General features: G+C 37.7%; 1 protein-coding gene across 1 annotated transcript; it reads right to left on the bottom strand.

Annotated features, from left to right (window-relative positions):
• Nucleotides 1-46,627: 46,627 nt before the first annotated feature.
• Nucleotides 46,628-53,471, bottom strand: SCG2 (secretogranin II). The gene is made up of 2 exons (XM_007428573.3): nt 53,395-53,471; nt 46,628-49,178 (listed from the first exon to the last, which is right to left on the bottom strand). Exon 2 carries the CDS (start codon nt 49,162-49,164, stop codon nt 47,356-47,358), a length of 1,809 nt encoding a protein of 602 aa, XP_007428635.2. The 5' UTR covers nt 49,165-49,178; nt 53,395-53,471; the 3' UTR covers nt 46,628-47,355.
• Nucleotides 53,472-72,089: the final 18,618 nt, after the last annotated feature.

The raw sequence follows: 72,089 nt of genomic DNA, 5'->3' as shown, positions 1-72,089 counted from the left end.
AAACTGGGGACTACCTGTATTCATAGTGAAAACACAGCCTTTTTTCCATTAGTGACTAGAAGTGAGAGGACCAGTTTTTCTGGCTGGACACCCACGAGACGGGCACTTTTCTAGAAGGAGCTCCAATATTCAAATCATCGTGCTGTATATACCATTTATCATAAACTTTTGGTTTATCATTAGTATAATAAATACATTAACATGAAAAAAAATAATAAACTATATTAAGACTCATCTGGAAGACTTACATTGATTCTCAATAGTGCTGCCCACTCAAACGCCTCCAAGTGGAACAAGTTAAAGAAATAATCACTGTTTTTTATGCCTTGTATAGCCATATTAATCCAGCATCCTGGAATCTTAAAATGTCACCAATAGATATCTTTTAACCCCATCCCACTCCCCAGAAATTAGAATGACTGCAGATGGTGCAAGTCAGTGGGAAATCTTGTTTTTATTTCTGAAGTCTAGAAAGGGGAATTGGAGTTACTAGTTATAAAATACATGGTATAGCATGCTTCTAATAAGCATAATTGTTGTGTTAGGAAAAGCAGACAGGGTTCTTTGGAATTATTCACCAGTGTAAATGGCACTGGAAGTGAGTTGAGGAAATAGAGAATGAGAAATAGAAATAGCTTTAATCACTGCTTTCTGCTATGCCAAGGAATATTAGAGAATTAATCTAGGCCTCCAACCACAGATGCAGAGAGAGGAATTAAAGTTCATATTTAGAATAAAGGAGTACATACTCCAGTGGGACTTGGGGTGATCGTGTGTGAAGCTGACCATGAAGAAAATTTGGCAGTGACCTATAAGTGCCATGGAGAGATTGTCAATGGAAATTACAGCCATGGATGCTTTTGGAAGACAATCCTTTTCATCATAAGCATTATCAGCTTCCTCCAGAAAGAAGAAAGAGAGAGAGGAAGAAGAGGAGGAGAAACAATACTGCTTTTGTGCTTTTTTTTTTTTTTTAATCTGCACTCAGTTGTTACCAATTCTGCAGTGACTGCCTGGACGAGTCACTGCAGTTTTCAAGGCAAGGTGTTTCTGAAGTGGTTTGCCATTGCCTCCTTCCTAGAGCAGAGCCCAGCTGGCGAGCGCAGGAGGCGGGGTTTCTGTTGCTTCACGCCTTTTTCGGGCGTGCGCGGCTTCTGCGTTACTGGCAACTGCTCCCGACTCCTTTTGCAAGGTGCCGCCAGCATTTTTCCTCCCACCGGGGTGAGAGTACCCATTTCTCTACTCACATAAGTTTTCAAGCTGCTGGGTTGACAGGAGCTGGGGAGGAAGCAGGAGCTCACTCTGCTGCGTGAAGCTGGGCTCGAACCGCTGAAGTGTTGACCATTTCTGGCTGGCAACTTTCAGCGTCATTAAGCCACTGCGCCACCGCGTCCCCCTCATTTTTGTGCTAATCAAAATGAATTATTACTTGGTATTTTCATAAAGTGAATTTCTCTCTCTTTCATTAGTATACACTGATGTCACAAAATATAGGGGAAGCGATCAGGACCTGCACCTGTGCAATTACTCCAAAAAGTATCAGATGCAAAATTCCAGAGGAGTTGCTTTTAATATACTGGGGGAGAGAGAGTCGCACATGTTAAAGGTTTCTTCCCTAATCACAGTGTCTCAAAAAAATAACCAGAAGGGCACAGGCTACACATGAAGTTTCCAATGCAGAGGTATATGGACTATGGTTTTTTTTTACTGTATTAGCCATCACTGCTCTGTTGATGCTATTTCAGTTTTTCATTCCTAAGACAGAGGTAGGGAATTTTAAGGGGGTGGGGGGGTGGGCAGGGTTACATTTTAGGTCTCTGAAGACCCCAGGGGATGCAGGCTGAAAATCTGTGGTCAGTTTTTAGCAGAAAGATTCATTTTGCCCCTTACAACTGCAAACTGCTGGCAAAAATCACACCGTGCAAAGGAAAAATTGTTTTTCTAGGAAAGCATGTGGCAAGAGTTTGTGATTGTCAGGACACAATTACAAGATCCTTATGAAGTGCCACTTTCTCCCACAAACAAAATATTAATAATCACCAAAAGCTAATGAAAACAAGAAATGTTTTCTCACAATTTCTGTGAGAATTTTGACACCTTATGATAATGCTCTGAAATGTAACACAATTTGAGTTATATCTCATGGTATGAATTTTATATAATATGTTTCACAAGATCCCAGTGATGGGTTGGGTTGCCCAAGTAGCCGTGTGAGATAGTGGATGGTACTGGGAAAAGAGGACAGGAAAGCCTGGCGCAATATGGTTCATGCGGTCACGAAGAGTCGGACATGACTTAACGACTAAACAACAACAACTGGGAAAAGACTGGTGATTTCTGGCCAGGAACCTTTGCCCACTGCTGAGTTGAAATGACTGAAGGACAACCCCAAAGACCAGCATTAGGGCAGATATAAGGAGTGCAGTCTCACTTCTGCTACTATATGTTAAGTGTCCTACAAATATGTGAATATGTGAGACAAATATGTGTGTGTGCGTGAGAGAGAGAGAGAGAGAGCGAGCGCAAATTTGGATAATTTAAAATTTAAAAAATAGCAAGTGCCTAAATTTGAAGCCCACTTGAGCTTGAGTACAGAGTACAAGGAGATTCACTGGGTTCAAATTTCTAATCACCCTCCCATTGTTTTTTTAAGGGTTTTAAGTGATCCTGTCATGATTAATATATGTTTTATAATATATTGATGGGATTCTTTTGCTTTTAAAAGATGTAAATAATTTTAAAATGTTGTTAAGGAACTCAGTTAATAAAATCTGGATAGTTTGACAAAAAAAAAAAATGACTGATTTGAAACTAAGTCAGGACTTATGACTTGTAAAATATATTTAGTCTTAAACTATTTCTATTAATATAGAAGTGTATATTTCTATATATTTTTTTTACTATATTTCTTTTTTACTAGAACTCGGAGGTCCACCAAGGACAAGTGGCAAAACAGAAACTTAGAAAATTGAATTTTTTTTCTTCAACAGATTGGAAGGAGGAAGAAAGAAAAAAACTAGCACAAGTATTAAAAGATGCCAATATTTGAATACCAAATACAAGCACCAGCTCACTGCAAGAAACAAACCAACTGATGTACAGCATGGCTGCAGTTATAGCTGAATACCTTGGATGCAAAACCAACAAACAAGAAAAAAAGCCAAACAGTGCACCACCAAAATGGAAGATCAGGTTGGAAAATAAGATCAGCATGCTAAGATCACATGCAAGCAAGCTAGAACAGATGAAAGAAAAGAAGCTGAAGCTGAAGAATAAAAAGACCAAAGAATACCTGATCAAGAAATATCACCTAGAAAAAAGGAAGATCAAGGAAGCACTGGAAATAATAAAGCAGCAAATAACAGCCATAGCCAAGAAGATCAGCAGATACAAAGCTCGAATTGCATACTACATGCAGAATCTCCAACTGTAGTTGAATCGGAAACGTTTCTACCAATCCATCAATGGAGAGACTGCAATGAACCAGTCAACGCCTAACAAAGAAGAAACAGTGCAGTTCTGGTCACAGCTATGGAACAACCCAGAAAAATACAAGAATGCAGCTTGGATAAAGGATGTAGATAAGAATAAAAAAGAAGCTGAAATGAAAGAACTTATAATAACAGCAGAAATGGTGAAGAAAAGGGCAAGGAAGATCAAGAATTGATCAGCACCAGGTGAAGATGAATGGCATGGTTTTTGGTTGAAACATCTGACTGGTCTGCACCCACTCACTGCTGTGTGTTCCCTGTTCTGTCACTAATCATGCATCTTGTTTTTCACTGCTTCTACCAACAAAGGGTTTCATGTGACTATATTTTTACTGTTTTATTACCTTGATGGAAGACATCATTTTCCCTATCCTATGCCATTTTACCTACTCCATGTGCTACTTCCAGGAGCTGCCAGCCTGTCAGCCCTTCAAGATAGTCCAGACCAGGAAATCCAAACCAAGAATACTAATACTACCTTTATGGTAAAGTTACAGTAACAGAAACTTGCAAGTCTGAAAGCACTTCCCCCTTCCCCTGCCTTTACATTAGAGAACTAGGGAGGGTCAATTCTGAGACACTTTCTCCATACCCATTCCTGTTTTGGACTCAGATTTCTCTTATCAGACCATTGTTTAGGCTGTGGCTCTTCCTCCTGCTTCACAGGAGGAAGAGGTTATTCTCATAGCCCATTACACAGCCCCACCAACTTGCAACCAGCACTGCAGCCCTAATCCTTGCAGTGGTAGTTAAAGATGGAGCTTGTTCATTACTTCACCCCTGTCCCTCCTCCAAACTTGCAATCCTGACTGATAGGTTAGTGGTGCAGACAAGAGGCACAGAATGAAGCAGGGGAGTGCACCCCCAATGGCCCTAACAATCCTATCTCCATTACTCTAACCTGTCACTAGGGATATTTCTAAACACAAATCTAGTACTCTTTTCAAATAGCCTGGCAGACATCACAAAGGTTTGGAGGACTTCAATGCTGGCTCAAAGTATTTGGTACCCCTGGACCACATTGGCTAAAGGCGCCACCCCCTGCCAATCTGAAGATTTGCATTTTTAGAATGATTAATTGAACATCTCCTCTGCATGACATAACCTTGGCAATTACAGCTTGGTCCACCTTCACGCTGGAGCAGAGTTACCAACTACAGTACAGATAATTCAGAAATGCTAAGCCTCAGTGCAAAAATACTTAAAATCCTGTATTAACAATATGAAAGTTGATTATTTAAAGGTAGATGAAGTATAAACAATTTTTTCTTGTGGCCTTTGTTAGTGCCCCCTAAGCTTTGACACCCTAGGCTTTATCCTAAAGCTGGCCCTGGAGGACCTTCATGTCTGTGACCTGTCACTCAGGCAATCTGAAAGATGGGTGAACCCTCCATCCCAGACATCTGCCTTCACTCACCTTCCACTCATCGAGAGAGGAAATAAAGCCAGGAGATTCTACCAAGCTTTGCTTAATTTGTCCCACATTACAATTAAAAGGACAGGACCATTCACTGGCCTTGTGACTGAGGCACAATAGGGCCTTACAGCAACACAGTTTGCAGCAGCTCATTTCCTTTGTTATTATAAGATAACTGAAAGTCTCTAAAATGTGTGGAATAATTTCAAAATATTAAGAATGACAATTTACTTTTTGCCCACACCTGACACAATGATCAAGGTGGCTGGCCACAACTTGTATAGGCTGCTAAACCAGCAGAATATTCTGCATCAAAGAAAACTCAAGGTGGTTAACTCAAGACAGACTTAACCATAATTTTAACTGGGAAACTGTCAGCATTTTAGACCATTCTAAATCCAAAAATGCAAGAGAATTCTTGGAAGCTTGGTATTCAGACAAGGCAGCAATTAACAGACACATAGAGATAAACAGCATCTATATACTATTCAAAAGAGACAAAAGACCAGAATATCGCCTCACCAACAATCATCACCCAGATAAGCAAAGGTTACCACCAGGCACACAATCAAGCAATAAACATATGCTAATCACGGAACTACTAGAGGAGCAAAACAAAACTCCCACCTCCACCAGCACTGGCAAGGCATGCCACAGTATATAAATAGAGAGTAAACCCCATCCCATTTTAGCACTGAAGATGTCACCTAGCTGGGTAATGGAATATTTGCAAGAAAAGAACCAAGTTCAGAGAACCCCAAGGACTCCACAGTTCAACCCTGAGCTACACATATTCGCTTCTATTGGAAAACTCAAGAAAAACAGATGACTGTGTTCCTGGAAATTTCACTATATCTCAATCTTATAAGAAACTTCCTAAGAGTGTTCTAAGAATAAAATAAGCAGTTTGTTTAGGTGGGTTCAGTTATTGACATTTACAGAATGGAAGGAATAGTCTTAATGAAACTTTGCATATCTAGATGTCTTTCATACCATATCAGTTGCTGTTATCTTTTATGCAAATGCATTAGCCTGAGTGGTACTGTTTTGTAATTAAATTGCTAAATAATATAAAGGGGTATAATTAGCCAACACTTTAGCTGGAGGTTAGTTCCATTTGCTTTGTTCCTCTTTTAATTCTTTCTTTTAAACGAGCATCTTGGATAAAAAGTCACCTCAATTTCTAGCTGAAATTTGACAAATTGAATTATTTTGGTGCTACCCCTATAGGAATAATAGCAAGTCATTAGTACATTCAGTTATTCAGCAGCTGCATGGATTTAATTTTAGATGCAGAGAAAGGAGAATGCTAGTACGGTACAATGTCCTTTCCTCCAAGAATTCTATCATACAAAGGAAATGGCCATGAATTTATTCGTTAAGTGCAAAAGGTGAACTTAAGTAGATGCATTGCTTATCACCACTTAAACTGATGTTTAGATCAGCCTTCCTTTAAACTGGTGCCTTACTGTTGTATAAGAGCACAACTTACTTCATCCCCAGCCAGCACTGGCACTGCCTCCTTGGGATGATGGTGCTTCTAATCCAACACATATGGAGAGAAGGAAGGAAGGGCCCAGCTCAATGATTTGGAACACTTTATTTATTTTTAAATAAATACTCCAGGTATTACACTAGAATCCATGATTACATCTGTCTAGAAGGAATTAGATTTCCTGCACAACAGAAATAATATTTCTGACTTCATTGGATATTTTCTCCCCACATCTATGTGTCTGTCTGTCTGTCTGTCTGTCTGTCTGTCTTCAGGTGTTTTTAGTTCAGCAGGATGAATTGCATTTTTATGGGAAAATACTTATGAAGACTGGATTTTGAATTGTCAATGTCATTTGTAGCTTCTTCTGTCATATACCATAATGTACTCTACAATGGATTAATGTTAATTTATTTTATTTATTGGGGCTTGTATGAGCTCCAATCTAGCAGGACTCTGAGATGTATGCATTAACATTGGCTAAAGTTTAGAAAAGACTTTGCAGCCATTTCAAACATTTGCCAGGATCTTATATTATAGTGTTGATCAAAGACAGTTTGTACATGCATACTGTATATACTGTACTAACAGAAGAGCTCAGATGTAGAAAGAACTGCTTTTCAAATGATAAGGAAACACGGTAACCACAAAAGGAAACATGGGTATTCTTCACAAACATTGTTAGAAAGGAAACATATACTTTGATATATACGTTGAGCCAAGGTGCGGCTTGTTATTTTAATGGGCTGACCCCATGTTTACAGCCAGAAGAGATACAGAGGTATGGCAGCAGAAATGCTTGAATCCTGTGCCTCTCAAGACACGAACTCTGTTCTCAATTAGTCATTACAGGCATAGAGTGACACAATATTAAACATTAAGTTCCTAAAGATTTTGTCTGAGAAATACAGCAAAGGACACCTACAGTGGGGCAAAAAAGTATTTAGTCAGCCACCAATTGTGCAAGTTCTCCCACTTAAAAAGATGAGAGAGGCCTGTAATTTTCATCATAGGTATACCTCAACTATGAGAGACAAAATGGGGAAAAAAATCCAGAAAATCACAGTCTGATTTTTAAAGAATTTATTTGCAAATCATGGTGGAAAATAAGTATTTGGTCACCTACAAACAAGCAAGATGTCTGGCTCTCACAGACCTGTAACTACTTCTTTAAGAGGCTCCTCTGTCCTCCACTCGTTATCTGTAGTAATGGCACCTGTTTGACCTTGTTATCAGTATAAAAGACACCTGTCCACAACCTCAAACAGTCACACTCCAAACTCCACTATGGCCAAGACCAAAGAGCTGTTGAAGGACACCAGAAACAAAATTGTAGACCTGCACCAGGCTGGGAAGACTGAATCTGCAATAGGCAAGCAGCTTGGTGTGAAGAAATCAACTGTGGGAGCAATAATTAGAAAATGGAAGACATACAAGACCACTGATAATCTCCCTCGATCTGGGGCTCCATGCAAGATCTCACCCTGTAGGGTCAAAATGATCACAAGAACGGTGAGCAAAAATTCCAGAACCACACGGGGGGACCTAGTGAATGACCTGCAGAGAGCTGGGACCAAAGTAACAAAGGCTATCTTCAGTAACACACTATGCTGCCAGGGTCTCAAATCCTGCAATGCCAGATGTGTCCCCCTGCTTAAGCCAGTACATGTCCGGGCCCGTCTGAAGTTTGCTAGAGAGCATTTGGATGATCCAGAAGAGGATTGGGAGAATGTCATATGGTCAGATGAAACCAAAGTAGAATGTTTTGGTCTAAACTCAACTCGTTGTGTTTGGAGGAGAGAGAATGCTGAGTTGTATCCAAAGAACACCATACCTACTGTGAAGCATGGGGGTGGAAACATCATGCTTTGGGGCTGTTTTTCTGCAAAGGGACCAGGACGACTGATCTGTGTAAAGGAAAGAATGAATGGGGCCATGTATCGTGAGATTTTGAGTGAACACCTCCTTCCATCAGCAAGGGCATTGAAGATGAAACGTGGCTGGGTCTTTCAGCATGACAATGATCCTAAACACACCAGCCGGGCAACAAAGGAGTGGCTTCGTAAGAAGCATTTCAAGGTCCTGGAGTGGCCTAGCCAGTCTCCAGATCTCAACCCCATGGAAAACCTTTGGAGGGAGTTGAAAGTCTGTGTTGCCCAGCGACAGCCCCAAAACATCCCTGCTCTAGAGGAGATCTGCATGGAGGAATGGGCCAAAATACCAGCAACAGTGTGTGAAAACCTTGTGAAGACTTACAGAAAACGTTTGACCTCTGTCATTGCCAACAAAGGATATATAACAAAGTATTGAGATGAACTTTTGATATTGACCAAATACTTATTTTCCACCATGATTTGCAAATAAATTCTTTAAAAATCAGACAATGTGATTTTCTGGATTTTTTCCCCCATTTTGTCTCTCATAGTTGAGGTATACCTATGATGAAAATTACAGGCCTCTCTCATCTTTTTAAGTGGGAGAACTTGCACAATTGGTGACTGACTAAATACTTTTTTGCCCCACTGTATGAACCTAAAGAGACATGTACATAATATTACACCTACGTAAGTAAATAACATGGTTATAAAATTGGTTCAACATGAATTCCTATTCCAATTCACTAGAAGAAAATGGTAGGGTAGTGTTACCTCAGCAAGCCAAATTTTACTAAAGCAATACTAGTTTAGCTGAATATATGGTTGTTTCTTTTAAGGGACAATAATTGGTTTTGTGATGAATGAAAGACTGAACTAAGTGGAACTCAATCAGCCAGTTTCCATTTGTTTTGAGACAAATGCACATAATAACAAATGAATATATTTTTTATAACTTACATCTGTGCCTACTGTGAAAATGAGGAGCTTAAAATTCTCCGGCTGCAGGAACAGTAATAAAGCTAGTTTTGGAGACCACCTTTGATAGTTTCAATTTTTCCTCCTTCTGGTGCTGCCTTATCAAATCATTTTCTCATAAGGAAAAAAATAACTTTTTTATTGGATTAGATCTTATCCATTTCTAAAACCCTGCTTTTAGAGAAGAAAATAACCCTAACCTAATTCTGTCTCAAACAATGCCCATTCCATTAGTTCCCACTCTGAATTGTCCTTCCCCAAACTCATTTCATTTCCCCTGCTCCCGAAGGTTCGCTTTCCCTCCTCTAGTCCAAAGTCCACTACAAATCACTTGCCAGACATACCTTTTCTGGATTCATCTCCTTCACTGGAAATCATTTCTTAATTCTTTCCTTTTTATGGGTGTATCTATGTGATCTGCAATGACTTTTCTACATACAAAGTTTCATACAACTCATTGTATGGTTTCATAAGTGAAAGATTGTTTTCAGTGCCTGGGGATGTAGGAAAAAAAGGTGGAATATTTCATATGGCAGATAAACTCTTTAAAGCACAACAAGTGCTGAAAGCCAAACTTTCTTAAGAGAGACAAATTGTATTCATCTTTTGATGTCTGCAGGCTAACCACTCCTACACTGGGGAGCTATAAAATGTTTTTAATGTGCAGAACTGTCAGTGCTTTAATGGCTAAAATAACAATTAAATGCTAAATGGCAACAAAAAAAATGTCAAAGATGCAAGTGTGCACAGGCAGAGCTTAATGTAGTGACTTTTTAAACCTTTCTGTTCCTTCTTCAGAGCAGACCCCCATGTCCACAGAAAAGCTATGAAATGAAAGTTACCCCCCTTCTGAATTATAGTGCTTTGTTGTTCAGAAAATAATGCTAACAATTATCGAGAGAAGCAATAATGGTGTGATAGAATTGAAATAAATATTAACATATGTTAAGGTGGCATTTACTGGAAAATGATTTTAGAATTATTTACTGTTTTTCCCTGTCACATTAGCAATCTCTGATCCTATCCCCTCAATACACCTAAATGGTCAACGGGGAAGGTGTATGTTGTAACATAGGAACATTGGTCAGAAAAGAAGTGGTCAGTGTAACCTGAAAGAGACCCTGTCATGCACATGGTTTAACTACATGCAGTGATTTGTGTCCTAGGAACCCTTAAACCCAGTCAATTAACTTCTTTTGCATACCAAGTTCCTCCAAGAAAAAGACCTGGGGAACAAAGCTGAAAGACCAAGCATCTCCACTAGAGACCACATTTCCAAAATGCTGATTCCCTGCAGGTCTATCACTGCCTGCCTGAATAATGGGGAAGGGCCAGCAGTGTCATGAACCTTAGCCAGGGCTCCAGTGCTACTAGGGCTCTCAGCATTCCAGGCCTTTCCTGGAAAGGGAGGGTAGGGATTCTGTATTGGTTATTTTTGACCCACTTAGTATGGTGAGCCTGAGAATCACCAGTAATAACTCTGCCTGGATTAGTGGTTGAATGGGGACAAGGGCAATGGGAAACTCCTCCCAAAAAATAATTTTATAGACGTGCTTACATTCCTGAGCAAAGTGTCAGCCAATACAATCATATGATTGATTGATTGATTGCGTGCCATCAAGTTGGTGTCGACTCTTAATGACCTCATACATAGATTTTTTCCATGACAATCTGTCCCTAACCTGGTCTTTTAGGTCTTCCAATGATGCATCCATTGCCACTGTAACTGAGTCCAACCACCTTGCTGCTGGTTGTCTTCTTCTTCTCTTTCCTTTCACCTTTTCCAGTATTAGAGCCTTCTCCAGAGAGATAGTCTTCGCATAAGTCATATGATAGCATGAATGAAATATTTTCAAATATTTCTTAATAGAAACCTCATTCACCCACTTCTCTGAGTAAAAGACAACATAACCACATAAGAGATTTCTTTAGCTTCCTTCCTGGCCAGGAACTGGTCTGGGTGAATTTTCCCATGTGGAATCCAGTACGTGGACTTGGACAAGAGAAACTAGCCTGGAAGCAGACTTAGAAGTTTGACCTGATCCCAAAAGACAATGTTTTCTAAAGAAAAATGTGCCCCATGTTCTGAATAAATCTGAAAATAGCTAACATCTCTGGCAGAGCACTACAGAATATTTGTTTTACTTCAGAGTTCAACAAGGACTTCTAGGTTCTGTGTCAATAAACTAGATAATATTGTGTCAAAATCTATCTTGCAATTTCTCTAAAATTTTCTGCTCTTGCTTTTGTTTCCCTGTCCACTTTTCAGGTGGTAGCGTTTGGGGACTTAATCAATGGTTGGAAGTGCAGAAGACGCTACTGCTGCTGCTGTTTTCTTTTATATATCTTTTCATTACTATGAAGCCTTCTTAACTGCCCACATTTTCCATTGTACTTTTTGCAGAATCAGAAGAGTTCCTTAATGATGTCTTTCCTTGTGATTGAAGTGTGGAAAGGCAGAAAAATTGGAATCTGCTGGAGAGATGATTGTACAATAAAAGAAAGGACATTCACACATCTTTTGATCATCTCATAATGCAACAGGTGCAAGAACACCATATTCCTGAGAGTTTTACCAATATTCTTTTCTCCTTTTAAAGAAATTTTATAATCCAAATGTCTTTCATCAGTTTAAAAGCAATTAGTTGAAAAATATATGGAAGAATTAAATGCAGGGCTTTAAAATCAATAGAAGGGTGTTCAGCTAGGACCAGAGGAACTGTATGACAAAGGTTCAAGTGACATAACTACAAAAGATAATGGGGGGAAACATATTGATGTAAAAAAAATGTAGACAAATAGTTTCCTGATACAAAAATAGTTGTAATCAATTTAATTAATAAGGTAAATAGGCTAATATTAATATCCTTACCTAAATTATTTAATACATAGCAAAATGCTTCCTTCCCTAATTATTCTTTGCCATTCTTTTGTTTGATTTATATTTTTATTTACTCCTTAGATTTATATTCAACCTTTCCTCCAGGAGAAGGAAGGATTATTCCCAGGGTTCTGAGAACATGAACATAGAATCTCTCTTTCTCTGATGCAAACCCATTCAGAAGTTATTGTACCCAGAATACTCTTCATATGAGCACTCCAATTAAATTCTTCCTGCCAATGTCTCTCAAATGACATCAGCTTCAGCAGGCATTTCTAATTTTCTGTGACTGCAGTCAAAAGCCTATATACTGTATGTACAACTCTACTCAAAAAAACTGTCCATGTGAATATAGTCCCGGTTTGCATAGAATCCTGTATGTCTACACAGGTATGCTTTCTCCCTGATGCCATAAAACTGGGTGGGAAAGTTAACACTGAAGAACACAGAAAAAAAAAACTGATAATGATTTTAACAGGTTAGAGAAGTGGACTAAAAATAAAAGAATGAAATGTAATAGAGGCAGATACAAAGTTCTTCACTTAGGATAAATAAATAAATCAAGCAAATACATAAAGGATGAGAGAATTCATTTAATTTGGTATATGTGAAATGAATATTGGAACTCTAGTTGACTACATACTGAAGCTGATGAAACAGGTTGCTGTGGCTGTAAATAGGCAAACGCAATTTTAGATTATCTCAAAAGGTATAATTTCCAGATCAAAAAAGGGAACTGGGTCTGTTTAGCCTATGAAATAACTTGTTAGGAGACAGGAGGTCCCACAAAAATGATCAAGATCCATTCTTTTATCATCTCAAGTTCAGAGCACAGAGTAGTGATCCTAAATTACAAGAAGGCATATTCTGGCTGAATATTAGGGAAAAAATTCTTAACAAAGCTGTTCAACAGTGAAATCAGTGATCAAGAGAGACCGTACATTTCCCTTTACTTGATTTATTCAAGTATAGTCTGGACAGCCATTTGTAGATAATTGTTTAATTTAGATTCTGCAGGTATGTGTGTGTGTGACAGTAACTGGCTCTGCCTATTATTATAACTATTTTGGGAGAATACCCATTGGTTTGAGCAGGGGCTGGCATATCTGTCTGTATATCTATTTTAGCTAGTTTTGGGATGGGGGTGAATGATATCTTTGGCTCTCTATTTCTACTGATATGTTAGTAATTTCTTCTCAATGTGTGGTTATAAATACAAATTAGAATGTGCACATTTCCGTTCTCTTCTTTTTAACGTGGTCTCTAGGGTTAGGGCTAATTAGTTGCTTCCTGCTTCTCCCTCCCTTATCCCCAGAAACTTGTATTCTCTCTCCCAGGGAGCTAATGTAGTATAGATTGATTTAATGGACAGAAGGTTGGACTAGGACCTAGCATGATAGAACAGAGAGGTGAAAGTGATAGAGAATATCTTTGCATGATAAACCATTCTCTGAGATCTCTGGCTATGTCTAAAGAAGATGTCCTGGTTAAACTGTAGAGATCCACTACCAAATATTACAGATTAGGAGTGGGACACTCTTTCTGAGGTCAGGGGTCACATTTAATATACGTGTGAGGGCAATGACACAAAATGACAGGATCAGGATTTTAAGACTGTTTTAGAGCTTATGACACATTTTCATGAGTTTATCTCAAAATGGCTAGAAGGTACACTCTTTTTTGCAGTTGTGCCTCTGAAATTTGATGGCATGTTGGAGGGTGCTCCTGGGGCTGTAAGAAAAACATTTCATCCTGAATGCATAGGCTGTCCACCTCTGTGGTCAACAATGCTGACTCGGCGTAGCATAGGAATAGGGCATGTATTCATTCTTTGGAAGAAAAGTGGTATCTTCTGTATGACAGATTAACAAAAGGGTATTATGCCTTTGTGCAAAAAATTTAAAAAGAAAAGAAAATCCCAGCTGTTGATCCACTTTTGTGTTAACTTTTCATATAATGTATTCGCACACAACACTTAACAAAATAGTTAAAGACTTAGCAGCTGCATTTACCCAACATGCTTTTTAAAATTATTATTATTTTGAACTTTAGTCATTTTGGGGGGTGGGGTGTCTTAACATATAGTGTGAATCCAGCCTGTTTGATTTTTTTGACTTGGAGTACTGTGTAAAGCTAGACAACTGTGTAAAGCTAGACAAAACTGAACAATTCAGCAATCAGTTTAAGCATTTTGTGTGAATATGGAGAACAATTGTGGACTACAGGTACAATAAAAATAAAGGAAACACAGATTTAAGGAACTCATGCAGGTTATCTTTTGCATAGTCTACTTTTCACTACTTCACAAACAAGGAAAAAATGCATTATAAGAAACAGCAACAAGAACTCTGTACTGCTGTTATATATTACAGGCCAAGCAAAAAGCAGCGAATAATGCAATCCTTTCTCTAAGTAGAAGAAGAACATATTATGAAGATGAGTTCCAAATAGTTAAAGCACAGCCAGATGTAAATCTTAATTTTCACTTTCACAATGGGGATTATACAGTAACTAACTTCAAAGCTGAGCCAAAAGGTTGCTGGTTTCATTTTTGACATTATCAAAAAAAGTAACTTTTTTTTTCATTGTGCTTTAAACTGCACTGTCCAAAACTCATTTTTTTTCATTCACATCTCAAGAAATATATAACTTAAAGCTTCAGAGAGCTATATGTAGTCTCTGAGTTAGACCATGGGGAAAAGCTTTTACAGTAAAATCTTAAGGAGCAAATGTGTTTTGCAAACTCTGAAAAGCTCTTTTCTAGCCCACATCTGGAGAACTGTATTCTGTATTCCAGAAATAAGTGCAAGTGAATAAAACTGTTGCTACAGCACTGATATTTCCTAGAATTATGGGAATTTAAATCTTGTTCCAGCCATGTGATGACAGTGGTATAATATTTACATCTAGAGTTTCAAGTATTATGATAGGCCTGCACATTTTGCAATCTACTATGCCAAATGTGGGCTATTAGGATTTCACAAAATGAGAGAGAGAGAGAGAGAGAGAGAGAGAGAGAGAGAGAGAGATCTTCTAAGTGTGTGTGTATCTATCTATCTATCTATCTATCTATCTATCTATCTATCTATCTATCTATTAAGTGTAGGACTATCAATGTGTTGTGATCTATGGCACATAAGTGAATAACTTCATTTTATTTTAATTTTTAACTTGTATATTTGATACACTTATTGACCAAGGTTCTCAATAAGTGAGCTGATGACTTTACCCAAGCAGTTCTGCTGAGTTTTTGTTTTTTGTTTTTACTCTCTTTGGGGGATTTGCATTTCAAGGTGTATTAAGTCTACATGTAGTTTAACCCACCAGATTTTCTTTGTTTCCTGCCAAAAATCAATGGGAAATAGTGTTTAGTGATTTATGGACAAATTTTCCCTGTGTGATGTTGGGGAGGGGCTCTGGGGAATGTTGAAAAGGATTCTGAGAGAATCATATAGACCATCGTTTATTACTGATGACCTATTTTCACTACTGGGAGCACAAAAAAGGCACATGTGAGCATTTCCCTTCATTTTATCCTCTTGAATAAGACAGTAAATGGGACAAGAACTGACCCAAAGTAGCCCAGTGAACTCATGGATCAGTGGGGACTTGAAATTTTAAGTAAAATACTCAGAACATAGATAATGGTGATTTTAAGTCAATTTGCTCCAGAGCATGTAGCCAAATTGAAAACCTGTATAAATAAATCCTGAAATGTAAGTGGTATGGTATCATGTGGATATGGCTTCCATGGACACAAAGTCAAGGAGTAAAACTAATGGCCCAATACCGATTTAGACCTTTGTAGGGATTGTGTATGTCTAGTCTGACTAATGTTTTACTAGACTACATCAGCCTCTCAGATGGCAATAGAAATAATTTCAAAGAGGCTTTAAGCTCCAAAAATCTAAAACAGGTAAACCTCCACTAATGGGGAATGTACCTTCCTGAACAAAAATTCATCTCTGTATTTAATTTTATTTGTATTTAGTTCTAACCAAACCCAAATCCTTTAGGGTGCTTAACCAACCTTTCCATCTCTCATCTCTTCTAAATCCACTTTAAAGCTCACCTGAGGCTGATTTGGGGTGTTCCAATAATTTTCAGATCTATTCTGGTATCAGGACAAACTGGGGATTGAAATTTCTATGTGTTAATGAGGCTAGAGTATTCAGATAAGCTGGCACAATAGCAGTTTTGCATCTGCGTTCTTTTATCTAATTAAGTTAGGACATCAGAACTGGAAAACAGGGTGAGACAGTTTCATATCATTGGAAGTATAAATCAACCACTGAAGTGACTGTTTTGGAGGTGATATGCATTGCCTTAAAATGGATTTCCCACATTCATTAAAACAACAGGAATTTATTGGAGCTTTGTGCAATGATAAGTCCTCCCCACCACCGCCACTAATGTTATCTGATTACAGAGAGTTAATCTTACAGCAAACCTGGAACTGAACCTTCAGTGGAACATTGTTAGCTCAGTCTTCCCATCCTAGCATTCTCCAGATATGTAGAAATTATATTCCCAAATTCCCAGGTTTGATGGGAATTTTGTGAGCTATAGCCCCAATTCATCTAGGGGGTGCCAGAGTGGAGAAATCTTAGTCCAGTTGTTGTCCAGCCTAACTGTTGTGTTTCCAGACAGACTGTAGACAAACAGACGCTACCACTAAAAATCACTAGTCTTCTGCAGTTAATCAGATAGTGAATATAACTTATTTCCATGCAATTTGGGGACATTAGGCACTGTGTTTTCTCTGCCCTATTTTCTTATTAAGCTGTGGTTTTGATGTGGTAATAACTTAACAGGCTGCTGACCTCTTACAGATTCCCCTTGTAACTACTGCTCAGATTTCTGGAAACCACCACATAGAAGTATACAATATGTACTGAGTGGTGGGTTCCAGAAAATCTGAACAGTGGTTATATAGGAAAGTTTCCTGGCTGAACATTCACAATTTTTCTGTTACATTCAAAATACTCTGCCAGCTGTGAAGTGAAATGATAGTGTGTCACAATTTTCCAACTAGGTAATGCATTTTCCTAATTGTTTTAACCAAAGTTACTTCAGCAACAACAGCTGGACTGGGGAAGGAGAAAAAAAGGATGCTGAAGAACAAGAATAGTAGCAGGTTCGTATCCAGGAACTAGGAAAATGGGAAAATGGATTGCACACAAGCTCTTTAAAGTTGCAGCAATTCAAAGAAAAAGACCCTCTTTGCTGCAATTTGCTGCTCATCAGAACTAAGTCAAAAATAAATAGAATTAGCTCCCCATACTTTGCCCTTATTTTACACAGGCTAATCCACCATAGTGTCTTACTTGTAGAGGCCAGTTAGAACATACACATCCTTCCTTCCTTCCTTCCTTCCTTCCTTCCTTCCTTCCTTCCTTCCTTCCTTCCTTCCTTCCTTCCTTCCTTCCTTCCTTCCTTCCTTCCTTCCTTCCATTTGTATATGAGAGGCTGGAGATCAAGCAGTAAAAAAAAAGCATTCAAAATTATTTAACGGGTAGACATCTATGTTCCTGTAGCTGTTGCTGAACTATAACTCTGAGCAGACTATCTGCATACAAGACGCCAGGAATTGTAGTTCAGCAACATCTATAGCAGTATAGGTCCCCTGTACTGCTATAGATGAAGCAACAGTTAGATATACTATATGCATACAAAGTTGCCATTGAATTATGACAGTTAGGCAACCTGCAGCTCTCAGGCTAATTTTATGTGACCACTGACTTAAATTTAAAATCCTTCTTCAAAATATCAGCTCAGACTCCTGTAAAACCAATCTTCCCCTCCCTCAGCTCACAGAAATAGACAACAACAACAACAACAATAGCATCAGAAAAAGAAAAGGAAGGTTTTTTAAAACAATTTAAAACTTGTTTGGATTCACTGCTTGCTTTATTTCCATTCTTTGTGGCCTGCAACAGATATTCCCCCAAATCCTTCTGCCACCTCCTCCTCCTCCATTTTTAAAAAACTTCCCATCTCTGGATTTAGAGAAAGTGGCTTTCATGAGGCAGATGCCTTATATATGTGACTTATATGATAAGCCTTTGAACAACGTGGTACACCATTTGCCTTGGCAGCTTAAAATAATCAAACCTTGAAATGTCCATACATTCAGGTTGGTCATTGGATATTTCTATACAGGAAGGGCTTTAAAAGACATGGGTTTCAGACTGTTAGTGTCTTTCTATATCAACTGTCCTTTAGTCTTGACTTTGATTTTGTCTTCTGCCTATCTCCTGTTCTGTCCCTTCATTCTCACTGAGGGCATTTCCACAGTGCCATTGTTCCACAATTCCCCAGTGCCATTCCATTGATCCAACATCACTGCACCACTATTTTCCCAACAACTTCAGAACTCTGAGAACAAGGAACTAAGAATGTAATTTAACCACAGCTCCATCCCAAGTAGCCACAGTCCTGAAATAACAAAAATCCTCTTACTTGCATTCAAAGCAAGAGGGAAATATTAAAAATTGCTTACATGCTTTCCCCCTTCCACTAAAAATAAATTATCTGTGTGTAAACATTCTATTCATCTTCCTGCACAGAATACTTGACAGGAAGCCAAGCAAATGCAAGTAATATTTGTAGAGGTGAGCTTATGAACCAAGCAGCTGCCCATATTTGAACTGGGGTAAGAGGATTTACATCTGCTAGAACCAGATGAACTATGAGTTGAGTCAGTGCTGTTGAACTTTACATGGAGATTATCCTGAGATCATGTATAAGGAATTTTGTGTCTCAGCCAGTTCTAGGTAAACCTTTCTTAAACTTCTATGTCCCCTCCTCACCAGAAAGATTTAATGTCTCCTTTTGGCTAGAACCTTAAATTGCTTCCCATTCTACATGGACATATAAATGTGCAACTGTACAAGGATTAGCCTGCCTGTTCCTGTCAAGCTGAAGTTTCTATCATACGAACCTCAGGACCTAGACCCTTTTTAGGTTTCAAGTAAAAAACAATTTCTTAAAGTTCAGTTACTGGATTCTAGCAATTGCTCCTGAAAAAGTAAAGGAGAAAATTTCAGCAGAATAGATTTCATGCTGCTTTTGGATTTCTGATAGGAAAAGTATGGTAAACTTTTGATTGTGCAGACACAACATATTCTGAATGACCTTTAAAAACATGGGTCCACTGGGCCACCTGCAAGCTGGATGGACAGTTAGTGCACCATTGGAAGACCTGAAGGACCAAGTTATGGACAGATCATCATGAAGAAAATCTATCTCTGTGGTCTCTAAGACTTGATACCAGCTTGATGGCACATAATCAATCAACTGGACCACCTAATCTGCCTACTGAAGAATTTTGTATGATTACAAGGAAGCAACAGTTAGAATGGAATATGAAAAAACTAAGTAATTCAGGATTGGGGAAGGAGTATACCAAGAGATATACTATCACTGTGTTTGTTGTTTGTTTATTTAAATTTCTATAGCCGCCCATCTCAACCAAGCGACTCTGGGCTGTGAACAATCATAAAAACTATAAAAAACAATTACAGTACAGTACAAGCTAAATATATATAGCAGCCAAGAAAAATTATCCCATAATTATCAGTATAGCCAAGAAATGGGGACGTTTTGGGCTCCAGGCCCAGGCACATAACCAGGTCTTTAAGGCCTTATGAAAGGCCAATAGAGTCAGGGTCATCCTAATCTCTGGAGAGAGAATGTTCCAGAGGACAAGAGCTACAGCAGAGAAGGCATGTCTCCCGGTCCCCACCAGCCAACATTCCTTGGCTTACAGGACCCACAACACACCCAACCTGCCAGACCAAATTGGGCAGGTAGAAACTATTGGGAGAATATCGTCCCTCAGGTAACCCAGTCCCAAGCCATGAAGCTCTTTAAAGGTGACAACTAACACCTTGAATTGCACCTGGAAACATATCAGCAACCAATGCAGCTTACACAGCAGTAGTGTTACACATGTTGCATATCCAACATCATTTACTATGCATACAGCTTCATTTTGTACCAGTTGAAGCTTCCGAATGCTCTTCAAGGGCAGCCCCATGTACAGTGCACTGCAGTAATCCAGACGGGAGGTCATGAGGGCATGAGTGACAGTGAGCAAAACCCTCCGGGCCAGGAATGGACACAACTGATGCACAACCCGAAGGTTTAACTTACATACAGGATATCATGAGAAATGCTGGACTAGAAGAAATAGAAATTAGAATTAAATTCTTGGGAGAAAGAATTATCAGCTTCAGATATCCTAATAGTACCACTTTGATAGCTGGAAGTGAAGAAAAGTTAAGTGTCCTCAGGTATATGACAGGTATATAAACAGGTTAATCTAGATGGGAATTTTCCAGAGGGAGCTGAGACACAATGGAGAACCTCTGTGGACTGGATGCCATTTGTTTCTGGTAAGTATGCCAGGAATTCACAAATCATGTGGATGGCAGGGGGAAGCATGGAGTCATATGGGGACAGGCATTGGTTTACTGACTTTAGTTCAGCCTCCAGGGATGGCCTTTCTTCTACCAGACTGGTTGGGCAACCTAAGAGACTTGGATTGTGATTTCTCCTGCTGCTTTCTCAAAGCCACCCACCTATCACAGGTGCCTCAGCTTCACTGACATCATTCAAAGATTCCACAGATATCATAAAATTATTAGGACAAAACTTTGATTAATTGTCTTTTCTTTCATTGGGTGCACAGAGCAGCCTGCCCACAAATGTGTAGATATACTATTAAATAAATCACAGATTTGTTTAGATTGTACTCTTTGAATATATTTAATGGACTATGACATTTCTTACAGTTTGCCAATATTCCTTACTTCGGACATATCCTCCTTCCTGGTTGATGAGGCAACTGCCTTGTGATTCGTTAATCTATTCGTTTTCCATCACAAGATAAGCTATTTTTAGCTTTTCTCCTGGGCTCCTCTGTTGATCTACACTTTTAATTTCTCAAATTTGTTTTTGGGTTCCTGTATTCAATATCTTCCTTATTTCCACTGCATGGAGAGATAGAAATGTTATCTTGAAAAGCTCTGGTAGGAAAGATTTTGAACATGGCCAAATAATTAAGAATATGTTTGGGTTTGCTTGGAATTTGACTTTGGGCAAAGGTAATTATTAATCTTTGTGAAACCCTGTATTTAGCAACCAAAGTAAGGATTGAATATTTAAATGAGAGGATATACAATGTGGTTGCTGACACAGAGAGTAGATTACTGCCCTCCTATTGCTACATCGATTCCTGTTAATATTAACACTGCCTATTAAAAGAGGGATCTGATTACTATGTAAATTGCAACCACTCCTAGCATTCTTTCTGCCTAATATCACTAGAGCTTTATTCAGGGTGTTATATGCCTTGGGATCCCCCTTATATCTCTCAGTGCCATCCTCTATGTTGTTGGAATTACTTACCAGGTCCTTCTGCAGACTGGCCAGATTCAAGTCCCCTACCTTCTCAATGCTGTTAGCATTCCCAGTTGTCTGTCACAGTTCATCCAAACAAGACCTCACTTAAAAAGTTGTGGTTGATTTACCTTTTGCTCTATGTGTTGAACTCAAAGGTTCTGTTCCAAAGCAGAGTAACAGGCAAACACAACAACAATGCTCTTGGGATCTCTGTTCAGTAGAAATTTATCTGGAGCTGTTTAGTCACTTCAAGGCCATTATATTTCGGTGAAGTCTTTTGTCATTTCTTAGAACCCATTCTTGCTTTTCCAGACATTATTTTTAAATAAAATAATAAAAATAAAATAAACTCCCATGGCTGCCCAGGAGAGAGATGTTTATCTCTTCTACCAGAGCACCTCAGAATATTGACTCCTGCTCTGACACCATCTTCCTTAATCCTGATTTCATGGAGTAATTATCAAGGTTTCTTGCCTATTGGAATTAGAATTATAATATATAATGCTATGTGCTATTTCATCTTATGATGTTAATGTTTATAGATCATAAAGAGATATGGGAACTGTGAAATGGAATATAAACGTTTTAACTGCTTGAAGACCTGTTCTAGTATGTTACATGCTGATTGATAAGAACAAGCATATTGCGGAGGGGGGCAGCATTTCTTGCAGAGTACAGTATTGACTTTTAAGGCTCGTTTTTTTCCACTTGATGGTGTGATTCTCTGTTGCTAAGCTAGGTTTCTATGGCAAAGTCCTTCAGGTAAGTAAAGGTTGTAAAAGAGTAAATGTTCCAAACAACCTTGGCAAACCAGTATCTTGCTCTTTCCATGAAAAGCAGATCAGGAGGGAGATCAAGTACTAGGAAAATGCTTTATAGTTTAAGATAAGACCTGTAAAGGCAATTGCCCTGTCAGATATATTTAAATTTCTGGTTAGGTTAAAGCATCAGGAAATGTTTTCTAGGCTATGCTGCCCTTCTTAAGCGGTCAGTCCGGCACAGATCTGAACAGCTGGATTTCTTTTAAATTTCGCAAGTCTCTTCTAATGAACACAAAAGATAATTTGAAATTTAGCCTCTTAGTTCAAACTACTTTTTAACTTTGTTAATTGCTTTACAAATTGTGTTGCCTGAATAAAATTGGATTTTCATTATAACTTTCAGGGATTTACAAATCAAACTCTGGGTTTAACTCTGATTCACTCTGTCATAATTCCAATGAAAATATCCTGTCAAGCTGCCACTAGCTATATGCGAGGTGAGTGCACAAAGGTCCACTGAAGAAAGGACTAATCCACAGACTAATCCATAGAGAGATACCTGGAATGTGAAGCCTGCTAAATATTTTGAACTCCAATTTCCACAATTCGTTGTATAGAGAGGACTGGTGGAAGGTAAAGTCCAAACCATCTAGAGGGCTTCAAGTTGCTTACACCTGTACTAAACCTTTAAGACTGCTTTCTAGCTTGTAACTTGAACTCTGTGCATACAAGCCAGAGTCAGGGGGCATGCATAGGAGATGGCTGAAAGTCAGATTTGAAAAAAGAGGAACCAAAGGTCAAAGTGAGGAGATATAGCAGCAGCCAAGTTTTAGTTCAAATACTTGCATGTTGTCCACTGAGTTGCAAAATTAGCTGACCACTTTGAACCACACAGGTCAGCTTATAATCTTCAGGTCAAAGCCAGTAGTTCTCATACAGGGGCAAATCTAACCTCCAAACTGATGAAACAGATTAAATAGCATCGGAAGTTTAAAGAATGGTGCCAGAATACTAGGACACAGGCTGACACTGATAGCTCTGTACGGACTCTGTGCCTGAATGCTCTAACATTTACTAGCTGTTCAGTCACTGTACACCAATTAGCTGTATGATGTAGATGCTGTCATGGATTGATTTAGTCTGCGTCAAAGGAAACAGACTGAAAGAGAAAACAAAGCTCCTCTTCTTCAGTATTGCATCTATTCAATCTATGACTCAGTGGTTAAACGATGGAGCTATTTCTTTCGCAAAATCCGTATGAACTCACTGCTGGTTTTCATGATGCCTCTTGTTATTGGTGAGTCTCCAGCCAGCTGCCACTGCTGCCTTCCTGCTAGTGTCGTCATTACTTGATAACCTTTGAATTAAGCAACTGCAGCTTGTGCTGTCCTTTTGTGTTAATACGCATGCAGCAGGATTGTGCCAACTGCCTGGAATCAGGAAGTGTTAAACCTTTTCCTTTTATTTTCTATGCTTATGCAGAACTGACTGTAGCAACAAAGATGGTTGAAAACATATTTACAAACCAATCAGCTTCCCAGAACAAGTAATGCCTGTGGTATTGATCCAGCTGCTTGTACTATGTTTTTTACAACAAACATATTCCCTGTCAGTGTAGATGCTGTACCTGTGCATTTTACTTTATGTCATCTATGGCACAGTAGAAGTTCAAAAAGAGGTGTGTGTGTGTGTGTGTGTGTGTGTACACACACAGACAGACAGACAAGGGTAAGAATTTTAGATTAATTTGATTCTGGATCTCAGTTCTGAAAGAATTTCTAAGCAGATATTGCTTTTCAATCTCTACCAACAAATTTCTTCCATATAGAATACCAGGCTCCTCCCAAGCAAAAACTGTTTATGCAACAAACAGAAAAAAATCATATATCTTCTAGAAAATGATACTTGGTGGATTGAACCCAAGGTCTTTAAATGCTGTAGCACGATAAGTAAAGGGGTTAGGTAACATTGAAAGAGGCTTGATCCCCTGGGATCCTTTATACATCACAAATTCAAATAGCAGTAGTGAATTTGGTCAGGACATCCAATCACAGGTACATTCACTATATTTTCACATATTCTTCCTATACAATAAGAATTGAACACAAGGTATTCACAAGTGAAATATACAAATAACTAACTTTATATGGTCCAATAAAAGACCAAGGATCAAATTTAAGATTTACAAGACCCCAAAGATGAAGGTGGATTAACAGTACCAAATTGTATTATGAAGCTCATTGTCTAACCTGACTTATAAACTGGATTATATCACTTTATGGCAAAATTGCTTCTCCTGAGTGAGCGGGACTCCCAGATGGTTTGCACAAATTTCTTTGGTTCAATAAAAAGAGAAATACACAATCTATAACAAATTATTCAATCTAAGCATCATATTAAAAGTATGGGATAAATATAGAAAGAAAACTTAGCTCAGACCCATTGCCTCTTGCTTCTGTATTAAATATTTATTTTCATCAAGATGAGTGTACAAAATGAATTATCAGTAGAGAGATAATAACTTGCACATACTACAAGACCTACTTAGTAACAAAACAAAGAAAAAAATCCTTTATGATTCTTTCTTTGGAATGGTCAGGGTCACTTGTTTGGGTCAGGGTCACCAGTGGTTTCAATATTTTCATCTTTATTTTAAAAAGAGAAATGCTGTTACACAAATGTTGACTTAATATTTAAATGTGTTGTTTGAATAGTATGCTATGCTCAGGGATAATGTATTCTTTCAGTCATGAAGGCTTATGTGCTGGCACTCAGAAGGAATATATGGTTTAAAAGAATAGACAGAGAAATTGGCTCCTTAATTTGGATAGCCAGAAGACTAGGAAAGAGAACCATAGATATTGACTTTCACCTCTCTATTACTCTGTCTCTCAAACACATGTTTATTCATACTTGTAGAAGAACCATTTCATCATAGTGTGAATATTTCAATATGTTGCCCAGTACAGTCATACGTACATCTTTCAGTTGATTGTACCTCACTTGAAAAGTGGTAGGAGTACCCATCTTCATGCAGTACATACTTAACTCATTCAAGGAGACTAACATTTGGTACAATGTGGCTCAATTGTCATTGTATCATAAACTTTTGCATCTGTGTATGAAGGGACCCACACTTAGTCTAACATTCAAGCATATAATTTGATATCTTCATTTCCATTCTGAGTTACATTTTGGATAATTCAAAATCATGTTAATACTTTTAAGAACAACTGTTTTTGATATGGGCAGGCAACACTTATATCTTAAAGGAAACACTGTGGTTTTTTTTTTTTAGAGTAACAACATTTGGAAGAAAATTCTTTGTGGTATTGTCTTTTTTCTTTTGTAACAGAGAATCAAACTCTGTATCTACATAGTGCCAGAGCTCAAGCACATTTTACAAGGTCTGCAGAAGATAGAGTAGTATATATTGTGGCAGAGGTCAGTCTTGTTCTTCATGTTGCCGTTTTATGGATCTAACCTATAAGACTCAATAAAGAAGAATGTATGAGCTATACCTAGTTAGCAGGGAAAGAATCTTTTTTCCAGAGTCATGAATATAACCTATATTACTTAGATCAGTCTTTCTCAAGTTGGGTACCCTCCAGCTGTGTGGCCTTTCTTCCAGAATTCCCAGCGAGCCCAATCATTGCTAAGAATGTTGACAGATGCTGGAAGGTACAAGTTTGTAGAAGGCTGGACTAGACTGGTTTAGGTGAGGCGGGAAAGCAAAACACATGAATCTTTAGAGTGAAAATGAAAATTAAATGGCAGGTTACACTACTGTTTCTCATGTGCTTATTCAGGGATTTTGATTTATTTATTTTGTGAATGACTAATTCAGCAGCAACAGCTATAAGTGCTATTGCCAGGATAAGTCTCCAAGATGATGCACATGTGTTTCCAAATGTCAAAAAATATTTTAAATACTTGTTATTGTTGTTAACTTTTTAACTTGCCTTTGTACAGGAACTCAAGGGAGCATACATACTGCTGTCTCCTCTGAGACAGAGTGACTGAGCCTGGGACTCTGGGATCTTCCGGGGCTGAAGGTCAACTAGAACCTGGGTCTCCTGGCTTCAGTCCATCACTTTAACCACAGGTTGGAGGCAATAATTCGGAATCCATAAATATTTCATACCACCGCACCTAAAGTAAAAGCCAGAATCATTTTACACTTTTATGTGAAATTTGTGTTTGTGTATATATGTCAAAGTTATCCTTTAGGAGTCGCAAACCAGATGATCAATATAAGATAAAGAAACCATCATGGCTGCATGTTGTTGTTGTTCAGATTTAGATTTCACCTTTCCTCCAAAAGCTCAAGGCATCACTCAGAATAGATGTTTGTGAGTTGCCTAAAGCCACAAAATAGAAGTGAAGAGTATAGACATATTTATTTTATTAAAATGTCTAAAGTAAAAATACACCTAAAGTAAAATAGTCCTCCTTCCATCATGCTTATTCCCATAGCAGCAACCTTGTGAGGTAGGCTGATTTGAGATACAGTGACTAAGTGTGAATTTAAACCTGGATCTCACTCATCCTAATCCATCAATATAACCATGATACTATATTGCTTGTGTTTATGTGATGCAACTGGCTAAAACACCAGCTCCTTCCATAGGCAATCTATGGCAGCAAAACTCTTTTTCTGTTTCCTCCCACTTTTTGATGTAGAGAGGAGGAGGTTTGGACAAAACACAGTTTCTGACCCAATATCAAGAAAGAGTTCTTTTCTCATTCTCATTTCTAGCAGAAAAAGTGATAAGACCAGATCTGAGAGACAAAGCTTTTTAACTTCTATGTGAATGGTGTATAAAACAGAAGGGGAAAAAAGAATCCCATTTAGGAATCATAAAAGTAAGCTTATATCATACCAATCCTATGTATGACTGTTGCAGGTAAGGGCTTTTACTCACTTGCATCAAAATGTAGCAATGACCTGGCAAACTATTTCTTCTCATGTCTTCATGATGAATCCTTCAGGGGGTCTCCAGTCTATATGTGAGAAAGCTTTAAGTCATCATTAGCTCTTCTGGGGTTAAAGTACTATTTTCCTTTTTATCCCAATCTGGGATAAAATCTGGCATGCTTCACCAACCGTTTTCTTAGTGCCACAGTCAGATGAATGTTAGGTGGCAGGATTTGGTCAATTTTTACTGACCACTTTAGGCTGGTTCTTTGTCCCTGGGCACTGTTAAACATGTTCTTTCCAAAAGATTTCTAAACCTATATTTAGAAATAGCTTGACTTAACATATTGGGAAGAAGGCAGGTTTTGAAGGAGGTCTAGACAGGTAGGTTAAACCATCTGTCAAAAATGAGTTCAGGCTTTGCAGAGCTGTTTTGCACAAATGGGTCCAAAACTAGCATGACTAACAGGTGACAATGATGGGGGAGAGACAGCATGATACAGCAGGAGTCTTACTCCCACTGTACCATTCAACCCCCTCCCTACTGCTTGCCAGCTGTTATTAGCCTTTCTTCTAAGAGAGCACTAAATATTATTTAAAAGTAGTCTGACTAAAAAATGACAGGTGTGGGGCAGGAGGAATGCATTGTGCAGTGCAATGGAAATGCTCTCTTCCTCTTTACCTTGCATCCCCCTTGTAGTGTTTCCCAGGCAAAATCTGGAACTCCAACCCAATCCCACTTTAAAGAGAATGATTGGTAGATGTTTTCAGCTGATGATGTTTGGGTGGAATGGAGGGAAACAAAACTGGGGAATCTACCAATACTGTTTCCAAACATGCCCTACATAAAGTAAATAAAAACATCCACCAATCACTTTCCTAATTTTCTGCTGGCTCAGTGGGTGAATAGTACTTTAAATGATCTGCCCTGTAGGATATGGCTATCAGATCTGGACTTCTAAAATCGAAGTGACTTTCCTCTTTGCTGCCATCCAGTAGCCACCTGGATTTTCATAGTCCAAACCTGGTAGACCTGCTGACAGTTGAAAATAAAACAAGGTTGGATTGTTTTGGACTTTGTAGGGCATCAGCGTGTGTCCTGGAAATTAGGGCTAAAACTTCTTCTGTTGGTCTTCTACCCCTGAAGCTTGTGAATACAAACCAAGAAAAGTTAAGCCAAATAAAGCAACAGATCCCCATACAACATTAGTAGACAATAACAATATACTGTTCAGTGAAACCAGTATAGGTTACAACCCTGTACATATCTTCAGTAGTCCCATCAGTGAAGTGGGACTTTATTCCTTGTCTCCATGTCTAGAAATACTTGTTTGCTTTTATCTGCATGCTTTTTATAACTTAATAAAGTTCTTATTAAAAAAATAGAATTACCGTAGATGAAATAAAATTGTTCTTACAGTGATATGGTTAACGCGCTATCTGATTACTATCTAAATCAGTGTTTCTCAACCTTGGCAACTTGAAGATGTGTGGACTTCAATTCCCAGAATGCTGGGGAATTCTGGGAGTTGAAATCCACACATTTTCAAGTTGCCAAGGTTGAGAAACACTGATCTAAATAATAATTGCAAACTTACAGTATATACTTATAATTGGTGTTACTATTCTTCCTGACTCCTGAAAGGCATTTATTAGGAAAAAATAATCTGCTCCTCTTATTTGTTTTTCCTATGAAGACAAGACCTTCTGTACAAACTGTAAATCTCACTTTGCATTCACAGTTTGTGTGGGAGGGCAAATAGTCACAATATGCCAGCACATTAGAGTTGTCTTTAGAACGATTCTTTTCCTAATTATAGATTTGAAATAATCAGGATGGAAAATCTGAAGTATGAAATTTTACTAACTATGTATATTTGAAATGCTTAGGGAACATATTTTGGTTAAAGGAAATAATGGACGGCGGTCATTGAAATTGATCGTATACATTGTGGCTATTCAATTATTTCTCTGTAATTTAGGAGTATTTATGTTTATTGACCCCCTGAGAGGTTAGATTCAATATTTCAGTTAATGATACTAGTCATGAATAAAATTATAGATTACAGCAGTGTTTCTCAACCTTGGCAACTTCAAGCTGTGTGGACTTCAACTCCCAGAATTCCCCAGCCAGTTGAAGTCCACACAGCTTGAAGTTGCCAAGGTTGAGAAGCACTGGATTAGAATGATAATTTGTCATGAGATTTTAACAGCAGGTCCTGTTTATGTATGTGCTCTAGATGACTGGTTGGAGCTCACAAGCCTCTCGGGTTTTGGTAGAGACCCCTCAGAGCCTCTCTATATCCTGCCACCAAATTATAATTTTTAATATTTTAGAAATCATTAAATATCTTGGGAACAATCCTATCTACTAATTTGTAATTTAAACTGTGTTTAAGGATTAACTAAACTGAGTTTTTATCCCTGTCTCATCCCATTTGTCTCAGCCTTGCCTACTTTTTGGAAGATGGCCCTGGCGTGCCATTAAAAAGCTGAGGGAGTCTCACAACCCATGGTGACAGTACCACCCCTATTTTATGGGAAATACTATTTGCACCTCAGAGTTTGGGGGCAAGCCCATACATTTAATTGGGCCAGAAATACTAAAAAAAAAAGGGGGGGGGGACAGAGGAGGTTATACTGCCCTTCCAAGGTTGATTTAGAAGAGCAAATCCATCCATCTTATCCCCCATCCAGATGGGAAAACAAAAAGATGTCTGTTGATGCAGTCATAGTGCATGTTTAAAGAAAAGGAGAGGTGCCTCCTGTCTTCTAGGTCTTAGCAGTTAGCTGCACTTTTTAAAATGTGCTTCAGGACCATTCCTTGGCCGTGGAAGAAAAAACTAAGGTGAAGAAGAGAGGTCATGAATATGGGATGGCAGAGAGTAAGAAAAAAAAAATGCAGAAGAAAGTAAAAATGCTGAGCCCTGATCAGTGAACTTCCAGTTCTTCTTTTATAGTTATATTTAATCTTTGTAGAACCACTGGGAGTCTTCCCATAGGCACTGCAGATGAAAAATCACTTCCCTTCATTCAGGAAACACTATCAAACAAATCACTGAGAAGGAAGCACAAGATTCAGTGCCGAATACCACAAAAGAGGTTTAGCTAATGCAAGGCAAGCAACCTGAATCTAACCATGGCATGAATTTGCTGTGGCAAACTTTCATTCTGCCAAGTCGCCATGGTCTCATCCTTAATCATCCTTAGTTGTTCCAGTTTTAAAATAGTGTTTCCTGCTTAAACTGATGGCAACCAGCAGTAATTTAAGAGTGAGGACAATTGGTCCCTTTTCCCAAGTGATTTGGTGGTGGACTATTCACAAGGCTGGATAAGTGTCAGTTGTCAGTTTGGCCAGTGTATTCGTCGCTGGCCCTGTTCTTTTCTGGACAGGCTGAGTAGAGCCCAGCTACTGGCTGTTTGGTACCCATAGTTCATCACAGCCCTGAACAGTGGACTAGGAAAGTGAGAGAGCTGCATGGTAAAGTGATTCAGCATGCTACACCCCATAGGAAGACAAGCTGCTGAACAGCTTCTGAGTGGGACTGTTTGTCTGGAAATACTGCTTTGCTGGACAGTCTTCTCCCCCACCCATCAGTTGTTTAGTGGCTTGTTGCTTGTTTCAAATCAGCAATAAAGCCCATGTGAAAACAACCTCCCCATAGCCAATGCATGGGTGGATGAGGCTTTTATGGGCACCATGCACCCACCTCACCCATCAGAATTTGGGTAGCTTGTTTTGAGTGCAGGACAGCTGATCTGCAAGGTAGGGAAGCTGTGCAGTTAAGTAGCCTCTCCTACTTTATAATGCAGCCGCCAACCAACCTATGGATCAGCTAGAAGTTTCAGTAAAGTAGGAGAAGCTACTTTATCATCCACTATCCTGTCCCATGGAACAGGAATCTCAGCACTAGGTTCTGACAGAGGGCTAAATCTGTTGACCATCTGTCAAAACCATCCATCAATCATAGCAGTGTTGTGATTGACAGATGGTTTTCTGCCAGCTGGGGAAGATAAAAAAGGGCAAGGGAAGCAAAGCCAGAGGATTTAACCAATGGCTTTTTTTAATACAGCCTGCACCCTCTGAATCCAGACATCACCATCCAGCAGCGAGCTAGAGAAGCTGGAATGGGATTAGTAGTAGGGACAGCAAATTTTATGCCAGTTTAATTTTCTGTGGCTCAAGGATGGGTGGAGAAGGCCAACTGAGTCAAGGGGAAAGATCCAAAACTCAGAGGCTATACAAGCTTTGATCTAAGACCCACTGCGGATAGAATTAATATGAGCCTATGTAATGCAGTGTGGAAGAATTTGTATTTCCTTGGGCTGCTTGTGAGTTTGAGTGGCGGGGTTGCTTTTTCCCATTCCATCTTATAAAGTTTTTGTTTTTGTTTTGTTTTTAGTTTTAGCAGTAATTTTTATCAGTTCTATCACTTTCCTGTCTAAAAATGGCAAAAAATCACACCGCTATTTTTTGGCATGAAAGCACTTAGCAGTTTTTGGCATTGAGGTTGGAAATCATTCTGGGGCTGCAGAAAAAAGTTGTTTGCACCAGCTTTGAAGTATCACCTGCTCATTTAAGAGCATAGGGCACTAGCATTTAATTAATGCCATATCAACAACTGTACAAACAACATTTATATGGTATCCATGCCAGGAATACCTGGTACATACAAATGTCCCTGTATAACAGAACTTGTGATATTTATATTAAGTCCTTTCTTACTGAAATGAGAACAGAACTGAATATAACTCAACAACCATGTTTTCTGAGAATATGGACAACATCCCTGTTTTGTAGTTAAAAGTATGTGATAAGAATTTGACTTCTAATGGACTATGTGCATATCTTGATGCATCGCATTGCAACTTGAACAAGTTTTCTCTGCAGATAGATATTTGCATGTACCTGTTATGCTGAAATAATATTTTTTTCTGAGAGTAATATCAAATTCCATACATCCTCTTTGTCACATCGATGTCATACATTTGCACAGATGAGTGTAGATAGCATGCTTGAAAAGTGGAATATTATTTTGTGTTGTCTCATGGGCTTCAATCAGGAACTTAAAACAGGCCTGAAAGATGAGGTTCTTCATTTTCAAAGTGCTGCTGTGTCGAGTGTGGCTAACTAGAGATCATGGACCCTCTGGGGCAACCTTTCCAAGTTGACATTCTTATTTGTGTTGGGCTACAACCCTTAATCTTCATGGCTTCCTGGAGGACGTCAGGTTAGAGAGGGCAGGTTAGAGACACTGTTCTATTCCATGTTCTCTTGCCACTATGAGGCGGTGGGGGTTGGTTTTGCTTTCATTTGTTAGGAAACATGTTTGAGTTTTTGTATGGCTTGTTTCATGATTTGAACAGAGATTTAAAATGTATTACAAGTTGCATTGTATGTTATTGTCTGAATTATATAATTTATACCAAACGTTGGTATAAAAACAAATTGAAATATGAGATGTACTGCAGTTGCATATGATCTGACTCAAGAGATAAGAACAAATTGTCCATGAGGATAATATTGTCTTTGTATGGAAAGATAAGCACATCCATTCTTTAGCTACTAGACGATCTTCTAAGAGCCTCTGGAAACCCTGGTAATGCATGGCTAGAAAATAATCTGACCAAGCTTCAGTGGTTTGTGGAATGAAAAGTGATGTGGATATTCATTTTCTGTCTTTCATTTTTCTGTGTCTTCTGACATTCTCCTGTAAATTTCATAATGATATTTAAACTTCATAATGATATTTAAGAAGCAAGTCAAATTACACAGTAGGATGTAGTATTGGCTGCATAGTTTTAAAAAGAAACAGATCAGTCTAGAATAATATAGCAACATTACTAAATAGTAAACAGTGTTAGACATGTTGCAAACCTAAACAGATAATAGAGTATGTATGTATGTATGTATGTATGTATGTATGGTGCTTTCAAGTCAGTGTTGACTCCTGACAATTGCCTGGAGAAGTCCCTGTAATTTTCTTGGCAAAGTTTTGGAAGTGGTTTGCCATTGCCTTCTTCTTAGGGCTGAGAGAACATGACTGGCCCAAAGTCCCTCAGCTGGTTTCTGGGCTTTAGGCAAGACTAGAGTCATGATCTCCCAGTTTCTAGCTCAGTATCTTTAACAATTACACCAAACTGCTCTCACACTGAGACAGCTAATATGGTGATTAAATAAATAATTTTATTCTCCCCATTCACTTTCTCTCATTTTACCTAGCCTTAATTGTAACTTATTTACCAAAAATCAACTATGCTAAAGGGCCACAAAATAAAAGATCAGAGAGATCATGAATTGTGCACCCAAGAACTGGTCCAGCATCCTTCAAGGATGGTGTATCATGAAGTGTTATGTATCAACAGCGTGTATCAGTGAATGCATGCAATTTTAGTAGGATTTCACTGGAGATGGGATAAATTGCATAGGATACAGCACTGAATGAATTAAAAAGATATAAAAGGACTGCAGAATGATCTTTCTAATCAGTCAGTGGGAGATCACACAAGCAATTGCTACATTATTTCAGAGGCATCTGAATTAGTCACCAATTTATAACTTCTGTCTGTAAATGATTGTCTTGGTTTCATCATTACAACTCTCTCAATGATATAAGGATACTTCTCTTGAATTGTTACTTGATAACTATGATAACTAAGATCTAGCTAGCACTGGCACATTCTCCTTGTAAAGTTTAAACAGTAATAATATAAAAAAAGACAATACCAACACTAAAATAATTTACAATAAAATGTATGTAGCAAACAGATTATGTATACCTTCAGGCTAACAGAGTAAATCATACTGGCTCAGATAATGGGCTGTGATAATTGGTCTGAAACGCCTTCAAAATTCATAGTATTTTAAAACATTTTCTGAGACACATGCAGCAAAATTCTACACATCTATCTGCAACTGAGCAAGGATTGCAGTTTAATATGATTAAGAGTCAGTGTTGAGTAACTTGATATATGAGTAAATATTACTTCCCCGAGATTGTACTTTGGGAATTCAAATATGGGGTAGTTTAGTAAAATCTGGAATTTAGCTAAGATATTTTTCTTTAAGGACACTGGGGATGTTCAGTCATGGATTTTGAGAATTGCAATTGCTTTTTCAATTGCTCAAGAAAATTTCTCTTTTTACTTCCCACTGCCATCCAGGAAGCCCATAACAAACCAGATGTGCAAAAAGGTCTTCTGACTGGTTATGTTGCTGTAATAATGTAGTAATTCATAGTAGTCTAGATTGGAAAGGGATTTTCCCATGCCCAATGCATAAAAGTATTGGTTTGGAAGGGAGAAAATATCCTTCCTATGGCTCTTCTACATTGCAGATGTAGAATAACTATATTGTTTAAAAGGATCTCCTTTAAGGAACATTAAAGACATTTAATCAGACATACTCATAACTCATCTATCATCTACATATGAATTATTTAACCCACTAAATTTTAAAGTCACATCTAAAAACCATGAACAGAACTGCATTTTGCAGCATCACCTCCAACTGAGAAAACAAAGTAGACTGTAAATTGCATTGTGTTATGCTTCTCATATGTGCAGAATTGGTTAACATCTCATGTTGATCTTCTATACAATGACTCTTTTGTACATCTGTTTCACAAATCATTCTCAAGTAATGGTTTCCTTGAGTGAATGAGCAATCACAAATAAGAAACCACAGAGCTAGAGTTTTCATAGCACCTCATATCATAAGCATTCTTCAGTGGCATCAGCCATATGCAGATAATAGTAATCAAATATATAGAAAATCAAGAATCAGGCATATGATTTTATTTATACAGTAATGAAATATATGACAATCAACTGAAATGTATGCATTAGAGAATCAGATTATAGAATAATATTGAAAAGGTAAGATGATTTTTGTCACGAAATCACAGCCGATAGGAAAAGCTCCATTGGAGGTTTTGCAGGAAAAAAAAAACACGACATAGATAAGTGAGTGAAGGGGTGAGAGAGATTTCTCATTCATTGAAGCATGCTGTCTTCTCTTTCTTCTCTTGAAGTAAGACCTATTTTAATTTCAGTTAGGTCTTCAGATGCAAGGAGAGCCAGTTTGGTGTAGTGGTAAAAGCATCAGGTTAGAAACTGGGAGACTGTGAGTTCTAGTTTCACTTCAGGCATAGAACTAGCTGGGTGACCTTGGGTCAGTCACTCTCTCTCAGACTTAGGAAACTACTTCTGAAAAACTTTGCCAAGAAAGCTGCAGGGACTAGTCCAGGCAGTCACCAGGATTCAAAAACTGACTCAAAGGCATGCACACGCACACACTTCAGATGCAAGAGTGGAGTGTTTAAGAACACAACCTTTATACTCACAAGTATAAAATCCCACAAGGTTTTATATCTCTTACTGTCAGGTAACTTTGCATATGATCCCAATGGGTGGGGGAGGGAGTCTTCAAACAGGCAAGATGGCAGTCATCAAACCACAACTGAAAACTTATACCTTTGCATGTGCATAAAACTTTGATAAACTTTCAAAAAAGATGGTGCTTCCATAACAATGCCACAACTCTTTTCCTGTTTTGGCCCCCATCTGCAGACATTGCTGGTAGAAGCAGATTAGGTTTAAGGTGGCCTGCTTAGTTGGAAAGATTCACAGTGCCCCAGCCTGAGATATAAATCTTACCTGGACCCGGGCAGTGCTGTTTTGCCTAATATGCCAGTTATAGGGTGACTTTAGGATGGTGGTCACCATTTGGACAACCCATCTCTTTCATAGAAGTCTGAACTTGCCAACAGCAGAAGCAGACAAGACATTCAAGGAAGGTACTTTACATGTTCGTACAAGGGCTGGGACAGTAGCTGCTGAGCTGGAGATGAGTCTATTTTGTAAGCTGTCTAGTTGGACTTTGCTGTGGGGACATTTTGTTTCATCTGGATTACTCTGGAGGCTCATTTGGAGGATGCTATTTCCCAGTTGCTTAATCCTTTTATCGTCTAGATTGAAAATGTAACATGGGACAGTATGGTTGCTGGGCAATGTCAACACTGATCCTGAAAAAGAGTTTTGAGACATCCCCAGATTTGGATCTTCATAGAGGAGCCTGAACCATTCCTTGGGTAAGGGGCAGAGTTGACTTTGGGTGTCTCAGTTTTATTAGGGCCTCCATGTTTTGGTTCGAGCAGGGCCAGGGAAGCAGTTGCAAAAGAGACCAGGAATGCAGTGTGTGTAGTATGGGTGGCAGTCTGGTGGGGGGGACACCTGAGGAGTTAATTTAAGTTCATATCACCTGGATTAATCTGTGTTGGGCAGCTGGGGATTTTTCTGAGTTGGGGGAAGTGCTGGCCAGAAGCAGGAGGGAGAGTCATAAGGAACCGGATCTCAGTTGAGATGGAAAAGGACAGTATGGTGGGAGGCTGAGAATGGGCTGCACTCAGATAAGTCAGGTTCAGTCTCTTCAAGTGACATCCCACCCTTCTAGTTCTCAGTCCTCACAGCAGGAATAAAATCCTTGGGTGCCAGGGCCTTGGGCTGCTGCTATTAATTGCCAGGTGTGTATATAAGCAGACCTTCCTATCCACAATCTAATTGTGGATGAGAGGGCAGAACTGGCTAATTGTGTTAGGAAACTTCAACCTATCTACCTTCAGTAAAGGTCTGGAGTGGCCCAGGAGTTAAAGGCCACCACGTCAACCATGGACCTGACCCAATTTATTAAGGACCCAACGCATATAAGAATGTCACACAAGATGTTATTTTTGTCTTGGGGCGGATGTGATCTGAAAGTGCAGGCATTGGGCTTCGCTCCTTGCAATGAAGCAATCACTCTCTGATTGCTATGGAGTTTTGTGGTACAACCCCCTCTGCAGTGGAGGATTTATTAAATCAATTTGCCCCAGGCATACCTGATGGATCCTGTGGAATTTCAGAGGGATTCTGAGAATTCCTTGGGCAATTCAGCTGAGAATCTGGTCATCCACGGAATAAAGGTCCATCCAGATTACTGGACCACACTGCATTACAGTAGCCTCTCCTCACTTGCAGTTTCACTTCAGCCTCTCAGTTTACTGAGGAGCTCAGGGACATAAGGCAGCAGAGGAGACTCCTAGAGCAGCACTTGGGGAAGACCTGTTGCAAGTCTGCACAGCCATTGGTACAAGCTCACATTTGAACCTACACAGTGATGATTTCAGCAGCAAAAATAAAAATAAAAAAATCCACCATTATTGTTTTGGCCAAATGCCACTCAGCAGCCATATTAAAGCAACTTGCTCCCTGTTAGGGAAAGATATTTACCAAGACCATTGGAAAGGCTGCTGTGAAGAATTTCACAGCATTTGGTGAACAAGACTGCTCAGATCTGAGAGGAGCTGAACCCCATCTGGACAGTGCTAAGGGAAATTACTGGACCCTTGTCTTGTAACATGATCTAGGATTATTTTGAGTCTATGATTCTCAAGAAGTGGGTAGACCCCTCTGCAGGGTTAGTTCTGCCATTTCTCAGTTAGATACCTGCCCCTTGTGGGTGGTTAAGGCCCCTGTGAGGTGGCAGAAGGTTGGATTGGATCAGGAATCATCACTTCCTGGGAATGTGTTTCATTACCTCTGAAGGAAGCTGTAGTGTGCCTTCTGTCAAGAAGCTTTCACTTGATCTGACTCTTTTGAATAACCATAGACATTTCTGCAATCTTCTTTGTCTAGGAAAGTTTGTGGAGGAAGTTGTGGTGGAAGCTGATTGTTTGGACTCTTAGCAGTCAGGGCAGGATACAGCACAAAACCTGCACTGGTTACATTTGTGGGTGACCTTTAGAGAGACAATGATTGTGGGAGTGCAACACACCCGGTCCTCAATTTCTCTGTGGTTTTTGATAACATTGACCATAGTGTCATTCTGGATCATCTCTAGGGGACTGGAGTGGGGGGCTGTGTTCAACATTTGTTCTTCTCCTTAGTGAAGGGGCAATTCCCGTTCTTGATGGGAGAGGAGAGATCTGCCCAGAGACTTCAAATCTCTGGAGTTCCTGAGGGATTTATTCAAGCCCCACTCCTTTATAATACCTACACAAAACTGCTGAGGGAGATAATCTATTGGCATGGGTTTGGTTATTATCAGTAGGCTAATGATATCCAGTTGTGCATCTAGGGTCTTGCTGAACAGGTGATATGGTGGAACTGCTGACCCCACGCCTGGGGATTCTTAGGATCTAGATGGGGAGAAACATACTCTGATTAAATCCTTCCAAAACAAAGTGGCTTTGAGTTTGTGGGCCTAACAGTTCCAGAGACATTCTATCTCTGTCTCTGAATGGGGTGATATTCCTTCACTCAAAATTGTTCTGCAATCTGGGAATTCTCATAGATTCACAGCTCCTGTGGCAACTGTGGTTAAGAGGGCTTTTGCACAGGTACATCTTATGTGCCAATTGTGTCCATCTCTGGACTGGAAAGCCCTGCTCATAGGCTCTTGTGCCCTAGTCACCTCTTGTTTGGACTACTCTAACATGGTCTACATGAGGCTGCCCTTGAAGAACCTTTGGAAGCTGTGACTAGCACATAATGATGTCTTAATATATTTGGGTGACCCCACTGTTTCATGAGCTGCATTGGCTGTCATCTGGCTTCTGGGTGTGATGCAAGATGCTAGTTGTCACCTTTAAGGCTCTATATGACTCTGGACCTCTGAGGGACTGCCTTCTCCTGTATTCAGCTGCCTGTCCAACCAGATCAAATAAGATCACTTCCCATCTCTGCAGGATTGTTAACTGACAGGGCTTCGAAAGTGAGTGATTTCAGCAGCCCGCACTTTTTGGAACTCTTTCCTGACAGAGATTTGGTCAACTCAGTTTCTCCTGGGCTTCAGGGGGGGGGGGGGAAGAGAGGATCTACCTGTTCCACTTTGTACCCCCATTTTGATGGGGTTCATGAGTATATGGTGTTTGCATCATTTTATTTTTATATGTATTGAGGATTGGAGGGCATTATTTTAGAAGTTGACACTGTGAGTTGTATACAGTCTTTGGGAATGGCTGGCATACAAACAAACAGATGAATAAATGAATAAAGTTATACCATAAAGAGAAGTTTATGAGGTGGATAACTCTAATCAACGTTTCAAGCTTTGAAAGGAACTATTTTTAATAGTTTAATTATTTTAGTTCTCCCAAATGTGGGAGATCACCTGAAATCTTATCTAACACATCAAAAGGTCTTGTAATTTGGAGCAGCTCACCCCTACACATTCATTGTATAATGTCTTATCATATATGATGCTTGTCAGGTAGCTTGTTATTTAAGTGCTTTTTTTAACTTGATGAAGTGAACTGGACCATGTTGTGATGGAAGAATGCTTAAGCTCATTGATTATGCAGTACTTCCCAGTAGAATTCTTTCTTCCATGCTGGTAATTTGCAATGGAAGAAGGGTTCACACTGGTGTTGAGGGGAACTTTACTTTCATTTTGAAAAGCAGGTGTGGGATCTCTGATTTTGCCTAAGACTGTAGAGAAGAAGGAAGTTTAAAGACCCTCCTCCCACATCATGGTTCAGATTCATAGTCACCACTCCATTGCTAATTATTTAGTTAAAAACCCCCACAGCTATATACTGCCAATTTAATGACAAATGTAGTGTTTAATCCTTAATAGAAATACTAAGCTACATTAGGAATAATTATGGGACTATACTGAATATTTAAAGAGAGGGAACTTAGCTTAGCCCTACCACCACAGTATTTTTTAAAATACCAAAAAAACAAAAACAAAACACTTGGCTTAGAACATTTTCATAAAGCAGAGATGATTAATTATATTCTCTTGAACATTCTATATGCTATAAACATAATTATAAACCACTCTGATGAAACTCAGATTCATTTATCCATGTCTGGCTTTCTACAGCCATAGTAAATAATTACAAAAACTATGCCAATAAGCTTTGAATCTTATATTATATAGCCAGAGATATTTTTAAAATTGGGTTTAGAGTGGGAAAGGATAAAGCTACCTTGTCTAGGTTGCAAAACTGCAGACTACCACAAAATGACAGAAAAGAGATACAAAACGCTCTGTTCAGAGTTTTGCAGTCCAGGTCCCAATTTTCTGTACATCCACAAGAAGAAAAGTTCACCTATTTAATGGGGCTTTGCAAATCAAAATATTCATAGCATTTGTTCACTATTTTATTTTCATTTGTTCTCTTGAACAGAAGAATGTTGGACAATCTCATCTGTATGTAATAACTAGAACAGCTCAGTGATACAATATTGGGCAATTTTTATTGATTGATTGATTGATTGATTGATTGATTGTTCTGCTGTTGCTATTTTATTGGGGGAACAGGTTGAAATGCAATTCCCTAAAGAAATATAATTGTCCTTGAAATATTTTTTCTTAAAACAATCAAAAGTTAAATAATATTGTTTCTAGCTTTGTTAGATAACTTTAGTTAATATACCATACCTATTCCCAAAACTAGAAATATAAATATAAATAAAAGATTGAAGGAACGACAAGATACTTTGCCCCTTATCTCTGGCCCCTAAACAAATATTAAATATGGCTGTTAGTTCTTTGCTCCCATAAGGTTAAAAAAAATGGCTGTGCAGCATTTTGGATTTGGTTTCAAAAATAAGCTGCAAAGCCCCTACAGCTACTATGTAATTCCAGGAAAAAACACTGCTGCTTTAAAGAGTTGTAGACAGGTACTATATTCAAGTTGCCACACACTTCAAATCACTTTTTTAGAATCAAATCCAAAGCATTGAGCAGTCCTGCTAAAAGGCTATCAGTGCTGAAACAACTGTGGTGTTTGTTTTTAGAGCAAAAATGGCCCATTTAAAAGACATGATCTTCCTTGCTCAGATCCATGTTGCAACTTCTGATGAGAAACATTGGCCATATAACATGACTGCCATTTTTATGAAGAAGTGTCAGAGGATGAATGCATTAGGCCTGTGGATCCTATCTTGTCTGAGAACTCAGATGATAGCATGGAGTTTGGAAAGGATCCAGCCCCTTCCAGGTCCACAGATCCTGCCACTTGATTTCATAGTCATCTGGTACAAGTCACAGTGACTTACAAGTGATGAGGCTTGTGTTGCAGCATCATGATGCAACTCCATGCATCAGATGCAAGGATGTCAGTCATATGCTTTGTACCATAACAATGCAATACATGTCTCATCAGTTGTGTGCCCACTCACTGGACCCATGAATGACCATGTAGGAAATGTGCTTGTCTTCAGTACTGTACTTTTCCCATACTTGATGCTGGTACTATATGGTGCAGACAAGAGATAAGAAAGGAGATTGGGCTCTGGTGAATGTCCTCATGATTCAAGTCACAACAATTACGCATAAACATTTCAAGAAGAGTGCTACTGTGCTGAAAGAGGATGCAAATATATATATATATATAAAACCTTTGTATTTTTATAGGCGGCACGGACACATACATCTTTTAAAGATAAGCACCAACAGGAAAAAGAGTGGGCAGTTCTGTTATTTTCATGTAAACATTTGGGACAAGATTGAAGAGTTGTAGAAAATGGTAATTAACCTTCATTTAATTACTAAGAGACAGGAAAGTTATATATAGGAGACATAAGGTCAGAGCCAGTGTATGCACTCCTAGAGTTCTACCCCTATGTCCTCCCATTAGCTGGAATATTTATTTATTTATTTATTTATTTATTTATTTATTAAATTTGTCCCCACCCATTTCCCCCCAATGGGGGACTCTGGGTGGCTCACAACTCATTAAAAACAATAAATAAATATACAATTAAAAACCTATATACACCGTTACAAAAGATGAAAGAAAAAGTCCAGGAGGCCAATGGTTCAGGGTAGCAATGCCAGGCCTCTAAGGGGCTAGCCAACCCCACACTTGATGAATATAATAGAACTGAAGTAATCCTTATATCAATATAGCTCTTGTATCATTACATCATAACTGATTTCCTACCTCTTTGTTGCACAAAGTAGTTTAAAAACCTTTTTTTTTAAGTTTGCTTATTCCCAGTCAGAAAATAGACACAAGGTACCATTAATTATATAAGTAATTATATACAAGTTATTACATGCAATTTTAGAGGTGATCAGAGGATTCCAATTTACAACCAATCAGGTATAACAGTGATTTCTCCTAAAAAGAACCTGTGATTCCTACTTTGGCACCAAACGCTGTTTTCATTGACATTAATTAAGGTCATGCTTCTGCAGTTGGTAATTCATTAAAAGAAGTTCATGTACTACTTGTGTATTCTGCCTATTTGTTCTGTGCAAATTGCATGATTTGTCCATAGTTTCCTGTTGAGGTCAAACTGCCCTTTGAAGAGTTTCAATTAATTTCAGAGCATGAAGGTTTGAAAGGGAAAGGAAAGGAACAGGTTACAGAAAACAAAATGAGAAATTATGTCTTCTAAGAAGTTATGATGACAGAAATTCAGAATTATCACAGAGAATCTCTATTTTACAATAAACAGTGTATTTTAAATACTTCGTAAACTATAAGATGACAGCAGAACAGTAGACAGTAAACATTTATGTAACTGTTGCAGTCTGGGATTAAATATCAAAATCCATAGGAATATGGATATGAAGTTCCAGGTTAATTAGTCTAGAAGATTTGTAATAATCAGAGCAGATGCCATCTATCAGGTTCATAGCAATAAGAACTTCAACTGTTCTTCTTCCGAAGACTACAAAAACAGGAATACTCCTCCAGTGCATATTAGAGCAGCTTGGTTCATTCCCCAAGCTAGGAATCATAGTGAGATGAGATAAATGCTCATGCTGTTGAACTTATATATAATCACATTTTAAATTGTTTGGGTTTAGTTTTAAGTTTCTCAATATGTTTCTATTTTAGGTTAGATACTAGACTGGCTGGATAATCAAATAAATAGATGGCTTTAATCAGGCACTGTAGGCTGCATTTTCTCTGACTACTATTCATGACTCTCCATGCTACCTTTACAAATTGCAGTGAGTAACCAAGATCAGAGATATATCTTATTTTAGTTTTATTTAATCCTCTTCCTTCAAGTGTCATAATCATATAGAAGGGTTTTTGACTTAAACTACCCATTACATGAGAAATCTATGCTTGAATTGCTAAACATGTTTTGTTCTGTTGAAATACAGCTATGTGAAGGAGAGGGAAAGGACTAAGATAGCGTTAAGTACTTCCTTGCCCATCCACTTCCATTAGGCACATTTTCAGGAAGCATATTAGATAGCAGGTAAGCTTGGAAAAAATGCAGGTGGAATAGTTTAAAGTAGTTCAGCAACTTCCAGAAAGCCAAAAAAAGCACACACAATTTTTGGCTTTCCAGAAGTTGCTGAACTACAACTCTAAGCATCTCTCTTATTATTAGCCATGCTGGCTGGAAATTCTAAGGAATATCTGGAAAGCCCTAGATTTGGGTTAAAATATCCCTTCCCCAACTCCAGTTCCTCTCTTCCCAAAAATGACATTACTGTTTTTCTGAAAAAAAGAAACAGTCCAGCAGCAGTATAGTCACCTAAGTACAAATCTATTATCCCTTAGCAATGCTAGAATGACCTAAACACAAAGCCATCCATTTTTAAAAGGAGGATAAACACCCTTGCATCAGGCTTGACTCCTTGTGAGTTCAACCATGCAAGGTTCTTGGTGCCATTATACAAGTTGTTTGCCATTCCCTTTTCCAGAAAGCTTTTTTTTTATGCCAGTCTAAACAACAATTACCTGGTGGTCCTTTATTTAAATACTTCCCAGAGCTGACCCTGTTTTGTTTCTGAGATTAACCAATGCTGGTTAGGTGTTGATACCTGCTGGGGTAGCTTGTTTCTAACAGTGCTAAAACTGTGGTTTCATGAAGTCAGATCCAGAAAAGGAAGCTGGAAGAGATATTGCTGAACTACAAAACCCTGAGGTTTTGTAATAAGAGACTTCATCAGAAAACTTGCTAATAATAGTTCAGTAGTTAACTCAATTAACAACCCTGTCTATATGAATGTTAGTTAAAAAATTATGTATGCTTTTTTATAATATAAATTGAAATATTGTTTTCTTGTTGAAATAAACCTAGAAATTCCTTAAAACCATCCTCATTATCACTGCATATTGGCTAATTCCAGTAGAATCAATATGAATATCACAACTGTAATATGTTTTCAAAGCACAGATGAATTGAAATATGTGTTGTGTTCATTGATCATTAATAAACAGAAGTCAGTTTTTAAAAAGGGGCACATCTGAGAGATCACTTATGTAATTTTTGCTGAATGGATAATGTAGTTAATACATTAAAGCTATATACAAGGGCTCTTTGATGCCACATGATCAATTACATCATAATAAAACAGCCAATGAATGCTATAATTCTGGTGTTGCTGCTTTCACCATGCTGCCATAGCAACCTGTTGCTTTAAAGTAGAACCAAAGAAAACAGCTAAAAGGGAAAAGATTCTATCCTAATGATTTCTATGACCAATGTAGAATGACAGACAGATATGACACACAGTCATCTCAAGAATGAATCCAATGTTAATGTATGATGGAGGCAGCAATTGGAAATAGAGCCAGATAACTGCTGGCAAAAAGAGAAACTTCCTTTGATTTGAATGTGTTATTTACACTCAAGGCTAAATCTATAATACAAAGATCTATATTCCATCAGTCCCTATATTTACTATATGATACTAGAAAGGACATATGGGATCTGTAACAAAATACTACAGGTTGGAAAACACCAGTGTACTAACCCCTTGCTAGGAGTCTGTCTCAATGCCAAGTATCACTTTGACATATGACTCCAGAGTTTCCATTCTGTCCAGGAAAATACTCAAAACAGACATAAGTACTGGCAATAGAACAATAGAAACCATGCCAGCCTTATTCAGGTGTTTGGCAGATCTATACATAAAAGGACTATGTTTCAGCCACGTTCCTATTATCATGATATTCCCATTTTGATAAGAATTGTAGAGAAACTGAAGGTGAAAACCTGAATGTATCAGTTTGGAAGTCTATCTTGCATAGTATTTGCAAATTGCTTTCAGTTAAATACTGATCTAAGTGTCACTTCAGATCTTTCCCATCGATATAGGGAGGCTGACGATGAAGGGAATGGGCAATTGTGCTCATCTCCATTCTGAGAATAGACTTATCATAAATAGTGCTGGTATACAGTATATCAACTAGCCTTCCTCCCCAAAGTTCTCCAGATGTGTTGGACTGCCACACCCATAATGGTCAATAAGAATACCGCCAGAGAATTGTGGAACTTGAAGTCAACTAGAGGGAAACAAATGGGAAAAGGCTGGCAGAGAATATGGGCTATATTTAAGTCACACACTAGAATTGTCGTCTTATTCTTCTTGCTTGCATAAAATACCTTGTCCTCAACAAACTAGGGGAAGCCAAAGGAGGTATGGATTGAGTAATAGACATGCATATCCTCAACTTTATTTTATGGACTTCACCCATAAATTATGCAGAAATAAATGTGTTCACTGGGCATGTCACTTTATCAGGCAATAGTGTGTGGTAGCTTACTGAATTTCCTATTAAAGACTAGATGTTTTGTTTTCCAGTGCCAGCAAAGAATTGATTACATTTGAATATAAGTATTCCAATCATAAAAAAAATAAAACTCCTCCAAAGTAGATTGAAATTCCATCAAATTTACCATCCTAATTTTCAATCTCTCCCTGGGTAGTCAACAAGCAAAGAGTGAAGAAAATATCCTTCCCTCCACGTAATAGTACTCATTGATATCTTGCTTCATAATTATTAATTTACCCTTCCCCAGTTTGTCTAATCCCCTTTTAAATAATCTAAGTTAATAACTACTGCATCTTTTGCAGTAGCAAATTTCAGAAACAAATGACTTTTTGAATGGTAAACAATGAGACGTAAACCAGCCATGACTCACTTGGCTTTTCTAAGACAAAAGAATGAAAAATTTAGTTTGGTTCTAACTCAATGTATTATTTATAATTATTCAAGGATGTCAATCTTATTTATAGTCTTCCACTGTGTTCCCCTGATACAGATATAAACAGATTAGTTTTAGAGCTGGTATTATATTCCATACAATATACTTATAACTGTAAGGTAATGGGAACTGAAAGTGAGGCTTAAAGAGATGAATTATAGGTTTCTCACTCTCTACTTCAGTTAGTACTCTTACATAAAAGTGTTTTTTCTGACTACTGATAATTTATAAAACATAGTGTTCTACTGGTAATGCGTTTGTGACCTGATTTTGAAAAAGTGCCTTCAGTGATACCTTTGAATGGTGTGGTTGCTTGCTATCATTGGAAAAACTAGAATTGTTATACTTCTTCAAAGCACTATGATTATTTCACCTTTGGTTAAGTTAACTTTGAAAATAAGCAGTTAGTCACTCAAAACAAAACACAGTCATTGTCCAGAAATAATATTTATTCATTGACCTTAAAACACAGAATAGAAAAAGCTTTGTAAATAAAACTATATATATATATATTTATATATGTATATGAATGCTTTATTTTTTTATTTGATACTCCACAAAAAACACTACAGACAATAACAAAATATTTCAATTCATTTAAAAAACCTCTGTTTTGGCAGTCAATCTGCTTTTATCAAGACCTCTCAAGATTTACTGTTTGACGGTTTTCATTTTATTTCATAAATTTGTTTCTTAAAAAAATTGAAGCCATTTGTTATTTGACCAAGATTTTGAACATTTAAAGATACTAATAAACAACAGAACAGCTCAAAGGAGTTTATACAGACTATTCAGTGCCAAATCATCCACCACTGTGACCAGCTGAGACACAAAACCAAACCACTTTTGCACCTGAAGGAATCATCTAGGCACAAGCATTTTCACAAGCATTATAGAGCATTTGCTGGGAGCTCACAGATATCACCTGTGGAAGTCCCTGCAATCACTGATGTTTAAAACCACATGCAGAGACTACAGGAGTATCTATAGCTGAGGTCCATGAGCTTCTCTTTCATACAAGTAATATTACTCATGAAAAAGGGGTGCCATAATTCTTGTGGGCAAAAAGCAGCTAAGTATAATGCCTGAACATGCCTCAAATTCTTAAAGAAAAGTAAATCACAACTGAATTGGGGTAGAACTTAATCCAATGAGGAGAAAGAATATTTAAACAACTACATGTTTTCCATTGCCCTTTTGGTAATGTGTTCTCTCCCCTTTTCAGACTTCTCCTGGTTTAAATATTCCAGAACTTTTGCTAGCATATCTTCATCCATATATGGTCTGTTCTGTGTGTCATCATTCTCCTTAGCCATTGGCAGCCTTTTGCTGAGTAAAGTGAATTGATCTGATTCATGAGTTCCTATTTGGTCTAGATGGTCATCCTCAGATGAAACTGCAAGTGGAATTTCTTTCTTCTGACCTGTATTGATAACTTCAGGATACTTTGTCAACATCTCAGCTAAATAGTCTGACATCTCTTCTTCCTTTCCACCCAGTGATTCTTGTTCCATTTGTCTTTCTAAACGGTTAAGCCGAGCCACTTTGGAAAGTATATTTTGATTAGATCTTACAGGCAGATACCATTTTGGCAAACCGTTTTCTTGATTTATTTGATGTCCAGGATAAGGGGTTTTTTGATTACCATCATTTTCTATGCCTAAAAGATTGATAATGTCTTCAACATTGAGGTCTTCTGGCAGATTATCTGGCACAATGTTAAGTCTTTGCTTTTGATAACCATGTAAGGAGTTTATCTTATTTTTGAATAAGTCTGGCTTTTCTAAATTAATCTCAGGGATTTCATCAATATCGTCAGTCAGTTCAGGCTCTTGTTCCTTTTCATTCTGATGTTTATCTCCAGATTTCAACATTTCAATTAAATCCTCAGGTGGGATCTGTAAATTTCTTGAGATTTCTATCAACTGATAGACTGCCTGAGGATCAAGCTGTTTTTCAAAATATTTGGTTGCCCTTTTGTCTTCATTTTGGTTGATCCCTAATCTGTCACCTCCCAGCCTGTTCATCATCTTTTTCAAATAATAATCCATCAGCTGTGAAACATCTTCCAGGACTTGATTTTTATTCTCTTTTTTCATATCATCTTCCAAGGCACCTGCTCTCTTTATTTCATCATTAATCTCTTCATTTTTCTCAATTTGTTCTTTACTATCTCTTATTTCTTCTTGAGTTTGACTTTCCACTTTTTCCTCTATTGGATTCCAGTCCTCTCCTCCAACCACATCTTCATAGGCAATGTTATTTCCTTTAAAAGCATCATCTTCCTCATCAGCATATAGTTTCTGTTCCTCATTAAACCTTTCTTTGTTTAGATTATGTGGCTCCATCATCTTCCCCAGCTCCTGAAATACAGATTCTAAAGTGGCAAGACTTTGGGGTGTGTACTGTTCTTCCACTATTTCATTTGTTCTTTTATAAGGACTATCTCTTGAATTTTCTTCAAAGTATGTATGTGGCATCTTAGAATGTTTATGTGTCGTAGCAGGCCAAGTACGATAATCATAATCATCCATCATTCCATCTAGAAAGATGTTATCTGAATTCAGGGGATTTAGTTTATTTTCTTTTGAGAGAACTTTTGGTTCTTTCTCTCTTTGTCTTAGGGCTTCCAACATTGCCTTAACCCACTGTGAATCATCTTCTGGGAAGGACTCTCTTAGATTGTCAGGTAAATAGTGTTGGTCTTTGCTTTCTTTTGACTGTAGAACAAATGGGGCACTTTGATAGGAATTATAATCTGGGCTTATTTCTATATTTCTGGTTTGCTTTCTTAGGTTTTCTATGTATTCCAGAGCTTTGATCATATCTGGGCTTGGAAGCCTTTGCAGATTTTTCATTAGATAGTCTGGATCATTTTGAATGTTTTGAAAATTTTGAAGTGAAGCAGCATTGGCATAACAGATTAACACAAAAAGTTGAGCAAGAGGCAAAACTATTCCAAGCCAGGAGGTTTTATCAGCCATATTTGAAATGTTTCCTTAAAATAAAGAAAAATTGAGAATTAACACAGAGAGGTACATTCTGAATATTCTCTATGGTAAGGTATGCACAGCAATAACAGTTCTAGACTAAATCCTTATAAAATACTTTCAAGTTGAATTCCATTTATTTATGTATTTATGGCCAGTGACCAGAAAAATGAAGTTGAATTAACCATATAGTCTGTACAAATTAGTTACTACTAATTATGTTTGCATAGAAGTGATTCCCTGTAAGTTTAATTGTTTTGTTTCCCTTGTTGTTTAGGGAAACAGTCTTAGAAATGTGAGTAAATAATAATGAATCAAAATAATATTGATTTCCTAGACAGAACCCTACATTTCCTATATCGTGCATTTCTTTTATAGACTTAACACTTCCAAGACTTTGGACAGAGCATTCTCAGAATCTAGAATTAGCTACCAAAACTGATTCTGCAGCCATCAAAGTATCTGTGAACACTTGCCTTTATGCTTGCCAGGCTTTCTGAGCCATCTAATCTTTTACATTTTTTTTTTAAACTTTGAATTGAAAAAAGGAAGCTGACTTTTTGCAAAATTCAGGGCCAGCCACTACCATCATTTTTATTTCCAAGAATATTTCTGGCCCCAATGGGCCCCATAAACTTGATAAGTGGCTGCATTCCAGTGTTTTGCTTGAAAGTGTACTTACCAGCTTAGAAAAGGGACAAAATAAGTCAGGGTAGTAAGACATGACCTGAGGTTGGGGGATCTGAAGGATATGGCAGGTAAGATTCTGGTAAACCTGTTATTTCTATCTGATTATGTCCTTCCATAGCATTTTCTTTAAATGAACAGGTCCCACCTCCTCCAGCAGCCATCTTGTGGGAATGTTCACAGCAAGTTCTCAAAATTCCAGATGTGGCCACTAGTCCAAAAAGGTTCCAATCAATCAATAAGTTTATTGTTGTGATCACAAGTTGTGGCAACATGACATAAAATAAAAGTAGAGCAAAAAAAAAAAAAAGTATCTGGATTCTGTTGGTAATTATTCACTCCTCTTTGCCAACACAATGCCTCATTTTGTTCAAACTCTGCAAATAAAATGGTAAGCTCAGACTTATTTAATAAAATAGTCATATAGATTGGGACAGTTTATAAGTAGTGCTAGTAAATAAATACAATGAATAAAATAAATGGGAATAAATATTTTATGCAAAATAAATCTCTATCTCTATCTCTAAATATTTATAACACACTCCCAAGTGCAAAATTAAAGCAATCTTAATAGTCAAGTCAGCTTTTTCCCTTGACAAAGAATGGAGATTTTAATTGCTAGCCTGTGTTGTTTTTATAATGTTTAGATGTGCCTGAGAATTGCAGCCAGATTTATCGAGTGCTTAATGATCTGAGAACAAGGTAAATGGCTAATCAAAATATAAATAAGTCCATAAAATATTACATAAATTAAAATTATAAAAAATGTAAAAAATAAAGATAACAAATATTGACAAATGTTGGTTTTCCTATCTACAGTTTAACAGAACATCTCAGTCTGTTCATTTACTCATTCCAAACCCTTGCACTCAGAAAGTAGAACCTTACGGTAAAAAATAAGCAGACCTCAAACAAAATTATAGAACTAAGCTTCTGAGATAATTTAAGGATTAGTTTGAAGTTTTGCAATATATTTCATTAATTGTGTGATTTTTAAAATTTAACTGTTCAAGAAGAACATTTCAGAAAGGGAGATTAGCAAATATCAGTTAGCTTGAGAGGCTAAATGGTCATCATTTAAAAAAAATGTGTTTCCCTAATATTTTATCAGGCATATGCTTATACTGAAGAAATGTTTTTGTCTCAAATGCATCTAAGGAAGCCTAGCATTAAAGGTACAGGGCAATACTGAATAGGACACCCTAAAACTACTGGCTTGAGTATATGTTTTGCTAGGCTGTGGCCACCCTCATTTGTAAATGAGTCTTTCGTATTTATGATTGTGTTAGTAGTGGGAATTGTTTTTAAAAATCCTGTTTACAAAAAGAGTAGTACACAGCCCAGACTGGATTTACCACTCCAATCATAACATGATTGATCAGAGATATTTATATTCAGAGTTATAAATATTATCTCTATAACATTTTGTTGTATCATCTATGGGAGCAAGTAGTCAGCAGTACAGTGCACTGAACGTTATATAAAAACTGTTACTGTTTTTTTGTAGAAATGGAATCTCCTCTCCTCTTTTATACACACACAAGATACACACATGACTGTCTTCAAAAAACCATGTATTTGGGTTACTGGGTTAAAGGGACAGAATTTACTTAAATCTGGCTGAAAGAAATTCTCATATTTTTGAGAGACTACAATAAGCAAACCAGAGGAAAATCAAAACCAGAGTGGAGATAAAATAGTCTTTGCCTGATTCAACCTTTTTCAGTCCATTCATTTTTCCTCTCCCTTTCACGCTGTGTAAAATATCCTGTTGACATAGTAGTGGTTCATGAGGTGAAGGAAAAAACCCAGTAATGCTAGTTTACCTTTCTGTTCTGAGTAAACACACACATACACACTGAAGGTTTATTATGACATTCAAGCAATAGTTGACTTTGTTTTGCAGCACAATATGCCATAATTTTACATATTGAGGTAATTAAAATAGTATCACAGAATTGCTATATTTTTATCCAACAATGCCCCAAATAAGAATTTAGATTAATAAATATGCTACTTAATAATCTGTTAATTCTCAAGGCTCTATTCAACCTCATTTCAAAATAGAAGGAAGAATTCTTCTTTAAGAATGTCCTTAAAAGAAAGAGGATAGTTTTTCTTACATTACAAAAAAGATTGCAGCCCCAATGCTTGAATGGCTTTAGTCAAATAGCTTTTATATACTAATGACCTCTTCAAGGAAAATCTGTGTAAAAAATGAAAATGGACAGCAGATAAAGAAAGATAAAGTGTGGATTATTGTATTGATTCCAATTTTAGTGCTAGTTAAATACACAGAAATCAGTGGGATTTAATTTATAAACTTAGGTCCTTCTGATTTTAGTGGACTTACTCTGGATTTCACCTATAGTTGACTGGAATATTACCTAGTTAATAGCACCATTTTAAAATTGTTGTATTGATTGGTAGTTGTTTTTTTTTTTTGGTTTGTTTCTATATATTTCAAACAGAGCCCTCGTTCTTATTCTGCACTCTGTAGTCACTCTGAACTACAATTGTGCTTAGTTATGAAGATTTATTGTAAGATAAAATAATGTTAAGCTCCGGATATGAACAATGAACTAAATGCATTGAAATTTAACATTTTTTTAAAAAGTAGTTTTCTTTTGTGTCCTATTTTATGCTTCAGTTGCCATCTTTTTATGCTAATAGTGCCATCTTTTAGTTTACATGGGTAAATACCAAAAGGAAATATTTAAAGGCTTCCCCCCCTCCCCATTGTATTTTCTACTTTACTACTTCTTGTGAAAGCACAATGAATTCAAATTCAGTTCCAATATCTCCAAATAACTGCTTATTAGCAAACCCCTTAGTTTCCTTTCATTCTGCATAGAAATAAATAATGTACCTGAATGAAATGGTAAAACTCTTAATATATCCAATGGACTGAGGGTTTTAGCTCTTAATATATTCAATGGAATTTGATTCTTTATGAAAATACTTAATATGACTTTTCCCTACAGTTATGCAGAGATCCACTGTACCTATTTTATCCATAAATGCATAAATTTATCCATAAATCTGTAAATTTTACTTAAGCCAAACTAGACTATTAGAAATTTCATCTTAGGTGGAAGAATAAAGTGTTAGTACCATTATGTTTAAAATTATAGTGACTTATTTCTGAGATTTAGTTGCACTGACACTCACCAAAAAAAATGAAGCCTTATAAATATACATGTTTATAAACTACTAAACATCCTGAAATATTGCTTGCTGTGTAACAGTTTTGAATAGCTCTCATGTAGAATTACCAGCACTCCCCTTACTCTGGTTTCTTGTTATTTTTGATATCTATGGTTAGATCACAAGGTATGAAGGATATATTTAACATCTTCATAAAACCCTGTTTCTGTGCTGCTAAGTGAAGTGCATCAGGTTTCAATTTCAAACGTTTTCTGACTAGGTAATTTGCTGCTTCTAGCGTATTCTTTGTTGGGAAACTGCATATAGAGAAAATATCCATTCACTTTTCCATTTGATTTGTCGATTAAAAGAGAAAGTATATATTCTTACCTGTGTCTGAGGTAACCTAAAGCATGATATTGGCTATATCCATCCGCTCCGAGTTTATGGACTGTTTTCAGCACCAGGACAGCTCCCTCCGCTTATAGTGTACATCACCTGACTCTCTACTGACGACTGACGTCACCCCAATCGGTTGGGGGAAAAAACAAAAAAGCGACTTTCCTTTTGAGAAAGAACGATACAGAAAAAGCGTAGTTCGGCTTCATTATTTGAAGGGAGGGAGGAAGAGGTTTCCTTTGTATGTTTACGCCATCTACCTTCCCCTGGGGAAAACTGCATTCTTCTATGCAATTAGGCAGCCTCTGAAAACCTTAAAAAAGAGATGACACTGGTCAGGTAGGTAGAGCTTATATATTTCCCTGTGGCCTATTCCTTGACAGGGACGGGCAGAAAGTACTGTAGATCTGGACCTCCTGAGAGCACAAAGGGATTTACAGGAAACTGGAAAGAATTTCTGATTCCCAAATATTTAGAAATGGCTGTATTAGAAGGATTTCCACACCAACTCTGTAGATTTTAAATGATGCAGCTGACATTATGAAAGCTTGAGAATAATCAGGAGGTTTTAAAAAAAAAATGTGACAGAACTGTGATATATGTTCACATTTAGCACTGAATACAAATTATTAGATTAAAAAAATTATAAATCTATCTTTTGCAGCAGGCTCCAGATGATGGATCTCAAGGCTTTGGTAAAAGCAAATAGGTTCCATAAACCTCCAAATCCATGCAGGATAGGGATTTGATTATCATTGCTGCTTTCTATTACATTCATTTTTCTAAACATATATGTATGTTTTAAAATATATTTTGGAGGAGTTGCTCTTAAAATTGGTAATGAAATTATAATGAAACACACACAGAGACATACTGACATAAAGGAGAAAATGAACCTAATTATTGTTCACAATGTAATTATAATGATATGTCTGTTCACATCATTGCAAGAAACTATAAATCTTAGGCTTCCATTAGCAGCTCTAATTTTATTGGGGGAGGTTTATGTTGAAAAAGCCAAATATAAATGTAATCTTGCATGAAGACCTCTCATTCAGGAATCTGTCTTTTATTTTCTGGTAAATATTCATCAAAGAGATTAGTCACCCTAAAATAGCAATATTATTGGAATACTATTCTGGGTCATCAAAGAAGCAACCTTTAGCTTTTCAGTTCAATTTTTATAATCCCTGCTCTGTGATCCCATGGCCAGGTTTCTTAACTTTTTGGTCTGAAATGTCTAGAGGTGTCAGTTGCCCATCCCTGCTTTAGATAAAAAGTGATCATCTAAATGTGTTTATAAGGAAGAAAATGAAGATACATTCTCTCTCATTCCTGAGTGCAGAACATGGAACTGTGTATTTAAGTTACCAGAAGGCAGGTTCTGATTGAATATTAGGAATAACTTCCTAACATAAGAGAAGTTTGACAGTGGAACTTGTTGCTCAGAAAGGTACACAACTTCTATTCAAATTGATATTCGTCCTGTGTGGAATTAACTGCAGATTATTTTTCTTTAGAATTCAACTGATACACAAAACTATTTCTTTGTAGGATACCAGTTCTGAGCAGACTATATACTTCTTTTTGGATATTGTTATAATTATGACGGGTATGAATTTTAGATTTGAACAGCTGATTCCACACTGACTAACAAGGTATCCTGCATGAACAAAATAGAACTAGAGCAGTAACAAAAGCATTCATATTTTCAAGGAAACACCTGGAAAGGAACAGCAATAAGATGCCACAATGGAAGCCAACAACATTGCCTTTCATATTTCTCATAAAAGTGCATGGCAGCAATTGTTTGCATGGATGGACGAAAGGAATCTGATCATGAATACTGCTTTGCTTGGCTATTCCATAGCTCTGGTGTAAGGGTGAGTCATCTTTTTTGGTAGGAGGGCTGTCCTGGGTTAAGTATGCCCAGGTTACAGATGACCCATAGTTAAGAATGGTGCCTATTGTAGCAAAATTCAAGTTAAATACACAATGGTTTGAGTTCATTACACAATACTATTTTTACAGTATTATACAATAATACTGTTCCAGCTTACCTACAAATTTGACTTAAGGAACAGAACTTGTTCTTAAACTAGGGACTACCTGTATCATTGTCAATCGCAAACAATTAATGGCCTAAGTAAAAGAGGCACTAACATACCAACACACAAACACAAGTATCTTCAGGATATAAAAACAGAGCTCTCCTGGAGAAGGGCTTTCCATGCACTAAGTCAGCTACCAACATGAAAGCAACATATACCATCATGGGGCCATGCCTTTTTAAAATTAAGAAGTATTTTTAAACATGTCACTTTCCCCATCTCTCTTCTTTAATCTAATTTGAAAGAATTATTTTGCAAGATGATGGCAAAATAAGTTCCCTAAGTTCACATGCAAAACTATTACAGATAGTCCTTGCTTAACGACCACAATAGGGACTGGAAAACTGGTTGTTAAGTGGGCAGTCATTAAGCAAGTAACCACATGACTGGACCTGATTTTATGACCATGTTTACGATAGCCTTTAAGTAAATCACTGTGGTAATTAAGCATTTCCCCAATGGGCTTTTTTGCTGGAATTTGCTTAACAACCACGTGATTTGCTTAACAACCACGTGATTCACTTAATGACCAGGGTGATTTGCTTAACAAACATAAAAAAAGTTGCAAATCACTATCACGTGACCATGGGAGTGGTGCAATGGTTTGCAATGGTTGTAAGTGTGAGTACAGGTCATAAAGCACTTTTTCTGAGGCCATCATAATTTCAAGCATCATTAAATGAACAGTCGTTAAGCGAGGACTACCTATAGTACCTACTTTGCATATCTGCTTTGAGCAAATTGTATATAATCTCCCAAAGAATATCAAGAGTCCTCTGACTGGACTTGTGTTTTCAGTGGCAGCTTTGAGTCAGACACCAGGCAGCAGTGTTTAGGTCTGTGCGTGTTTGTGTGATATGTGTGTGTATGTAAAAAGACAATGAGAAAGTCTGAGTCATACTGTAGAGAGGATGTAGGGAATCAAGTAAGGCAGCAAATGTGAATGAATGGAGATGATTTTGGGCCATCATTTCTTCAGATCAAAATAACATTTATTTTTAGTTCTTCAGAGTGGAAAAGAAAATCTCTTATAATGTTAGATTGATATATGTAATTATATAGCTATACATATACACACATATACATGTATGCACATGTTTAATTTGCTATTTAATCGCCTTTAAAATCTTAGGGGACATTTGAGAAGTACTCGTGAAGAGGTGCAAAGAACTATTTCGAAGAGCGTGGTTATTATATTTTTAAAAACTTTTCTGACTCTACTTGAGCTGTGTCTCCATGAGGCAACTGGAGCTTTATAAACAAAAACAATCCACAATGGTGGCAATAGCACTTGACCAGCAAGAAGTGGGGTAGTGGAAGGGAATGAAATCTAGCTCTGCTCACCCACCTCCCATACTGGCATCATTTCAATTTTAGTCAGCGGAGGTTTCTGAATATAATCCCAGCAGGGTTAGTAGGAGGACCCACAGGTATATATTGGTCAAGCATGGCTATGTGGATGCTAGAGTTAAATTAAAGTTACTGATTAATAGTCTGATATGAATTCTTGTTCAATCTATATATGTCAGATCTAATTCAGATTAAAGTGGGTTGCCCAAGTCACCACATTCCTCAGCCAAATATTGTCCAAACAATTGATTAGAAGGTGAAACATCATGACCAGCTGAGCAGGTGTTCCATTTCTCCCCTCATCCTACTAGATCCTTTCTGCCAGGCACAATGGGATCATTCATTAATGGTGGAATATGTTAGTGACATGTGTAACATAGCATTTTCCTTGTGACTTTATTCAGAGACTTATGGATTCTTTTAAAACATTTAATTATTTTAATTATAAATGAAACATTATTGCATTCCATCTTAAGACAAAGCTGCTCAAAGAAGTGACTATTTTTTAAACATAGATACAGCTTTGGAAGGAACTCTCATCCAAAGGAAGTCATCATTAATAGCCTTTAGAAGATATTGAAGATCTTCTCCTGCTATTTTAAAACAAAGAGGCATTTAGATTATTGCATGTTCTCTTTGTTCTATCTTTGGCATTAAACTATTTTAAATATTAAAATTGTTGCTGCATTTAACATTCTTTGCTGCTTTTTTAGTAGTTTTATTTTACATTGTAAAAGAGATGTTTAACCTAATTTGCTTTCATTTACCATCTTGAATTATTTAGGCAAAAGACAGAATAGAAATGCAATGAGTGAATGAATGAGAACATGGGTAGGTAGGGGAAGGTAATACCCTTGCCCCTTGTTCTTCAATGGGGATGTTTGTTGTTTAGAATTATATTAAAGACTGGAGAAAAAATGGCTCTATTGCTTCTGATTGATACATAGCCAGCTGGCAGATATATTTAACCAGAGAGTAAATTAAATAAATACATACCAGGAAAAACTTGGTACACAAACAATTCTATGTGCATAGTGATTTGGAGAATGAAATACAGGAATCAACACTAAGAGAGTACATGGATGACTGGATCTGACAAGAAGCCTTGAGGAAATATAATATGGATTAGGGCATGCTCAATAGTCTTGGTTGACAGAAATAATATGCCAACTATGGACTGTCTTTGTTTTATTTCTCATTCATCTGTTTGTATTTATTGAGACCAGTTATAATACCTAATCTGAATATGAGGGGTGATTCTGCACAGAAGTGAATGCATACAAATAGCTTCAAAATTAGTAGCCTGAAACAGACTGGTAAGAATGCACTATATTTGTTCAATTACTTTTATATGCACAGGATGTTTCAGATTAATATAAGACATCTCTCCTGCTGTTTTTGTGTCTTTTTTGTTTGCCAAGTCTTTGGCAAAAACTTCTTTAATTCTTAACCTTCAGTGCTATGATATTTATTAAACTTTGCAGTGACAGAATGACAGGTAGTTGTGTTTTAAGCCTGCCCATTGCACTTCTGTCAGATATCACAAATCAATCTGATTTATAGCCTTGCAAAGCAACTAATCAAGTCATGGAGAATTGGAATCAGTATACGGTAGGGTCCACTTTCCTGCTTCTGCTTGATTTATGCACACTTGATCTTCTTCTCAGAAGCAAAAACATTCTTTGTGTAGCACTAGATTGTATGGAGAAAGCCTGGATAGTATATATAAGTAGTTGGGCCCTATTCAGAAGATTAGAAGACTCACACATTGGAAGTGTAGAAACAGCAGGTGAAGTCTCAATCTTCCCTTTTCACATTTATTTGACAAGTCTTTTAGAACAGGTCCAAGCAACTGCTGCTTAAATAGCAAGCTGGCATGGAAAGGTGTGCCTTTTCGACAAATTCCCTGCAGTTATATGTCATAGAAAAATATTTGTGTTTTTATCATTATATATGTAAGTTAACTCAAGAATACTGCCAGCTATAATAGGAAATAAATAGCCTAGAACAGTAATTTTCCCTGAGTATCCTAATGTGAGGGGTTCTTCATATTTTGGGGATGAAGTTGGATAGAGAAGCTGGTCAGCTGACTGAAGAAAGAGGCCTATGGGGAAATCTATGTAACTGAGGTACATGGTGACAGTAACAATTAAAAACTGTCATTTTCACAGGGATAAACAGAGTGTGAGTTGAATGCTAAAAGCATTTTGGGTTGGTGGATATAACCCTCTGGGGATCTGATGGAGGCACTGGAAATTTATATGTGGACATGTTGTAATTGTTTGCTGTTCCATTAATATTAATAAAATCAAATAATTATTAATAAAATTCTGTAATTTGATATTAATCCAATAATTCCATAATTCCATAAGTTCCTATACCCATCAAGGAAAGCCAAACCCTAATGAAACTACTATTTTAGCACAAACATTTTCCCTGATTCAAGAAGCTCCCCTGAGATAGCTAAGTAGGAATATTTCCAAACTTTTTGCAAGTTACTTTAAACAAAGCTTGGCACGGGATTTCCAACTATCATGCAGTTAAATTCACAGGGATGAATCTTCTTATGTCCTGTAAAGAATGCTTATTGAAAAACTAGAAATCCATCTTCTTAAAGGGGTTCAGTACATTTCAAAGATAAGTACACACTTAAATGAACCAGTTCCCTTCTCCCTTGCAAAATGGTCCAAAGCAACAGTTGAGTCTGCAAAAATGTCTTGTAGCTATAGATGTCCAGTATAAACCATGATGGTGTGAAAATGTCAAAACAGGTGTGCTGATGTCACAATACGTATCTTATCTTTTGTACTTGCATTCCAACATCAGATGCAAGTATATGCATCATGTGATTTGTGTTGTGACATCATAATGCACATTGTTAGTCCCTTCTTTGGACACCTAGGCTTATAGCAGTTTTTCTCACTCTTCACTTTCTCCTGCTTATGTGATACCTCCTCCTGGATTGGAACCTGTTCTCTATCTGAACCATCTGATTCAGTCCACTTCTCCTTTTGGCTCTTCAAGTCTTGATCCTACCCCAGCCAGTTCACTGGGTAGTTTCCTCATTTGTAAAAATGCCAGACTCCCTTTCTTCCACTGGCTGAGTATTGCCAACCAACATTTCTTATTCCTTTGTACACCCAAGCTGCATTTCTTCCTGTTAACTACAGGGAGTGGAACCCTGGCTCAGTAGTATTCTGCAGGGAGGGGGAAAAGCCTCATGAGTAATCTTTCTACCATCCTTTAAAGCTTTGTTCCTTATCCCCTTATCTCTTAAACTGCCACTCTTTAAAATGACCCATTCCTTCTCTTCTTTTTTCTAGCCATTGATCCAGAGTAATATTTTTCTGATCAACTTCTTTCTTTCTCCTGCTGTGCCTCTCTTGCACCCTCTTGCACTGCTGTTTTATGTGTCCAATTCTTCAGAGTTTCATTGTTGCTTCCCTATCAGTGGCATTTGCAGAGGGCAAGGGGATCAGAGTGATGCAAGAAGTTTTGTGGCATTACAACACAAAACTCACTTTTTTTTCACCTGTGTAGAGAGTTGCACACATACCCAAAAGCAGCAAGAACCAGCAGATATCACTGCATTTTATTTCTTGTGACAACAAATCCCTTATCTGGAGGTCATTAATATTAGTTTCCTTCGTTGACTCAAGGTGTCTAACAGGGGCTGTTTTATTTCTCCCTTATACTCTACCTATTGCTTTCTTTGCAGGTTCTTATTGCCCACTGATTCTGTGATTTCTTATTACTGACTCAAATTCTTGGCACCCTGGTTTTAACTTCTTTACTACTCCTAGCACACTCCTACCAATTTGTACCTAACTTTAACTGTTTAGACCTTTGTCCATATATCCCACTTTTTGTTGATCCTGGCTGGCAACAGCTCTCCAGAATTTCAGACAGCCATTTTCCCAACCCTAGATCAAGATATCAGGGTCAGAAATTGGGTTATTATGCATGTAAAGTGCAATCTCTGCCAGTGAAGAAGAGTGAAAGAGCAGCGATAGCAGAACTTTCAAATCAGTTCCATGCAAGATGGAAGAGAACTGCACTTTTTGGTTCAGATTCTGGAGGCAGAAGCTTCCTCACATTAATTTTAGTTCTGCCTAAAGGCTGATGAATAAATCTCTAATTGGGTAATCTGGAAGCTACCAGATGTTTATAGTCTCATGGGATACAGTATATTATAAGTTCCAGTGTAACAATATCATTTTATATTAGTTTCTTAAAATACCCATTACCGAGACATCTGGACATATTCTAATCCATAGCCTGTGCTTAGATGAGACTCAGTTACATCATATTTTTAATTTTCTATTTTTTATTAATTTTTGACAAGAGTCATAATAATTGAATTATTACTAACAACACTCCCCCAAATTTAGAAGACAATTATTTCTGAACAGAGATAGACCTGAAGATAATTATTCATTAATCTGTAAATGTATGTGTGTGTGTATGTCTGTATTAGTGACCTCCAGACAAGGGACGTGTCACAAGAAATAAAATGCAGTGGTATTTGCTGGTTCTTTCTGCTTTTGAGTATGAGTATATATAAATTTAGATTATTAAAATATTCAGTAATATACCAAACACAAGTTAAAACATACATGACGTAGTATCCAGTAAAAACCTATCATGCTGCACTCCATACTACTACCTGTGGGTGCATATACACACTTGTGTGTATAGACATACAGTAAGTATAGAATAGAATACTGAATACGTCACTGTTGTCTTCTTGGAGAGGACAAATGAGACAGAAATAATTCTAAAATAAATGAAAAGGGAGAAAAAGTCATCTCTTTTTTTATGTTCCTTAACAAGATGACACTAACAGATTTGTTTGTTTCAGTCAACTCCCTCACTTTTCAGTCCATTGGTTCCAAGAGCAGGCAGCCCCATTTGCAGCTCTCCAGAGCCCTGAAGTCATACCTCTGAATTTGGATTACAAATCAGCCTAATATCAGAAGCATGGATTTGTGCCATTTTGGACCCTTTGGAAATATTTCAGGGTTTTAAAGTTGGCAGCAGGAAGCATCTAAGGATAAAACTGGTTCCACTCCCATATTTTTAACCCTCCAAATCCAAACTATGGTCCCAAATCAGCTGCACCAGTGATGAATTCACCTATCAAAAGCTTCCCATGCTTATCCTCTTCTTTCAAACTGTGAAAAACAAAACAAAAACACCCTTCTTGAGATGCCACCAGCCCAGCAGATGATCTCTGGAAGGTCAGAAGGTAGCGTTCCAGGCACCAAACCGTTACAGTAATCATTCCCCACTGCTGACCAGCTGGGATTCAATATTCTAAAATTCAAGAAAGGTAATTGAGAGGTAAGAGAAGCAATATGAGTTTTTAAAGAAGGATGATGTATCCCAACACAACTGACTTGCAGGCTGATTTTTCAATCTGTATATCCACTTTTTTCTTGGCCTCCTGTATATTTTCATCCCACTATTCAGCAAGAGTGTCATGTAAATATATTAGCCAAATGAATAAAGCCAATAACTTATTTTAAGGCCTTTGGCCTCCTTGAATCTAAGATTTTTGGGGTTAGAGATAAACTACAGTTGATTAATCATTACCTTGGCTTCAATGGACAGAATGGAATGGGAAAAATATTACATATTACTTGGCATAGCATATATGTTTTCAAAAATGTGTGTCATGAGGATGCAAAATGAACATTCTACCCCCTTGGGCAGTCATTGTATTCATGTAGCATATGCAAATTCTTGCATATTCTGTCTCTATTAGAAAAAAAATTAAAATCAAATGGCCTCTAAATCTGCTTTTTCTTTGGAGCCACTTCCTTATTAGCACACTCAGTACATTTTTGAGCAGATTTATAAACTACCTCACTCTAGAGGCTCCAAAACCAAACACAATATAAAATATCATACCAACAATAAAACTGTAAGCAATAACAGACAATAAAGGTGCAGTTCTGTGTTTAGTTACTTAATCACCAAAGGTCCTCTGGAAAAGCTAGGTTTTAACTAATCAATTTGAAGCCCCTGATATGCTGGGTGCCTCAGAGCTCAATACATTCTCCCCCTCTGTTCAACATCTACTGCACATAAATCTGCTAGGAGAAGTCATCAGTATATTGATGATACTCATTTGTGCATCTTGACCTTTGGCCAACCAAGTGGTGTTGTAAGGGATGAGGAGGAACAGGGGTTTTCCTGGATTCTCAGTTCCTATTTGAGGAGCAGGTGTCAGCTGTGGCCAAGAAGTTCTTTGCACAGGTACAATTTGTGCTCCAGCTGCTCCTGTTCTTGGATTGAGAGGTCCTATTCACATCCACTCATGCTTTGGTCACCCCATGGTTGGATTATTGCAATGCACTTTACATGGGACTGTCCTTGAATACCACTTGGAAGCTATAGCTGATCCAGAATACAGTGGTACAAGCAGTGGTGGGCAAGCATCACTGTATCCATATAACACCTCTGCTTCTCAAGTTGCACTAGTTACCAGTTGGTTTCCAGGTGCAACTCAAAGCCCTATATTGGCATAGGGACTACCTGTCTGAAGTCTGCCTGCCTCCTCTAGTATTTGGTCATCCTGTGCATTCTGACAGGGTTGGCTTGCTTCAAGTCCCATCAATTAAGCAATACTGTATCTAATGGGACCTAGGAAGTGGCCTTTCCCTGTTGCTGCATCTGACCTTTGGAATGACATCCTCTGGAGATCCACATTACTCCCTTCCTGCCCACCTTTAAGTGTTCCTAAAAAACCTGGCTTTTCCTTCAAGCCTTGGGTCGAGATGGATGGACGGGCCCCATGAATTGCTGGGGGTATGGATAGATCGTTTAGTTCCCTGAACAGTCACTATTTTATGGAAATTTTCATTGTATGGTACGATTGTTTTTAAATCTGTGAAGCCACCCAGAGTTGGGTGAGGCAGCCTAGAAATTAAATCAAATGATCAATCAATCTCTGGAATGCTATATGAGGAGCATCTTGCCTCAGGGCATAGGCTGTTACAAAGTTGGGGAGTAGGCACCGGGAGGAGCAGCTTCATGGCGGCGATTTCCTTATTGGCTGCTAGGGTGCATTGTAGATACTGTACAACCTGTTTCAGCTTCATTGCTGTAACATCAAGTTGATTGTTAGGGTGTGTCAAGGCTGCAGTGCGGTTTGTTTCACTTTGTTGCTGCATTGCCTGAGTTGGCTGCTTGGGAGTGCTGAAGCTGCCATGCGATCTGCTTTCAACTTTGTTGCTGTGATGGCCACGTTGACCACTAGGGTGCGTTGGGGTTCCAATTAGCCGGTATCTGGATTGTTGCTCACTCTGACCACCAGCCATTATGAAAGGAGAGCTGTATTAGTCTATGGCAGCCAAAAATCAGGAGTCTAGTAGCATCTTTTCTGACTAACAAATTTTATTAAAAGCCACAAGTTTTTGTGAGCTACAGCTCACTTCATCAGATGCATGGAGCTGGAAAAACAAATGTTCTTGTGGTTTGTATTGTCGAAGGCTTTCACGGCCGGCATACGATGGTTGGTGTGGGTCTTCCGGGCTGTGTGGCCGTGTTCTTGAACTTCAAGAACACGGCCACACAGCCCGGAAGACCCACACCAGCCATCCTTCCTGAGGTTCTTTTTCAAACGGAAATGCAGTTTGCAAAGGCATTCAATGGAGTGATCAGCCAGACAGTTCAGAAGAGTTTCTGTGCTTCTGAGTGCAATTGTTTGAAGGAGATACAAGCAAACTTTCTTAAAGTTCCTCTCTAAGGCTTGCTGGGTTACCTGATTGCTTCTTTAGGAGTCTAGCTTTTATGGGCTTCCTGTTTGTTTCCCTTTTCTTATAATAGCATTCAGGACAACTCACAGCAATTAACTAAACAAAGGAATAGCTGAGTTACCTTTCAACTTGATCTGCATACGAATGAAGGCAGCAGCAGACACATATTTCTTTTGATTATTTTGAAATCAAAGCCAGCTACTTTTTAAACTTTTTTTTTTTTTTTAACTAGTCTGACCTTGGGAGAACTAAAATCTGGAATCTTACTATTTAGACAGCATTAACTCAACATAAGTCCATGATATTTTCTTATATGAGTTTATTATTTATAACAAGTTCATTCCGAAAGCTTTCAATTTACAGATACATGGGGAATGTAGATGAAGGTCCTAGCGATTGCAGCAGAGGTGAAATGAAATAATGAAATGATGGGCAGATTGCAAGAACATATAACAAATAAAGAGATTTTTTTTTAAAAAAGAGTCGCAGCTTAGCTGACACAGAGAGTTATTGATTCTGTAATCGCATCTTGAAAATGGAGAAGCTCCAGGATGCTGGAATCTCTTTGAATCAGTTTGCTTCTAGGCTTGTCTAAGCACCAGAAAATGTTGAGATTTAAGTAAGTAATATAGAGTGGTCACAGTCATACTATGTAACAGTGTCCCTCAACCTTGGCAACTTGAAGGTGTCTGGACTTCAGCTCCCAGAATTCCCTAGCCAGCTATGCTGGCTGGGGAATTCTGGGAGCTGAAGTCCAGACACCTTCAAGTTGCCAAGGTTGAGGAACACTGCTGTGTAACATCAAAGGACAGCTAAATAATAGAACAGAATTATGCAAACCCCACAGCTGCAATTATAATATTATGATTTATATATTTGATAACTATAGAATGTATTCCCCTCCTATAATAGCAGTGAAGAGAGGCAAAATAAGAGAAGGGAATTTTCCTCCTCCTTTTGTTCTACCTCTATTCCTATAGATGCTTAGGCTTAATGGACCTAATTCTGCAAATAGAGGTGTCTATGGCTGGTCTCTACATATTTAACTTTTGGAAAAAGCTTTGGGGAACAGCCTCAGCCTCTCTTTGGTAAAAACCAGAAAGTGAGGATCTGTGAAAAATGGTCCCAGAGTATACTGGACTTGGGACATCATGTTCTTATTCTATTGATTAGTGGCATGGGGTCAATATAGATGCACTTCTGCCACACTTATTCCAGAGTCTTTCAGCCACTGTTATCCCTCATTTAGCCCTATATGGGAAGTGCAGAAGGATTGCCTCTCTAAATAAAAAAAAAGTTCCTGAGCTGATCTCTTCATCCAATATATCTGTGTACTTAGCCCCCACTCTGATACTGGGGGAAAACAATAGTTTTCTTTTACACTTATTACTGATACCTAAGTATGAATACTGCTACAGGGAATGACAGTTATGAGCCAGTGATATGAAATTAAACAATGTTACACTTCATTCCAACTTCATTTAATTAGTAAGACAAACAGCATGTCATCCAATGTGGAATCTATTCTCTTCAACTTAAATTGCTTTCCAACTTGAATTAAAATTAACTGCCAGGTACAACTGTTCTGTTATTCAGTCAGTGATCTCTGCAGAAGGAAGCTTTGGGTAGGAAAAGGGCACACAGTGAAATATTCATTTCAGTTTAAACTCATTTCAGTTTAATGGAAGCTCCTGAGAGACTCAGTGAAGAATGAGGTAAGAGGGTATTACTTGGAGCAGGGGAGACTTATAATTTTTTCCCAACCCATTTTGATAGGGCTGTCAGGTTGTAACCCAGAGAACCCAACTGTATATGCAAAGAGCAGAAAATGTTGCTCTGCTTATACTACCCGCCCAGATCATCACTCATTCTTCTGCCCATGTGCTGAAGCAGTGAACCTTAAGCTTGCCCACAGCATTTGGAAAGCAAGATGAATACTTAGGAAAGGGCAAAGAAACAGAAAAATCCAGTGATAGAAACCTGTTTGGCTGCCCAAACTATATGGTTAGTTGTTCTGTTACATTCTATGCTGCCTCTCACTTCTCTCTTCAGAAAATCAAGAAAATGGAATTATGATACCTAGATATCTCTACAAAGACATCTTTGTTCTGCAAGCTGCACTGGCTACCAGTGAGATTCCAGGTATAAATCAAAGTGTTGGGTGTCTCATGAAAGCCCTACATGGCTTAGGACCTTGTTACCTATAGGACCATCTTTCTCCTGTGAGTTCTGCCCAGCCAGTAAGAACTGAAAGAATTGGCACACTCCAGATTCCACTCTAAAGCCTTGTCATCTCGTGGGTCATAGGAGACCCTCTTTCTTTGTAACTATACCTCATCTATAGAACAGTGTCCCCCTGAGGTTTATATGGCCCTGACCCTGTTGGGCTTTCATAAAAGATGGCTCTTCCTGCAGGGCCTGGGGTATGGTGCAATGATCTACTCCTAATTTATTCCTGGTTGTTATATATTATATTATCCTCCCCATATGGTATGCATTATTGTCTGGTTTTTGTTATTTTCATTACTTCTATATTTGTAGAAGTAATATAAGCCACCTAGAATTACTTTGATGATTGAAGCAACATACAAATTGATTTATTGATAATATTTTAAAAAGTTGTTTATTTTCCTATCAATGTAACAGAACCAAACTCCATTTAATTCCTATAGATACAGGAATGTCAGTCAGTTTAACGTGTGAAAATTGCCCAATTATTCCTTCTTTTTAAAGATCAAGGTCTATGAACAGTTTTATGGGGGAGGGGGAGGAATACTCTGATACACTATTTCTCAGCCTTGGCAGCTTTCAAAGGGGTGGACTTCAGCTCCCAGAATTCCCCAGCCAGCAACTGGCTAGGGAATTTTGGGAGTTGAAGTCCACCCCTCTGAAAGCTGCCAAGGTTGAGAAACCTTGCTCTGATGTATCAGAATGAGGAAGCAGTTATCAACTATAAACTATAGTATCCTAAGTCAGGAAAAGAGGTCATTTATCTGCTTCCCCACTGAGGTAATACATTAAAGGACTGGAAGGATCTTCATTATTGATAGTTACGTTTATATACTACATTGAGCATTGCTTTTATCCAGCCCTGATATTATAGTGTCCTTCTGGAAATGGGGGGAAAGACTTCTTTCTGTACTGGAATGGTCTTAGGACCTTTTCTAGATTTCCCCAGATCTATCATTCCTAGACAGCATGTGAAAGACACTAAGTGAAGGAACCTGGTCCATGCTCATGTTATCCATGGGTTTTTGATTGGCAATGTGATATAATAGTTAAGGTGTTGAACTAGGGCTGAGGAGACCCAGGTTCAAGTTCACCCTTAGCTATGCACCCATCACACCTTCTCTACCCACCTTCTTAGCCCAACTTACCTCACAGTGTTAATGCTGTGGGAAATATTGGAGGGCAGAGTGCTATGTAGCTTCCTTGAGCTCCTGGAGAAAAGACTTTCTATCTATCTATCTATCTATCTATCTATCTATCTATCTATCTATCTATCTATCTATCTATCTATCTATCATCTAATAAAAATAAACAAAAAGTATTGGGGGAATAGAGTTGTAGCTTTTGAACATTATATTTTAAACAGTTCTAGAAGCAGGAGAAGCACACATTGTCATGCTGCTTGTCAGTGCTACTATTTAGCACACTCACAAGTGTTTATGTTGAGACACCTTATGCCCTATCCTGCTCCTTGCTACATGACCGAGTGGCATCAGATTTCATACCGAATTGTGCCTATATTCAGTGGAATGTGGTCTAAATTATAATAAAGGTGTATGTGAGGGATGGTGGGTAGACAATTTCTGAACCAGGAAAATGTTGTACTTGGTGAAACTAAAATAACTCTTTTATACTCCTCTAAACTTCTAATTTATTTAATAAGTCATGATTAAATGGCTTAGTACTACAGTATGTCTGAATCAGAAGATTTGGTCTTGAAGATACTGCTCTTGGAAACTCTGCTAAAGTTCACATTACTTGTGCCAATACAAACTGTGAGAATCTGACTGTTCAATTCATAAACCTACAATTCTTTTCCTGTCATTTCTGAACTGTCATGAATAATAGCAAACAGCATATAATCCCCTATTACCTCATTGCCAAAAAGTATTTATTCTCCCTGTAAAACTTCATAGCCCTTTCCCAATGAGACGAGGTCAATACCCTGTTTTGAGCATTTATGCCCCAGGAAAAAGTAGCTTTCAGCAAAAAAAATTTCCAATCTGCCAGCTGCCAAGCATTGACAACTATGCCTTTTATGACACTGTCAGTTTTCACACTTGTTTGCTCTTACTTAGACAAAGCCGAGGAAGAAACACTGCTGTGCAGGCTTTTTTGTCATGAGAATGAAAAGATTGTCTTCTGTCTGGGACCTGATTATGCTTGGCTACTATTGAGGATACGGTAATCAAAACTAGCAGACTCACAGCATTCGAATTGGATGGCCATTTCTTGGGAAGGGCCTGAATACATTCTTTTTCCAGAAACACACCATGCATGCACGTCTGCACAAACACACACTCACATACATTTATGAAATTCCAAGCATCTTAATTTCTTATCTTGCAAACAGCTGTCTGAATACATTTTTTAAAAAGCTTAAATCAATTTTTTAAATATTGCTTGTATTGTGCATTTCTTTGTCTATCATCCATCCATCTGTCTGTCTGTCCATCTGTCTATCTATCTGTCCATCTATCGATCTATTGATCTATCTATATCTATCTACAAACTAACACTGATCAAAACTAAATTAGGAAAAGGAATAAGCGAATGCAGAATTGCCCTTTCCACATGTATTAGACTACAACTTCAGTTCCCACTATGCTGATTGCAAATTATGGAAACAGTAATCCAGCACAATGAGAAAGCACCAACTTGAGGAAATCTGAACTAATAGATAGTAACTATCCTTTTTTATATATATAATTTTTATTAAAGTTCTTTTTAGAAGATAAAAATAACACAAACTAATATAAAGTAAGGAAGAAAAGGAACAAGAAAGAAATCAAAGAAAAATCACAAAGTGCAAACAAAGAAAAAAAGTTGAGGAAAAATAGAAAAGAAAGAAAAAAAGATATAAAGAAGTGGCTTCCGATATTCTTCACAGCAGTTATAAGTACAAATATATTTTAACCTCTCTTTCTATAATCCATCCTGTCTAATCATCAAAAACATAAATCATAAACTCATTTTTTTTCATTTTTACACAAAAAGTCCCTAAGAGGCTTCCAGTCACCAATAAATGTAGATAGTGTCTTTTCTTTAATCAAAGAAGTCAATTTATCCATTTCAGCAAAATCTGTCGACTTCACCAACTATTCCTCCATAGTAGGCAGTGTCGAATCTTTCTATCTCTGTGCATGTAGTAATCTCACCACAGTAATCATATATTGAAGCAATCTTCCATGGCTTTTTTTTTTGGTTTGTTTGTCCATTAATCCTAAAAGTAAAAGTTCCACCTTCAATTGAATATTTGAATTCTCTGTATTTGAATCTAATTTTTTTTAGCTTTTTTACATGTCCACCAAGCATGATAAAATATTCCTTCATGCTGTTCACATTTCCAACATGCATTTGAAATGCTTTTATACATTCTAGATAATTTCTCTGGTGTCATGTACCAACGATACATCATTTTATAAAAATTCTCTTTGAGATCATAACACAATGTAAATTTCAACCCTTTAACCCTGTATTTTCCCATTGATCCACCTGTATATTATGACCAAAATTCTTAGCCTACTTTATCATACATTCTTTAACCTGTTCTTCCACTGTTTCAAATTTCAACAAAAGGTTGTACATTTTAGCAATTATTTCATCATCAGTACACAACTGTATTTCAAATTCTTACTTTGTCTTACTTTGCTCCATACCGTAAGTCTTTTTATCTGTTTTAAATCTTTCAAGTAACTGTAAATGGGAAAGCCATTGACTCCTATATCCTTCTGCTATTAATTGTTCTCTTGATTTGATTTTAAATTCCCTTTGATGGTTTTCCAATAAGTCCCAGTATGTCAACCATTTATCTTTATCTGCATTTCTCTTCTATAATATGCTTCTTGAGCTGAGATCCATAAAGGTTAAACCAATAGGTAGTAACTATCAAGGAGGGACCTAAGAATAATTTTTCTTCTAAAAGAAATCAGGAATGATGTTCACTGAATTTGTACAGGAAGTATGTTTTAGAGAGATAGCACTACCACTGATAAGGCCCCATCTCTTGTCATCACCCACCTCACTTTTAAAGCTGGAGAGACTGGAATGAAGGCCCTGAATTGATTTCAGTGGATAAACAAATTTGAACAGGTTTTGAAACAGACTACTTTTAGATATCAAAACTGTCCAGTGTTTTGAAGACTATTTGTAAATAACATTTGAGTTGGGCCCAGAAGTAAAGAACTAATAGATGCAGGTCAGTTAAGATCAGTGTAATGTGATTATTGTAACAATTACCTGCTAATAAGCACACTGGCACATTTCTCAAATTTAGCTCAATCATTGTCAGGTTCAGCCCAAAGAACTCCAAGAGACAATGCAAATACAGTTCTGTTGCATTTATTAGCTACAACCTCCAGACAGAAAATCTCCCCAGACTGAACCCTAGTTCCCAAGCCAGCCAGCCACAACACCGTGAATTCCTTAGGGAGGTGCCAGCCTCATCTTCTTGAACTTCCCACACTCCTGTTGGGGGCTAAGAACAAGCTTATCTCCCTGAGCCTGGCCTTCATAAGTCCATTCCATCACAATCATGTAGTACAGCTTTGCCAACATTGTATGTTCTAGATGTGTAGCCAAAAACATCTGGAGGATGCCAAGTCTGAGAATTCTGCACTGAAGCAATCAAATATTGATATTAGAAGATTATGAACTATCATTGCAAACTTATCATTACTAAAAAATTGATCTATCCATAGCTGATAAACTACAGGTTTAATAAGGTCCTCCATAGGAAAAAATGTATATAAAAGGATATTATTTGGTAGTGTGGCTATAGAGATTTTGGGACCTTGGGTAAGAATGTCTTTGACACCCACCATAGAAGCATCTTCTCAAGGGAGTTATCCTCATTATTATTCTCATTAGAAGCGAATCATAAAATATTAACTTCTTTTTAACTTTAAAGGTTTAAAAATACACTGTATCAAATATCTTTGTACAAATACAAGGGTGCCTTTTGATGCTTGCTACCTAGTTAGAGAAGAGGCCAATAAATTGTTCACTTTAGGTTTCCTTTTTATTAACAAAAATCAGGAGTCCCTTCAAGTCTGGGGCCCTTGGCAATTGTGTGGTTAAAGACCCACTACTAGCTTGTCCCTGAAGGATACAATGCCCATCTAGCACAAATGTACTCCCAATGTCTTAAATAGGTGAACGTTCTGATGAATCTGTAGTTTACTAGGTCCCATCCATTCCAGCTCCCAGGAACAGTACTTCCACATCATTATGT

This window comes from Python bivittatus, unplaced genomic scaffold (assembly GCF_059951505.1).
Source record: "Python bivittatus isolate LINGU-HERP-01145 unplaced genomic scaffold, Pbiv_v1 ctg000980_np1212, whole genome shotgun sequence".
Classification (NCBI taxonomy): Eukaryota; Metazoa; Chordata; class Lepidosauria; order Squamata; family Pythonidae; genus Python; species Python bivittatus.
This window is presented reverse-complemented; position numbering and strand designations above follow the sequence as displayed.

Bases quoted from the DNA above. Each gene is read 5' to 3' on its own strand.
- SCG2 (XM_007428573.3), bottom strand. From the start codon at position 49,164: ATGGCTGATAAAACCTCCTGGCTTGGAATAGTTTTGCCTCTTGCTCAA.